The 66,270-nt window shown below is 41.2% G+C and overlaps 2 protein-coding genes across 7 annotated transcripts; one reads left to right on the top strand and one right to left on the bottom strand.

Annotated features, from left to right (window-relative positions):
* Positions 1-9,050: 9,050 nt before the first annotated feature.
* THBS4 (thrombospondin 4) lies at positions 9,051-48,361 on the bottom strand. Of its 2 annotated transcripts, XM_062513995.1 has the most exons (22): positions 48,274-48,361; positions 44,110-44,313; positions 39,788-40,035; positions 38,604-38,709; positions 32,806-32,888; positions 32,217-32,268; positions 30,733-30,905; positions 27,513-27,650; positions 26,805-26,882; positions 23,478-23,630; positions 22,051-22,155; positions 21,722-21,829; positions 20,028-20,187; positions 19,268-19,386; positions 18,415-18,467; positions 16,162-16,355; positions 15,709-15,887; positions 14,212-14,260; positions 13,915-14,111; positions 13,250-13,422; positions 10,995-11,134; positions 9,051-9,146 (listed from the first exon to the last, which is right to left on the bottom strand). In XM_062513995.1, exons 1-22 carry the CDS (start codon positions 48,359-48,361, stop codon positions 9,085-9,087), a joined length of 2,862 nt encoding a protein of 953 aa, XP_062369979.1. In that variant the 3' UTR covers positions 9,051-9,084. The 2 variants fall into 2 exon arrangements, with proteins under 2 accessions (XP_062369979.1, XP_062369981.1); XM_062513997.1 differs by lacking the exon at positions 48,274-48,361 and having other exon boundaries at positions 30,733-30,899; positions 44,110-44,143.
* Positions 48,362-54,600: 6,239 nt separating this feature from the next.
* Positions 54,601-63,347, top strand: MTX3 (metaxin 3). Of its 5 annotated transcripts, none has more exons than XM_062512909.1 (9): positions 54,601-54,691; positions 55,139-55,208; positions 56,683-56,759; positions 58,283-58,375; positions 59,459-59,641; positions 59,789-59,865; positions 60,732-60,889; positions 61,280-61,368; positions 62,739-63,347. In XM_062512909.1, the coding sequence occupies exons 1-9, from the start codon at positions 54,611-54,613 to the stop codon at positions 62,847-62,849; spliced, it is 939 nt and encodes a 312-aa protein (XP_062368893.1). In that variant the 5' UTR covers positions 54,601-54,610; the 3' UTR covers positions 62,850-63,347. The 5 variants fall into 5 exon arrangements, with proteins under 5 accessions (XP_062368893.1, XP_062368894.1, XP_062368892.1 ...); XM_062512910.1 differs by having other exon boundaries at positions 62,713-63,347; XM_062512908.1 differs by lacking the exon at positions 62,739-63,347 and adding an exon at positions 61,591-61,857.
* Positions 63,348-66,270: the final 2,923 nt, after the last annotated feature.

Here is a 66,270-nt window from a genome sequence, read left to right as displayed (position 1 = left end):
AATTTTTTTTATCTAAGTATTAAATATATTAAGTTATTTTATACCTAAATTGAGAAAGGAATGTACCAATCATAGTAAAGTATTTATTCTGTTATTACTTTAAAGGCACCTGGATATTTTATTCAATTCAGATTTAGCCCAGTTAATAACTGAAGGGCATTTCTACACACAGATTCTTAAATTCTTGAATTTTGTCCAATTTTGCTTTGCCAGGTTACTCAAAAGTTGAGTGTACTGCATGGGGATGTAAGATAAGGTACATTCTTTATTCACATTGTTTGCTGTTGAGAAAATAATAGTTAAGGGAGCACTGCCAGTTGCTATTACATTTGAAAGAGGGGTGCTCATTGACTTTTCTGCCCTGCTGTTTCAGCTTGTGTCTAAAGGTCTCCCAGCTCTTCAGTTCTAGTTCCATGACTAGTTTTATAATATTTTAGATGCATTGGTCAGAAAAGGACTGTAGTGTATCATATATCCTTTTCTGCTTGTGTGTTGGTTGGAAAGGATTTTTTCTAACTGCTATATTTTTATACTCCTCTGTTGATACTAGTTTTGCTGTTGGGACTTAACCAACCAATGGGACTTAACCAACCAATACATTAATTGAGACAGAAATTCTTTTGTGGAACTCCTATTCCAAGCACTGGAATAAGCAGTCAGAAGAACAAAAGCAAAACCAGAAGACACAAATATAACAAGCAGCTGCCTTAGTACAAATGACTTGACGATATTAAACACTACCTTGTTACCTTTTTTATATTAATTTAAGCAGATGATTTGGTGTTAAAAGAACAGCTCAAATGCCCTAAGTGCTGAAAAAGGTTGAACCCCCACAGTTCATACTTGCATTCTGGTGGGATGAATTTAAGACTTGAGCTAGTCCTGGTGGTTTTTGTCTTCTCTCGACATGTATGTTCACACACATGTACAGTACAAAATATCAACCAATTTAGCGGCTCTCTTTTTAAATTATGATTGAGCCTTAAATCTTCATCCACTGCTTTCTGCAAATCAAAGAAAAGCACAACATGGAGGCCAATGGGTTGGCCAAAATATTTGCATGCCTTAGTTTTTCTGTTGTAATAATTAATGGCTAATGCCCACCTGATGAGTAATCGTAACATAATAGATCTTGATTCTGGTCTTGTTTCCATACCTGTTTTTAGCTGCCTTAGTGTTATGGTGTCCCAGGGCTTCTGTGCTGTTTGGAGTTTTCTGGGGGTGTCATCTTCCTCACCCTGTGCACTCTTACCTGAAACAGAATGTTCTCCCATGTACCTATGCCACCTATCTCAGTGATTAGAGCTTCAAAATACATGTCCTGAGATCTGAGGGAAGGAGAAGTCTGTCCTACAGTGACTGCCTTGGTGTTCTTGTTTGCACCAAGAGTTAAAAGTAGCAGTTGAAGCTGGGCTTTGACACTGAGTTAGAAAAGCAACAAATGGCTCTGGACAGGTAGGCAGGTTTTTCTTTTTCCCTTTGCTTCTGCTGGGAGGTTCTGATCCTGCCAAGAGCTCTGCTAGTATGGGGTCCTGTCAGAACATTTCTGCCTGCGTTTAGAGTCTTGCTCCATAGATACTTTTGCAGCTGAAAAAGGCCTTTATTAATGCTCTTTCAATCCAGAAGCATTTATCTGTCCAGTCTCTAAGATAAGAGCTTGTGGGTTGTGCAATGATGACTAACAGTTGTCCCACCAATGGTGACTAACAGTTGTCCCTGTTAAGTAACAGCAGCAATCTGACAAACAGTTTTGATCCAGTGCTGTAGTTGTGTGCTGCAACTGAAATAGTCCAGGCTCATGCCTTGCCTGATCCTAAGAGGCATTCAAGATTTGCCTTCTAGTGCCATATCTGTTGTGTACTATGAGAAATCAAGTTTGGTTTGGTTTTTTTTTGTTTGTTTTTTTTTTCTTTTTTTTGGTTTTTGTTTTGTTTTGTTTTGTTTTTTCCTAAATTAGCCATGATTTTTGTAACAGAACAAGTGGGGGAAAGGAGCTTTACAGAGGAAGGCACACACTATGTCAAGTTACAAGGCAGGGAAAGGTTCCTGTTGTCTGGTCCTGATAGCAGGCATTCGAGTCACAAATGATGATGATCTTGATACTGATCTTGGTCCTTGGATGTTGTTGTTTACAGAAGCACTTACTTTATGTAGTATTTTCATACAGGGCTTTCTGCACCTCCTTGTGCTCTTTTTTTTTTACAGTTTGTGTTTAAGGAAATAGGCTTTACACAGAGGAAACAAGGCTGTAAAAAGAAAGTCCACAGTGAGGTTCATGAGTCTATTCTTCTCACACAGCACTCACCTCATGAGCTGCTCCTTCATCCTTCCCTACTACCATCGACCTTAAGAGTCTAAGTCTGCAGGTATACTTAGAGTGGGAATAGGGCAGTTTCTGTTTACACAGTTTTGTCTAGTTTGAGTGCATGTTTGGGGGAAAACCCCCAAAAGTAAATAACTCTGAGGGCCTGTGTGTCCATGATGCCCCAGCTGTGGACTTCCATGCCTTTCTAAGGAATCAGTAACTGGTAGCACTTGGGTGTGCAAAGACTAGTTACTCACCAAGACAAGGCTTCCTGCTGGTCAGGTAAACATTACAGCCTTAGTGTTTGCTGTAAAATCTGTACTGTGAACTTCCATGTGCAACTACATAATAAAATCCTCAGCTCGGGTCAAGGAATCAAATTCCCAGCCCTTAGATTCCAAGAAGTTCATGCAAATTGGGCTTTTAAAAAAAACTTGTTAAGAAGTGCCTTGATACCTACTGCTGTGATAACTACTAATTCAGGTGGCACTAGAACTGAAAACCTGGACTGAGCCTGTGACTGGGTGATGCTGCCTTGTACCTTGCACCAGTGCATGCACGGCACAGTCAGACCCAGGGTGCATGTGGAAGACAAACAACCTGCATTTGACAAACCTTTGGGGATAAGACTGCTTCAGGTATTACTGTGCAGTGGAAAACTTAAGTGGGAAAACTCACAAGTAGCCTGATGCTTTTGTAAATAAATGATTAGTTTTACATTTAAGCTGTAAACAGTTAACTTTCTCTCCCTGTACCTGAAAGTGCAGGTGACTGTCTGCTGAGGCAGTTCACTGCACAGTGTCTATCCTGCCTTGTACCATGATTATTCATTGAATTTGTTCCCAGACATAACCAGTGCAGCACTTCTGGCTCTAGTGGTTTTGGGGTGTGTGAAGTGAGGAAGTTTACAAAGACAACAAGACCAGAGAACATGTCCTATACTAAATTTCCTCTGTTTAAATTTGAACTAATACCATCTTTAATAGACTCTTGGAGGAAGAAACAGTGTTCACACAAGTCTGCTTGGAAGGTGAAGCAACTTTATTGGCTTTTTTCTACTTTTTTAAATTTGCCATCATAAAGATTATTTAGGGCTTCGCTGCTGCACTATCATCTGAGACTGGAACAATTCTACTTTTCCTTGTGAAGGCAACCAAGAGCTGCAGTCATGACTGTTTCGTGTTCGGGGTAAAATAAGTGGGACTGACTCAGACAGCAAATGTCTGAATCCAAGTAACTGGACTAACAAATTAGACGATGAAACTTTACTGGGGATTCGTGAAAAGCAGATGGGTATGCTTGTTTGCTGTTTGCAACATAGTTCCTCTGAGTGTGCAGGCAGCCCTTGCAGCTGGATGCCAAGTAAGGAGCTCCACTGCAGTCAGCACATTGAAGGTATTGCATGTTTGTCATACTCTCAGCTTTCTCCTTCAAACATTTCCATGAGGTTCAAACAGCTTGTTCGTGTCCAGCTAATGTGGTAAATCCTGGCTGGGTTGGGCTGCTTTCCTCTGAAATGCGGAATTGTGTTGATAATGTATCCATAGTCCAGAGAGAGGGTTTGTCCCCTTGCAGAATCGTTAACACTGCATGTCTATTTATTTATTTATTTTGTGTTTTAGCACCTTTTTACAAGTCTTTAAGAGCTTTGAGATTATAAATTATGCATGTGTAATTGCTTTGTCAGCTAGTGCTGCAGCCATTTCTGGGCTAGAACATTGCTATTAATGATGCAACCACTGCACTTGTAAAAAAGCTGGTTTCTAACAGATCTGTGGCTTTGAATGATGGCATCAAGAAAATTAGAGATACTTAAGGTAGCGCTACTTGAACTTTGGCTAGAAGCCAACAGTATGTGGACATCTCTGAACAAATCAGCAACAAAGTAATCCATTGACTGTGCTGTAAAGATTTTATAAACTGCTAGGATTTTCTCCTAAGCTGATGGAACAAAATACCACAACACGGTACCTTTGTGGCTAGATGACTTGAGTTTATCCGTGGCTAAAATTTTGCTCTCATTTTCCTTCTGGGCTTTAGAAGCAGTGTCTTTTGCTAGGAGGCTGTATCTCCTCCTTTTACTTGCCTTTTTCTCCTTGGATTTGTTCTTTAAAGGCAGTGTAAACCTCCTTCATTCCCAGACAACCTGCTGCCTGTCAAATGGGATGTCTTTGGTGCTAGAAACTAGCAAAGACTTCTTTGCCAAGTCTTGCTGATCCTTTCCTTTTCATGGCAGGACAACCTGCAGCATTGAAGCAGAGTCAAGGAACGTAGTTTATTACATGGATCAGTTTTCCTCTGTGGAAACTGCTGCTTTGTTTTTTGAAGTGGCCTACGAGTTCTTGTGGGAGGGAAACACATAATGAACACCATGAAGTTCTACTTGTGTTTTCAATTTTGTAAACCGTAGTTAGAATTCAGTGTTTCATATGACTGTACAAGTGAATGCTGGGGGTCAAGTGCTTACAAAGCTTTAGATTTTTTTTACTCGGAACAGGATACCTAGCTTGGGAACTGGTATCTCCCTGCATTTTCTACATCTTCATGGCAGAGTGCCCAAGTGCCACAGGATGGGGGTGTAGACACTGTACACTTTGAAGCAGCAGCTTTGAGAGACTGGCATAATGACTGCTTTCTAATGCCCAAGGAAATTCTGTAGGTTTCAAGTAGGCCTTAAATCCCATTTGTTCAGGGTCTTTTATCAAATCTGGATTTGATTCCTTTCCCACCTGTTCAATAATGTTGTTTTAAAAAAGTTAGAATTTATTTCAGATATAAGCCATGTTGGCTTCCCCACTGCCTACCAGTCTGTGATAGTTCCCAGTGCATAGTGTACAGATATTTTTGCAGACTTGTTCAGAGCCACATTCATCAGCTTTGAAAGCACTCCAGCAGCCTAAAGCTTCCAAGGCTTTTGCTCACCAGAGCTGCAGTGTGCAGCACTGCAGCAGTGCTTTTGCCAAAGAAGCCTCAGCGTGAAGCCAAGAAGAAAGTGTGAAGCCAAGAATTTTGGAAAACTATGGGGAAATAATGGATCATTGGACATACCGTACCTTTAGTTTTCCTGTACAGGTGCTTAGGTGTCCTTTGGACATCCATGCAGACTTAAAGTGCAGAGAATTAACTTCCAGATAAAATCATTCTACTTGTAATATACAAGCTGAGAAAATTTACTTTAAAAAAACTTACTAGGAACATATGGGTTCAGTGTCTGCTTTTTGTTACCACTGATGTGTGGTGTTCAGTCTCATATATGCCATGTACAAAAACTGGATGCAAAATAGTCAAAATATAAACACATTTTCTTAATGGTGAGGGGATTTTAATTAGTCTTTTTCAGGGTTCTTAATATCTCAAGGGAACTTTTTGGTGTGTATGTGTGGTTTTATTTTATTGAGCTGTAGCCCAGTGAAGTGGAAGTTCGCTAGTCTGTTTAACTTTTTTTTGCAAGTGTTGTGGTCTTCAGTAAATGTAACAGTTTGACTTTTAAGGATTGGTAAAAATTCCAGAACTGTAAGATCTTACTTGTAAAATAGTCAACAGCTTTGCCTTTTTAGCATGTTAATGGTTTTTATGGACACTTCCTTTTGTATACTGGGTGGATGTATTGTTATAGATTTAATGTTTAATGGGCCAATAAAATTTTTCTTACATTTGAAACTGTTGTGATACATTAAATTTGCAAAGTCAGTTCATTCTAGATGAAACTTAAAAAATAAATATATGAACTATGCAGTTACTGAGCCAGTAAAAGTAAATTGGTTAATCTTTTGTTTCCACTAAATTTCAGTGTTGTTTAACAAAAAAAATCTCTTCTGTGGAATATTAGAGTCCTTCAGTGTCCATGTTGTTTTTGTATTTCTCTGGTGTGTGATACTGGATGATGGCAGATTGCACAGATTTGTTGGTGGCATCTGTTCTGTACAGTGCAGCTCCTGAGAAGTGTAAGGTACATTGGCAGTACAAATAAAACCTCTTCAAGGCTAATATAGCACTGAAGCACTGTACAGCTGTTTGAGACACAGATCTCTGATTTTTTTTCTTTTTTTTTCCCCTCAGTTGCCCAGATGGTGGGGTGGGCAGCTGTTCAATTTGACATGCTGAGATCCACACCAGGGAAAGTGCTTTGTCTTCACAGGTGGTGTTTCCTCCCCTCACACTGTCCTGTTTCAGCATGTGCCAGCTGCAGGCTGCCTCCTGGTACTGGTGGCACCTGTGCTAGAGAGTTGACCAGACCCACACCAGGACATAGTTCCCTGTGGTTTTGAGAAACTGCTGACCAAGCTTCCAGTGGTGGCTGCTATTCCCTGTGCAGCTCCTGGTGTGTGTGAGAGGTCTGGTGCATGGAGCTGGGAGGGTGTGTGTTTGGACCTAGGAGTAAGGCAGAGACGGGTTTCTGAGTGGTGCCCTGGGACTGAAACAGTCAAGTGCCTGTGCTCCACCTCCCACTAGTCTGCCCACTGCTGCCCTCACCCAACACTGCAGCATCCTGGCAGGATGTTCCCCCCTCGCAATTCTAGCTGGATGGTCTTCAGGGAACAGAAGCAGCTGAAGTGTGTTTGCCATGGTGTTAGCAGCACACAGGAAAGAGTTAATCTTTGTTGAGAGGGTGGATCCTGGTCAAGAAGCTGCAGGACTCTGAACTCCAAAGTAGTTACAGCTGCTGCTCCAGCTGAGTGCAGCCCTGCTGTGCAGGCGCTGGGGTCAAAGTGAGCTACATGTTCAATTTTAAAGATGAGGGATTGCAGCATCTTCACTTGCCAGAGGCCACACATGAAGCTATATCTGTGTTGCACAATAGTCCAGAAAGGGGTTGTGGTGCTAAATAAGTTTGTTTAAACACTTCTAAACAGGGACTGCACAATCTCTGATGAGAACGCGAGAGGCAGAAGGATTCCCAGACTGATCTTCGGACAAATGTTTGCCACAGCTGGCTTCACTCTTGAGCTTACAGGCTGTCCAGCAGTTGGTGTATCAATGTAACAGACAACACTTAAGCTCCAGCATCCCATCATAAGGTCCCAACAGCACCTTCTGAAATGGAAATTCTGGCAGTCTGACTTGTAACTTTTATCTGTGGCTGTCTGCACTGCAAGCCAGTAGGTTTTCTGTCAGGGGCAGTTGGAGGCTCACAGCTTCATACAGTTACCTTTGGCAATAGCATGAGAGCCAGAGCCATCTCACCTTCCAGCCTCCAGTGGCTGTATCTGCTCCAGTGGCAGATAGTAAAAGGCATTGTCATCTATTAAGCATCATTTGACAATGCCTTCTGTGTTGCTCCAGAGTAAATAGCCTTTCAGACCTCAGACATCTGGTGAGTGGTTTGGTTTAGTGATGCCAAGTGGAAAGGAGGACTGAAACTGGAGGACCTTTCATCATGAAGCACTGAACCAAAGGAATGCTTCTGCATGGTGCTTTTTGTACTGGGACTCTGGGATATTTGTGGGACAGCTCTTAGGGCCACACTACTTCCAGAAACTTTGGCAATGATAGAGGAGCCCTTGGGAAAATTCTGCCAGTAGTCAAAGCCTCTGATAGGTTGTAAGCCTCTGATATATCTTAAAATATCCTTAAGGATATTTTTATTGTACTGAAAGCAATAAATGTTTTTGTTGTTGTTGTTGTTGTTGTTGTTTGATGCTCTTACCTGATAATTTAACTCAGCATTTTCCCTGTATCCTTGTGCTGGGAAAGAGCTAGGACTGTTCATTTTCCCAGGGTTACTTCTGATTTTAAAACTATCACTTTGTATACTACCTTTGTATTTATTCCTTCCCCCTTCCTCCAGGCTGAAGTGCCATTTCTGACTGTCCTTTTAGGAGTTGTTATGCTACAGTTGTTTTAAAAGTATATAGTTATCTTTAAAGTAACTATCTTATCTTTTCAACAGTCCTTGGAGCTTGTCCTCCCTCCCTTTCTAACTCCATTTTGAAAGAGAATGTAGTAAAAATGCACACTGTATTAACACCTTTCTGCATTTCAACTTAAATTGTAATAGTTTCTTTTGGCTTTCTGTTTTCAGTCCTTTCCTAATGGTTACTTAACGCTTAACACAATATTTTTGGGTTTTAGTTTGGTGACTTCTTTGCATAATATTGCAGTACCTGCCTGGAGAGCTCAGCTCTGGCAACAGGTCAAAGCCTGGCTTTATGTATGTGAAAGTTAGGATTGATTTATCTAGGTGATTCTGCATTTATTATCTCTCTAGTCTTTTTGTTTGTTTGTTTTAGTCAGTTTTTTTGATTTTCCAGGATGTGATGTCCACAATTTTTGGGAGGGGGAGGTCTAATATGTTGCTTAAGATGAAGTCTGCCACAGGTAACAGTCTTCAAAGACCTGAAAATGTCCTAAAAGAGATACAACCCTTTCCTAGGAGGACTGGAAAGGCTCAGCCAAACGGCTCCAAACCACTTCATTACCAGATGCAACCTGCTGTTTTATAACACATACAAGGTAGAGAAAATTTCACTTTTTTCCTCACCCTGTTTAATACTGAATCCAAAAAGCCAATAGATTCAAACTTTTCTTGAGAGTGTTTTAAGCAACTTGTCACTCCATTCACATGCTGCTCTCTAGATTTTAGGGCAAATTTGAAAAGAAGTGAGGCCCAAGTCTATTTTGTCTCCTTTTTATTTTCACTTTTATACAAAAAAAAGTCTGACGTAGTCACATCAATGAGAACAAAGCTACGGTGTGCACTCTGACAACAAAAATCATATAAGAATTTAAAATATATTGTTTTACTGTTTGCAATAGCAATGTTAGTTTGATTTTACTTTTTAAATATCCCCAACACCAAATTGCTGCGCTTGAAACTCTTGGAAGTCCTCTGGGATGGTGTCTGAAAACAGGAAAATATGCAAAAGTTGAATCTCTTCCGAAAATTAAGGAGTGCTTAAATTACCCACTGCTCTCTTTTTAGGTAACTTGCTTCTCTTTTGTTTACACTTTAAGAATGAATATGGAATGTTTTCAGTTTTAGCTGTATACCACTGAAAAACACAAAAGGCTAACAAGACAGTGAGTGCTACAATGCCAGACCACAAGGGAGTACTATCAGTCTTCAAATCACAGATCTCTGAATACTTTATGACTAGCACTCTTGAATCTTTATCAATCAACACTGACCAGAAAGGCAAGTGCTTGTCTTGCTCTGCATGCCGGACACATTTGTAGCATCAGAATCTCTGTTTTTCACGTATCCTAATTCAACTTCCCTGTGATAGTTTCCCAGGTCACAAGAAGAGACAAAAAGCATTAACCCCAGGACTAATAGCAGCTGGCATAAAGACTTGAGACTTGAACAAAGAAGCTGGAGATGGATCAAAGACATAAGAGCAGCTACAGTTCTGTTTGAAGTGTTATTTACAGTCTGCCTTTGCCAGATCCCAGAACATTTCAGCTGGACAGCCACAGAGCAGCCACAGGGCTACCACAGAGTTCAAGCTGCAGCTAACAGTGCAGCCACAGCAACAAAGCTCAACTGTATGACCTCAACTTCAATCTTATTATTTTCACCTTGATGTAGGAGAGGTAGCTCTAAACTAAAAAAAAAAAAGACAAAAGTATAAACATACAGTATGTAGAAAAAAGGGGTAAGTCCTTTCCTTTTTGTTGAGAACTTCTAAAAAGCTTGAAAGGAATTTTTCTGCATAATGTAGGAACTTGTCTTATCTGGAAACAGAGATACTGTGGGACTTCAGTCTTTTGAGTGAATTTCATTGACTTCATGTAGCTCCTGCAGCAATGCTGCTTGTCTGCCCACTGCCATGTATGTGTGACTCAGTAGCAGCTTTGATACATGATTTCTGAAACCACAATACTGTGGAAAATGCTAACCAAGTAATTTTTATTTGTAAGCGCTACTGTCTATAAGTTCCCTGATTAACTGTGAGCTCCAAGAGCCAGCCTAATTGTACTAAGTATCCAAGTACCAGAGTCCATCAGCATAACAGGGTGCATGTCCCCTGCAGTCCTGGACTGGGCTTCTCAGATCACAGAAAGCAGACAGGGAAGCTATTCCAACTTGGCTGGTAGAGAGGAGAGGCAGTTACCTGAACTGCTGCTGGGACAGAAATACCCTGAAATTATCAACTTGTGTGAGTGATGAAAGTTTGAGTTATTTTATATAGTGGATGATCAGGACTCAGCTAAAAGGCTCTTGCCGCAAGAGAAGTGAGCTAACATACTCCCACAGAATCAGGAGCATTCCTACATGGGAGGAAAGGCAGCTTATGTTCTTGTCCCCCCCCCCACAGGACCAACCAGCAAGCACACAAAGGACAGTGATGCCTGAGCTCACTGGCTCTCCATGTATATTTCACCTTGTATTCAAAGCTCAAGGCAGCTACCTACATGATGGCGTCAGTGTATTTATTGTGTGTGTACAGCTCTCAGTCAGTTGGTTTTATATAACATTCCTAATTCTCTGATGACAGCTATTCCCCTCAGATGGCATATTTTTTGTAGCACAGTGACTGCTCTTGGAGGAGCAGCTGTGAGGTGTTAGTTCCTGTCAGGCTGGGCTGCAGTATGCTGCTGGTGTCAGGGGAGGCATTTCACAGCTGTGAATAACTTGTAAAGGAAGGGCAAAGGAAAAAATGCTAAAAGGCTTAATCCAAATGCTTTACTACCAGTTCTTCATTGTCACTTGCTAGCTGTTAGCTAAAATGGCATAAGAGGAAATTACCATTGCAGCGATATTTCAGGTTGGACCAAATTATGTTTTCCTGAGAGAAGCAGAAAACTCCAAGCCGTCCGCCACGCATCGTGGTGTCTATAGTTACACCAGAGTCTGCCACTAGGTCAGAGCCTTCATAAAATCTTGCCCTTAATGAAAGCAAACAGAAGCTGTATTAGGTCTTTTCTAAGGCTGCAACATTCCTGAAAGTAATGTTGTTATCCATGGAGACTCTGTTCTTGGACATACTATCCCTCCCATCTAGCCCAGGGGAGAAAAAGCAGTTAAAGTAGCTCCTGTGTAGGCTGGGAAGTGGAGCAATGCTGCATGCTGGCAAGAGCCAGACGAGGATTTTGTGAGGGGTTTCTACATATGCTAAAAAAGCTTTGGAATGTTTTTTTTTTCCTGTAATCAGTCCAGCTGAGTGCTTTAGCTCTTGAAATTTTCCACAGTCAATAGTGATAGGAGAACCAGACCAGATCAGTTGAAGAGGGCTAGATGGATATTGTCTTGCATAGTTTGAACATTTTTTTTGTAATAGCAAAAGTTTCAAACAAACCATTGTGATCTTAAACTTGTCTGTGAGATTTCTTTAAAAATGTGAATATGGTTTAACTGTTTTGCTGATCTAGCATCTTCTTGTTAGAAAACCCATCAGCAAATTCCCAAATAGCCCTTTGAAAGCCTTGCCCCACCAGCTTCCCAGTGTGTGCTCTATAGTGAGGGCTTGAGCAGGACCACACTGGAGCTGGCTGAGATGTTTGTTGCAGCAGTGCCCACATCAAGTTCTTAGTCTATGGGATACTGGGTAAATGACCTAGACAACAATGAGCCTGGAGGGCCTTGTTGGGGATGAGGATACTGCTGATACATTTCTGCATACAAAAAAAGAGCAGATGGTGAAAGGAATGGAAGTTCCTATGCATTTTCATAAAATAAGGGAAAAAAAACCCAAATCCTGTTATGTTTTTGATTTTATTTAGTGATCTGCTGAGGCAGTTCGGAAGTATCTGTACAATGACAACTTACTGTCTTGCAAATTTCCATGGAAGAGACTGGCTCAAGTGACTTTTTCCTAGACTCCCTGAAGCCTTGGAAAACTTTTGCTAGATACACAGTGGTCTGTGGCATCTGGCCTAACCAGACTGCAGCAAGAGTGGACAGAGCTGAGAGAGGCTTGCTTTAGGCCTGGCTGGCTTTAGTTTTAAAGGATTCTTTGGCACAGACTGTACTACCTTTGCCAGTTAGAGGGAGCATTACTTAGGCTGGTTGGAGAGACTGCAGCCATAGATGTTTGCTCATGCAGCAGCTTCACTAACTTCTTGGTCTAAATATAAGTTGCCATCCAAGATCTATTCACTACTGCCCAGTGGCTAGGGCACAGTAATTGACAGTATAAACATTCTTAATTCATTTTAGCGTAAAAATCAATCATGCTCACTCCAATTACCACTGAAGATGATGCTTTGCACTAGAGAAGTGGAATAATTACACCATCAAGTTACTACATCTCAACTGCAAGGCGGTGATTTTCTTGAAGAAAAGCTGACTTACCCATATTTCTGTTCTATTATAAGGTTGAAAGACCTGAGATGATCATGGCAGGGCAGTTAGTTTTTTTGCATTTTAACATCAGCCCTGATCTACAATATAATTCCTGCTGATTTCTTTGCTGAATGTTGCAGGGCAAAATGTTTCATCCTGAATGGTGATTTTTTAATATTATTAACTTTTTTCCCAACCCCCCTTTGGGGGCCCCCCCAAAGAATATATATAACATGCTTTACAAATCTTTGACAAACTTTCTGACTATATGCTGAGTAATCTCGAATCTATTGCATGAGGATAATTACTTGTTAGTTAGAATCACAACTTTTATTGTTATTCTAGAATGCATAAATGAACAATCCCAATTCCAGCAAAAATATTCTGAAATATCAAAATAAAGAAAATTTGAAATATATTGCTTTTCAGATCAGTGACCATCTGTAGCTTGGAAAACAAGGTATTAAAGCCAGAAAAGAGCTCATCAGGGTAAGGCACAGTTAAAAGAGACAGGTCCATACAAAGAGGTTTAACTTGGAATTGTCTAGGAAAAGAGCTGCAGGCTGAATTCCAAAGGTCTAATTTGTTATAAGGCTGCATCAGTATGAAGTCCAGACATAATACAAATTCTCAGGTTATCATCTCAATCAGGTGTTGAGAAACTACAGTTTAGGCAGACATGTATCTGTACTCACTTTATCTATCCTTTCCTCTCTTACCTGATATAACCAATCTGAGGTCTGTGCTGCAAGAACCAGCGATAGGAGACTTTATCTTTCCACCCTACATTTCGGGGGTCCTTCCACAGCAGTCTGACCTGATCGTTGGTGTCCCCTGTGTGCCAGAGGGAGTTGCGGAGATGCTCGCCAGGACCTGTCTTGGATTTCACAGCCTGCAAAAATACAGTTTTCCAACACTGACTAAAGAGAAAAGTCACTTTCAGGAGCCAAGTTGTTTTATTTTTTAGCGAGGAGCAGGTCTGCAGAAGCATCCTCTCTGCTGCTAACAGGCCCCTAACTTCTGTTCTACAGCCGAGCCACTGCCTACATGGACAAAAGACCAGCTGGGTACCTGGACAAAGGAAAAGGAGGCAATCTGACAGTCAGGGTCAGAGCACAATTGCTGCAGAGACTAAATACTCCAGCTGGTCAGACAGACGAGATGAAGTTCCTTAAAAAACAGTGCTATTAAAAGGGCTGTGTAGCAGTTGCCTGATTGGAGCATTTTGACAGCAGCTGCCAATAGGGAGCAGCACTCGGGCAGCACAGCTGACATACAGTGAAGTGGCTTGGCTTATGCATGGCATGATGGCCACCACATGGCAAGATGGCATAGCCAGGCTGCAGAGAACACTGTGTCCCTAGCTAGGAGCCACCACCAGTACCTTTAGCTGAATGCCGGGCTCTGCAACAGCTCGGAAGGGAGTCGCTTGCCAGTACGTCTGTTCCGTTTGTTTCCACATTACTACATAAAAGCTAGAGCTGTCTTGATAACCAAAAATAAAGCCAGCATAGTCGTCATCTGTCACAGTGTTCACATGAAAAGTGCCCTCAAAGTCAACGCCATTAAAAGCCGTGTAACCTAAGGGTACACACAAGTTAAAAACAGTTCTGCAGAATACATGTTCATATTCTGTGCATTTTTCTGCTGCAAAACTTGAATCTCAGAAAAGGCTACATACCAACAGCAAGGCCAGGATCACTGTTCATAGTCTGCACAATTTCCATCCCCTGTGGGTAAATTCAGGGTGGTTAGTGTGTGTAGCAAGCTGGATTGGCTAAAGCTGACATCCTTTTCTGGTGTCCCTCTAGCACTGCCTTCATCCCTCTCTACTGTTTGCTCACAACATATCTGTGACACTTGTAGCTCTGAACTAAAATAAGTGGGAACTATAATCAAATATTAATGTTTCAGCTGTTTGCATAGCCTGAGTCAGGAACAATTTGTTGGTTTTCCTAGTGTAGAATTAGTCATACCAGTATTTTGATACTTTCTTTTCCTACCACAATCTTCTGGAAATCTGAATCTTGCCAAAACTGAGGTGTAGGGGAAGAGGGAAGAGAGTTGCAGGAGGAAGAGAGTTGTGTTTTGGTTTTTTTTTTTTTTTTTTTTTTTTGTTTTGATTTTTTTTAATGAGGGCTTAGCTCATGCAGTTGGATCACAGAGTTCACTATTAAACTGACTGCCAGGACTGGGTTAAGGAAGATATATGCATCCCAGCTGGCTTGGCAGAGACTTTTGCAATGGGAAAAATTGCATGTGCCCTGTGACTCCTGAATGCTAAAATTTGTTTGTGTAAATAAGTTACTGGACTCCATCTAGGAGTACTGAAGTGCTGCACCCAGCTCTGGGGTCCCAGCACAGGAAGACATGGACCTGCTGGAGGGAGTCCAGAGGAGGCCACCAAGATGATCAGAGGGATGGAGCACCTATCTTATGAAGATGGGCTGAGAGAAGTAGGGTTTTTTCAGCCTGGAAAAGAGAAGGCTTTGGGGTGACCTAATTGCAGCCTTCCAGTACTTGAAGGGAACCTACCAGAAGGATGAAGAGGGATATTTTACCAAGAGCATGCAGTTTCAGGACAAGGGGTGATGGATTCAAAGTAAGAGCAAGTAGGTTCAGATTAGGTATGAGGAAAAAAAATTCTATTGTGAGGGTTGTGAGGCACTGGAACAGGTTGCCCAGAGATGCTCCAAACCTGGAAGTGTTGAAAGCTGGCTGGAGCTCCGAGAAACCTGGTTAGTGGTGCATGTCCCTGCTCATAGAAGGTTGGGATTGAAATGAGATGAACTTCCAACCCAAACCATTCTATGATTCTATGAAATGCTCTATTATTTACCTTGTCAGACTTTTAACTTATGGGAAGGATTAATGAGACTTGTTTGCTACAGAAATATTTCAACAGGGTAACACATGTCTGCCTTCTGGCAGCAGTGAAATCCCCCCCAGAGTAAGCTGGCCAGTATGTAGCTGTTTTAGATTATTAGGAGCATCAATTTTGATAGCTTGAAGGCTGTCAAAAGGAAAATTCTTTTATTATTACTCCTGGAAATAGTCTACTAGCCAACAGCTTCCACTTTTCATGTCTGCCAGATGTCCAGCAATTACAGAGCCAATTTTATTGTGGTTTTCAAATTATCTTTCTCAGACAGGTAAGAAAGACCAAGTGTATTTTTACCTGGTTCAGAACCACCCAGTTGGGATCAATCTGTGCATCCCCCTCTGGGTCCAACACCACTGTCTGATAGGCCCTGAAGTCTGTCAAGGTGATCTCTGCATTCTCGGGGCACACATCGATCCGATCAATCACTGTATCCTGGTCAAAATCAGACTCACAGATGTCGCCAACTCCATCACCTGAATGCATCAGAGAAGCGAGAGGAGATTTATGGTGCAGCAAGTAGGCCCAGCTATGGGATTCGGGTGTCCAAGAAGCAGGCAGAACATCAGCCCTTCTGGCTGTAATGCCTGAGAAAGTGCCTGTTTTGGCTAAAGGGCCCTGAGTGCTGCTGTTGTTCCTGGGATGAGTGTATGCATTGGTAATGACTGTGCTGCATCCTGTTGCTTACAGTGTGGAGATGAATGCAGTGCTTGAGAATCAAAATGGCTCCTCTTACCAGGTCCATCTTACCATTATCATCTTCCTGCCCTGGGTTGGGGACCAGCCTGCAGTTGTCAGGACCCGGGGGCAAGAGGTCAGGAATGCCATCATTATCATCATCATCATCACACTCATCACCAAGCCCGTCCTTATCTGTGTCCAGCTGGGAGCTGTTAATAACGGTAGGGCAATTGTCTGTGCTGTCCTGGTGCCCATCACCATCACTGCAAGCACAGAAACAAAAAAGAATTTGTATGCCAGCATCAGCTGCTGCCTCTACACAGGGAACAGCATGGACACCTGAGGGGGAAACACATCAGTGGCAGCTCTAGAACTGGAAGCAGACTAGTGAGTAACAACCTGTTTTTGCTCAGGTGGATGAACTGCAAGGAGAACAGGAACAAAGAAGCTCAGATATGGTAAGGTGTCAGGAAAGCAAAGACCAAGCCAGGAGCTATAAAAATACTCGGGGAAAAGAAAAATAAACCTTACGTAGTGTGGGAAACATACTGGAGCCCAAGACCCCAGCCAAAGCCCACTCCTAAAGGATGTGCAAGGCACAACCAAGTGTAGTGTCACCAATCAAGAGGCACTCAGGAGACAGCAAGAGCTAGACACCTGGTCCCTTGTCTTATGTGCCCATGTGCATATGTATCTTGATACTCATGAGCATGCAAGTGTACGTGTGAATGAAACTTCATGAAAGACTCTACGTGAGCACCTGAAATCAGACTTATTTAAGAACAAGCACTGTTCTCATCCTCCTGCATAGCAACTTTTTCATGGTGGGCTTGGCACTTCTACATTAGTGCTTGGACTCAGTGGTCTTGAAGGTGTTTTCCAAACTGAATGGTTGCCATCCTGCAGGGGGGACATGCAGTAAGAAATAGAGAGGAAAGTCTGTAGCTTCCTCCAGGCCATGGCTGCATCAGCTGGTTACAGTGAAGAGCCACCAGGGTCTTGTGTCCACAGGGATACAGACTACAGAAGAGGGTTCAAGAAGTTATGGGGTGTTCTCCATCCCAACTGTTAAGTGCAGCCCTGAAGAAAAACTGCTTGAAGTGTGGTGTGTTTTGTATGCATACCAAAACCAAATTGGTTTCTAGCAATTAGTAGGCATATTTTCCCTCAGTAGCTTCTTATTAGCACAGGTGGAGCAGAAGTGACCTGCAGCTAAATTAAGGTCATGCTATGGCTTATAGGTAGGAATATTTGCAAGTATCTCTCCCTGCTTAAGAAATGTGCTTTAATTTTAGGTCAGAGTAATCAGTGTTTGCACTGATTGAGATAAATATAAATATTAATAAATATATCTAATAAATTATTAAATAATTACAATAAATTAAATAATTATAAACATAACTAATTATATATTATCAAATTATTAATACATATATTTATAAATATAAATATTGAGATAAAATGCAGTAAGCACCATACATATGCATCTACTGCAAGGTTAAGCATGCTTTACACACATTAGTGAAGTTTATGGGGGAAAAAGTCCTTTTTTAAAAACAGGAAAAAGAACAAAGACATTAGCAAGAGTAAAATGCTGATGGCCTTGGCAGCTACTAGCCCAAGATTGGGAATGATCCCTGCAGAGACACTGAAGTGGGCTCCCTGCAGGTCCCTTCACAGAGAGCACCACCCACCAGTGATCCTGGGGTGAAATCCTGTGGCTGGCTGTGGCTTATGAAATGCTGCGACAGAACAGGATTTATCATTTCCCTAGCCTCTTGCTGTAAGTGAGGTGTGCTTGGGAGGTGCACATAACCTTAAGCTCGTTATGCAGAAGCTGCTTCCAGACAGGTGATAATATTTGTCATGGTATGGGCTCCCATGAATACCCAAGGCATATGAAAGTCATGGAGGATCCTGCTAGTCTTGCTGTGCTAAAGCAAAGGGGCTGCTCTGTAAGTGTCTTACACTTGATAATAAAATTTTGTTTCTGCAACACTAGATTCTTGAGGAAAAACACAGAGCCTTTAACTGTGAAATTTTTGCTAAGGAAATGGAGAAATAAAAGAGGAATGAAAAATAAGGGAAAAATGAAAGACATTTTCTAACTAAGAAGCTCTGAGCACTGCTCTGGGTTTTACAGCCTATAAGGGTGAAGGCTCTGTAAATGTACTACCACAAGGAAGTGAACAAACAAGGGTAATAAATCCTAACACTGTTTTGAAATAGCATCTTGCTGGAATTAAATCCAGGCTAGCCTGAGGGTTTGCAGCTCTCCAGGAATCAGCAGCATTCTTGAGCTCAGGACTAGCCTCAGCATACCTGTCCTGATTGGTGTCACAGGAATCTCCGACCAGGTCATTATCGACATCGGACTGCAAAAGGGAACAAAGAAAGTTTCAGTATCAGCTGTAAAGAGCATCTATTTAAACTGCAGGATTAAATCAAAACACAACCAAATCAAATACAACTAAAATAAGAGCATGAAAAGACACTTGTTTTACAGAATGTATTTTCTCTCTTGCATCATCCATCTACCAAAAATTCAGTTTTATATAAAAAAGACAGTGAATAAACATGGTTAAACTTAATTGAAGAGTTCAAGCAAGATTTCTTTACTACTGAAAATAAGCATTCCTCATTTCTAGCCAAGGTTTATTTCTTAAGCATCTTTAAAATTCTACTGTTTCTCTATAGTTTCCAACATTTTTCATTAGCCACAGGGGGTAGATCAGAATTCCAACATATGAATCTCTCCTAGAAGCACTGAAAGTTTCGATAAATAAGGACACCAGGATTTTCATTCTAATTAAAGGAATATCAAGTGTAACTAAATCACATCCCTGTGTTGAGTCTGGCATTGAACTGTGGGACTGGAGCCCATTTCAGAGCATGAGATTAGAAGATACGTGCTGGGTAGAGGTCCTAACAACATCTAAACTGTGAGACCACTACTGGTGACTCCCCTTTCTCACATTGGGAGAATCTGCAGGTCTGTAAAATTCTCCTGAATACCTAGATATCACCTCATATCTTATATCTCATCCAAGAAATACACTTTATTATTAAAATATAAACCTTATTGACTGCATGTGCTGCTTCATTCTCTTGCATGTTTTTAGGCCTCAGTAGTCCCTCTCCCTAAACAAGAATATTTTTCCTTCTGCCTGCTAACCTGGTTTGGGTTGCTGATTGTAGGGCAGCTGTCACAGGCATCACCAACACCATCATTATCTGTGTCCTCCTGGTCTTCATTAGGGATCCTCTGACAATTATCCAAAAGGTTCTTAACACCTAGAGTAAAGTGGATTGTGTGTTAAAGACAATTACCATATTGGTCCATACTGGACAATATAAACATTAAAACAGTAAAGACACCATTCCTTTTCAGCAACTACTTAATCCTACAATTAAATTATAAGCCTGCACAGTTAATCTTCCTTATGTGTGCGTTACTCCTTTAATAGTAGTTAGGAACATCTAGCTAAAGAACAGCTATCCACCCCATCACACCCTTTAATTACACACAATTTCATTCTATCCTGTTCCTGTTATACAATGTACAGGATGGGACATACAATTTTTTTTATTACGTCTGAAGGGGTATGATTTTTTCACTTTCAAGTCTCCTACAGCAATGAAAATACTATGTTATGTAGCTTTTGGGTTGCAATGACTGACAGCAGCTGGATGCTCTATAATGTTTGTACCTTCAAGGAAATGTTGAATGATCAACAACCTTAACTTCTCTTACAGTGTACAGTGCTTCCAGTGCAGGCTAAGATATGTATTAACTAAATTAAAAGGATTAAAAACACAGGTTTCATGAAGAAAGACTGTTTGTTATGGCTGGTGACATGAAATCTCCTAACGCACAGCACACTCTGGGCAAATTTGAATGACATCAGAGAAGCTGAAACTGGAAAATCACCAACCATCTCCATCCATGTCATCATCACAAGCATCCCCTTTCCCATCACCATCTGTGTCCCTCTGGTCATTATTCAGAACATTACGGCAATTGTCACAAGCATCTCCGAAGATGTCTTGGTCACTGTTTCTCTGATTAACATTGGGAACCAAGACACAGTTATCCTGCAAGAGACATGGAATAAGACATCAGTCAGGCCATGAATCTTTAATTTCTACTTTAGCTGATTTATACAACTCTTGTATTTATTTCTTCTTAAAAAACAAAAAAAAAAAACCAGACAAAAAAACCACCCAAACCAAAAAACCCCAAGAAAAACAAAAAAATCCAAACTAACCAAACAACCCCCCCCCCCACAAAAAAAAAAATCCACAACCAAACGAACCCAAAACAACAACACAGTGTGAGCAATTTTGACATTTTATATCAATATTAGCTTTGGATCAGATTTCACTTGCTCCCACAAAACTCTGCTTTGAACAACACTGTGAACCCTATTCACAAATACCCAGTACCATAAGGCTTTACTTATGACCTCGATTTCTGATTCTCATTTTGCATGGGTGCACGGTGAGGAACCTGTTTTGGTACCGGAGCTTTCTCATGTGGTCCTTCTCAAAAGCTGCAGTTCAGAGACTCTGACAAGGTTTGCAGACGCTCTCAGTGAAAGGCCATTGCCCCCTTCTGGTACAGACTATCTGGAAACTGGCAAAAGAACTTTATGTAAAAAGGTACCAGTTTTTGTTTGGTTTTGGTGGATTTATTTGTTTCAAGCCATCTGCTTTTGACTTTTAAAGTCCACCAGGAGGTATATGGAGAAAATTTTATTTCATAGTGGTATAGAATTTCCTACTGTCTGTAGAGAAGAACAGAGACTAGAAACAATAGAGAAGTTTCTTGATTATGGAGGTGTTGAACCTGCAAATAGATTTACAGTTGTAGAAGGATTGAATTTTTTCCCTTTAGAACATTAATAAAACCAGTTGACTTAAGCTAGCAGAATTTAGTGTGGAACTCTGTGGCAAAACAGCTGAGACCTTCTGTGACTGCTAGTCTGCCCTAGCTCCAGGTGGACATTTGTGCTCTGGATAACATGTTCTTGGCTTGGAAGCACATTAAGCAATCTTAACAAACTTAATACAGAACAACAGTCGGCTTGTGAGAATACAGGGTGAAAACAAAACAGCTTTTCCAGTCTGAGTGTATCCTTTAATATATTCTGCTGTGTGTACCCACATGGAAACCTCTTCTGCTTTGAGGGCATGATACAAAAATTTTTCAAGTTACTGGCAAGACATACATTCATTAATGTGCGTTTTGGATCCCTGATGAAATGTGCTGTCAGGTCAACCTGCTCTTTAAATAGAAAGATGTTAATGCAAGTAATGTTCCCGAAGGTGATGCTGTGGGAAGGCGTGACAGAAGGACACAAGCACTGTACACAGAAAGCTCTAGAATTAAATGATAAAAGGTAGCAACAGAGGACACACACGTGGGATTTAAGGCTGTGTGTTTTAAGTCTTTTAAGAATAAGCATTATATAAAAGAAAATGACAGGATTTGAGGGGCCACTGATAGTGATGGGTATGTAACAATCTCTGGCAAACAGCAGTGAGTCAGATTTAGTCAGATTTCAGAATCACTTCCCATTGCAGCAATGGGAAATCCTTCTGCTTGCACAGACCCCTTACACAGCACCTGCTCATTGGGAATGCCATCTCCATCTGCATCATCATCACAGGCATCTCCAATCCCATCCCCATCAGCATCTTCTTGTCCAGAGTTTGGGACAAATCTGCAATTGTCCTAGACAAAAAAGGAGACAAATCTGGTGTTCCATAGGTAAACTGGATGCCTTCATAATTTGAATGACTTTTTCCTATTATTAATTGATTAGAAATTAATCATCAAATTAACTATAATTCAGTGACCTGAATAAAAGATGAATACATTGATCCATGTTTCTGACCGTCTTCCTCTTTATCACTTTATGCTTTGAATTTTTATAGAATTAAAGCATTTCTTACTTTTCTGCAGTTTTCAGCAGAGCATGGGAGTTCTTCATTAGGGTAGCCATCAATGTCAACATCTTTTCCACAAATATAACCATCACCAGCCCAGCCGATGCCACACTATCAATAAAACATCATGATAGTACTAGCAAAAGATTAATGAGTCACTGTAGAAATATTCAAGAACGAAAACTCACACCAGTCTATGGTGTGAGCATATGGAAGTCACAGCCACACACTGAAGTACAATGAAATACAGAGAGCTTGAAACAAAGGTTTTCTTTCCATATCAAGAGATGCTGCAGTGTATCCAGACATAGCTAGTAAGAGTTACAACTTGATGTCAATTGGAATGTGTGCCTGCCACATCTAATGATTTCAGTCATAGCTATAAGAGCTATAGATTTTTTATAGACACTGGCCAGGAACTAATTTTGGCTCTTCGCTAGCAGATTGGGTAAAAGAAAAGAGATCTAGGTAGAGTACGCACCTAGCATCTTAGCAAGGGGCACATGGTTAGATGGGATGAGTGTGTTTTGTTCAGTATCTCAAGAACACACCTGCAACTAGAGGAAGTTTTAAGAGAAAACTGTGTTGGCAATTACAAAGTTTGCATCTGCAAAACAAATGCATCTGCACACAAGTTTCTCCTAGCTACTACTGTTTCAAAACAACACATCATTTGTGTTGAGTACATATACAAAGAACTTCATGTCAAAATCTGGCCTTCCCTTAAGACTAGGACTTGCCTACTACAAGTATCTAGGCATCCTCCCATTACAGCATAGACTTAAAATATCCAAGATTATTTATCTTTGAAACAGATGTACTTAAAAATGAGACCACAAGTGCCAGCAAAAGCATGCACTGTATCCAAAATTAGGACACAGGATTAGTCTCCTGCTTTCTGTTGCAATATGGAAAAAAATATACTTCAGTATACTCTTACAGTAGAAGCTCATATGCTACTTGTGCTCCTCTGCTCCCATAGCTGGTAAGCTGCTCCCAGTATCTGGAATCTGTCATCTCACTTTAAAAAACATCGTCTCTATCAGCCAGCAAATACAGGCACTCTGGCTATGCAGAGAGGATCCTTACTCACAGCTATGTAGCTGAGCACCAGAGGAGGAATTTGTCCTTGTGATGTCTTCTGTGGAGTGACACTTGACAGTCTTTTCTGAGGAGACTATAAAATGTCTGCAACAGTGATTCCTAAATATCTAATTACACAGACACAGTGAATATGATACATGAATATGGCTGCTTTACAGACACATGGCAAGAACAAAACAATTGCAAGCCAGTTTTCACAACTGGTCTTGGCCAGTGTATCACAACTAGTAAAACATCTAACTGTATAAAATGACCACAAAGCTTTTCTCATTTCCAGCATAAAAAAGGCTGGATATCACTGTAAAAATGCATGAAATTAATGAACTCACAATACATGTCACCTCTCCTCTCCTCTCATCAATACAACGGGCATGGATGCTGCATGGATTGAGGGCTCGATTCCTACAGCTCCGTTCAGCCTGGCATCCCCTGGTTTGGTCTCCTGTATATCCTGGTTTGCACTGGCCACAGTGGTAAGAACCCTGTAAGAACAAAAAGTCACCAGCCAGCCTTTTAATGGTACTTTTTTCCTTTTTAAACCAAGCACAAGAACAAGATTCAAGTCATACTGTCTATGCTGTGCAAGTGTAGTTTTTCATCCATTGAGGCCCCTTGTACTGTGAACTAACTTTATTTTCTACAGGAAAATTATATTTGGCTCCCAGAGTGCATGTTGGAAAACATACTCAACTCTTGCTTGTTTAGACCACTGTTCTGTTAAGCCAGATGAAAGTCATGTAGCAGCAAAAGCTTCTTCATGATGCCTTGTCCTTGCTAGCATCACCCTACACTGCTTCCAGGTGGCTGAAACTTCATGCAAAACTCTAAGCAGCAGTTGATTAATCAGGCTGGATGATCTTATTTCATTGTAAAGCATACCCATCAGTTTATCTAAAGGCAACAGGGCAAAAATTTTAATCAAAAAGAATCAAAGTTTCTAATATCTTTGTCCACTTTTATTTTTTATGCTAAAATGTTTTTTAGTCAATTTGATCCAAATCTTCTTCAGAAAGATTTACACTGCAATAAGGACATCCATGTAAGTTTTTGCTATGGTTTACCATGACACATGCATATGTATTTCATATGTATTCCTCTTTGTGTAAACAAACACAATGGAGCTAAGCCAAGGAATCTCATTATGTGCTAGGCCAATCACCATATGAGATCTAAACAGATAAATGCTGATAAAATTACGTCCTTAGGCATCCAATGTGGATTTTGTCTCTTTCTCACGTTCCTGTGGACCTGTAACTCAAGATATAAAAGTTAACTGAGAAAATCTTACTATCTTATGGGGAATAATTATTTTTTGATGTGTCAAGGGACAGAAATGAGCAGATCTCTGACAAACATGTGCATCTAACCATTGGTGAAAGTGACACACTTCATATAACTTCACTCTTTGTGTACAAAGTCTGTTGGAAGAACAATCAGGACTATCACAGTCCACCATCACAGAGAAATCCACTTACTGCTCAAACCGGCATTATTTTTTCCCCCTATTCCTAACTTCATTACAAATTTTAACTCTGTTCTGCCTGCATACTTTCAGGATGAAGATGAAAATAAACAGGTGACTGAAGAGTACAATAATCCCTGGGCTATGCAAATGGTATGGCTTATTTGAAACACATCAGACTGTGCAATTTATCCTAATGGACACCAGGGTAGTATCTTCTGGAGTCTGCTGAATTTGCTTGGAATGTTTTGTCCTATATCAAGCTCTGGTAGGCATTAAAATAGCCTCCAAGACAGCATTTCCAGACCAGAGTGTTTAGAAACCCCACAGTGCTGTTTTGACAAATGGCAGGACACTTGGTGCTTGCCCTCTGCAGACAGGCCTGATATCTTCCCAAAGAGACTGCATGTCTAGTTATGCAGAAAGATTCAAAATGTGACAATAAATGTTCTATATATTAAAAAAATAATACAAACATACTGAACAGTGAAAACAGCCTTAAGAGAACAAGCTTATTCTCAAGTAAAGCTAACACTGAACACAAATGGTAGCCTCAACAATACCTTGCTGCAGAAAGGACCACCTTTACACCTGAAGGATACTTTTAACCTTTCTCCTGCTATGAAGAAAGCCTGTGGCATGTACAGGACAACCAGGGGACCAGGACCAGCCAGCATGGATTTATGAAAGGCAGGTCCTGCTTGTTCTGTAATAGGGTGACCTGCTCAGTGGATGAGCCTCTGACACCATTTCCCACAGCAGTCCCCTGGGGAAACTGGCAGTTGATGGCTTGGGCAGGTGCACTGTTTGTGGGGTAAAAAACTGGAGGGCTGGGCCCAGACAGGGGTGGTGAGCAGAGTTACATCCAGCTGGTAGCCAGTCATAGGTGCTGTTCCCCAAGGCAGCTCCACAGGCTGGGACAGAGTGGCTGGAAAGGACCTGGGGGTGCTGGTGACAGCAGCTGAAGATGAGCCAGGGTGTGCCCAGGTGGCCAAGAAGGCCAATGGCATCCTGGGCTGGATCAGCAATAGTGTGGGCAGCAGGAGCAGGGCAGGGATTGTCCCCCTGTGCTGGGCACTGCTAAGGGATATAAAATCCTGTGTCCGGTTTTGGGCTCTTCACTACAAGAAGGATATTGCAGTGCTGGAGTGAGGCCAGAGAAGGGCAACAAAACTGGTGAAGGGTCTGGAGCACATGTCCTATGAGGAGTGGCTGAGGGAGCTGGGGGTGTTTAGCCTGGAGAAAAGGAGGCTCAGGGGGAGCCTTATCATGCTAAAAGTACCAGAGAGGATGCTATAGGTGGGTACTGTGCAGTTTTTTCTCCCAAGTAATAAGTGATAGGAGAAGAAGAAATGGTCTCAGATCATCAGGCCCTCTCAGGTCAAGGGAGATTACGATTGAATATTAGCAAGAATTTAATTACACAAAGGATTGTCAACCATTGAAACAGACTGCCCAGGGAAGTGGTGGACTCACTACTCTTGAAAGTCTTCAAAACAGGTGTGGATGTGGTACTTGGGAAAATGGTGTAGTGGTGGGATTGTCAGTGCTGTGTAGAGTTGGACTTGGCCTTAAGGGTATTTTCTATCTTAAGTTATTCTATGATCATGTGATTCTATGTCCAACTAGCTTCATAGCATTGAAGTGGTTGGATGCCCTGTTTATTGGATCCTAACATCTTTCAAAACATTTTTATTTCTCTTATGCTTGCTCTCCTGAGTTTAATATCTATGGGCATTAACAGTTTTGTACCAATTGCAGCTCTCTTTTTTTTTCCATTTATTTAGAGGGATAGTTATTACTCTATGCCATAACTCCTATAAAGACAGCACCCACGGGAACAGCTTGTTGCAGCAGTTCTCTGGAGGCAGGAGGTAAGGAAAACAAAGGTCAAATCTTTCAAAGGAGGTTTCTTGCAATAGCACACCCATAAACACACATCACTTGGTGGTATAGAGAGAAGAGCTCCTACTAATGTGATAAGGATACAATTCAGATGGATGTGTTCATGACAAATCAAGTTGATTTTTTTTACTATTAGCTAGGAAAAGAGGAAAGGCTTCTTTGATTTATAAGAAGACAAAAAAAATTGTAATATTAATTGCTCTTTCATCAGACCCATAAATCTAATCCTAGCCTCATAGAATTTTAAAACAATCAATTTTTTTAAAGGCATAAATGAAAAGATGCTTACCAAAGTGTTTACGCAATGGGAATTTGGAACACAGAATCCAAGTCCTCCATTCTGACATTCATCAATATCTAAGCAGACCTAGCAATAAACCAAATCCACAAATAATAAAATACTGTCAATTTATTGAGATGATATAATCTTAATTATTATTAAGACCAAAGACTGAAGAAACAACACCAAAGTTTAAGACTAGAAAAGAGATGTAGCATCTCCTGAAACTTCTCTCAGAATGTCACACACATATCCATAGGCTAACTTTTCAAACCCTGAAGAAACAGAATTTCAGCTTCAGGATGTGCTCTGGTTTACCCAGAAGAGTTTGCACAAAAATTGTGTTCCCATTCTAGGGTGCTTACAGAAATATATATAAAAAAAATTACAGTCAAATAGGCCTTTAAAATATTTTTCTTCCTCCTTCAAAGCCAGTTTAAGAAATCAACAGAGACCCCTGAAGCTGATCAGAGATATTTACAGGGATAATGACATTTTTTCTGTCTCTATGCCAGTCAAGAGTATTAGATTGTTAATACTCCCATTAAAACTATGCAAACACAATTCAGATATCTAGCTGAAATATTCTGGGCTCTGCCTAACAGCATAAGGCCATTATGGAACAACTGAAAAATAAATACAATTCAAAACAGACGTACTACTAATATAAAACCAGCACCTTGCAATGGAAGTTGTCATGGAGGTGCTACCACCCACCTGCTTATTGCTCTTGGCATAGCTGAGTCCTATCCCTTGCACGGTTTGTCCTGTATATCCTGGAGGACAGGTCTCACACCGGAAACCTGGAGCAGTGTTCACACATCGCACCCCAGGGAAGCAAGGATTGTAATGACACTGCAAAGAAAAAACCAACCAAGCACAAGTTCATGCTTCAGTAACATCGAGATTCTGACTGTGTACAGACCTCTCACTAAAGGCAGTGCTGCATGCAACACCTCTATGTCCTCTGTTCAGAGAGGGCTTAGAGAGGAAACTGTCTCTGCAGCTATTTCTGACCTCAGTAAGTCTTCAGATAACTCTGTAATTTAAATAACATTTGCAACCTTCCATTACAGCCTGTAGTTGATGTCCTAAACTCTCATCCTGAATCCTTCCTTTAGCTGGGCAGATTCAGATCCTTTGGAGGCTGAAAGGCTCCTGGAAGGGTCCAGACCACAATATCAGGAAAGCCACTTAACTCCAAGCCTCCAAACATCCCTTCCAATGTATTTTGTACACACAGAAGTGGCAGCAGCATTTTCCTTCATTTATATTTGGACAAATCTCACAGCCAGAAGGAATCCAAACGTAAGCCAGATAAGCAGGGATGTGTCAGTGGCATCCAAACATTTCTAGACTGGAGGCCCACAGACAATCCTTGGAACTTCTCCCACAATATCACATGTCCACAAAATCAACCTTGGCCTGAAGGCACCATTCACTTCATTGCCTGGTACAGTTTTACAGAACAGCTGTGACCAGTTTCACTGGTCTTGGGGGTGCCAGTTTGGGAAACACATCCCCATTACTGCCTTTTCAACATCAACACTAGCTACCAGAAACATCAATATGCCATCCTGCAGCACAGGGCTCAAAAATAACATAAAAATGAGAAACATGAGAAAGAGATACTAAAGAGTGTTTTAAAAAGCCTCTCTTTCTCCTGTCACTGACAGGAAAGTATCTGCAAGATGGAGGGAGAACAAACCTGGCAATATCTACCTACAAGAGACATACAACTTGTAACCAAACACACACACACGGAAACAAGAAAAGCTATGTTTAATATTAAAGTGTATTTGACAGAAAGATTTGTTAATAGTATGTCAATCAGTAATACAAGGAAAACGTCAGAACTAGGACAGACATTTTGTGCCTCCTTATTTTGCTGTGGATTCTTCATTGTAGGCAGCAGAGGGCACTCAAATTACACAGCACAGCAGAGCTGCAGCTCCCAAGATAATGGGCGCCAGCATACCGAAGTAATGTCTTCAAACTGGTAATGAATTACAGACCGTACTGCAGAGATGCTAACAAGCTCAGGAAAGATTATGGCAGTTCTTAATGAGGAATCTTCCAGATTTGTCTTTACCAGAATTTGTACAATAACTTCTTTTTAAAAGCCTATTATTAGGAAGCACAAATACTTAATTCATAAAAGGCTTTAAATAAATTTTAAAAAACAAAACCAAACCAACTAACCAGCAAAAAAACCCCTTTCCTGCATATCAGCTAACTCAGGAAAATAAGTAATATGACACAACCCCTCTCATTAGACAATTCAAAATTATTGCCATTTATTGCTTCTTTATTTCTCCCAGCGCAAACCTACTGATTAAGTAGGTATTTGCTGGTGAACAAAACTGCTTCTGACAAGGTGGCGTTTTAATGGCAGTGTCCACATAAAGACTTCATAATAAGCAAGACTGTATTTCTATGATACCATTTTGGAAAAAGTTCCTTGCTGTTTCTAATGTGAAAGCAGGTCTGTCATGTGGAGTGTGGCAGGAAGATGAAGGTACACGAATCTCCAGTGATTAGAGCCTGACTGCTAACAGACAACCACTTCAATATCAAGCCATCATAAACCAGTCTCTGTTTCTTTTTCCACCACTGCTGCAATGGGTAGAGTTGAAAATGGCAGAGAGGAGATTATTGCCATGCTTTGCCTCAGTCTGAAAATAGCTCAGGATGTGAAACCCGTCCGTACTGGCAGGCTCCATCTAGGCTGGTTTGAGCCTCACACCATGCCTGTCTGTAGCATGGAACATGTACCACAGCTGTCTTGGATCCACCACTTGCATTCATGTTTCAGAGCTTCACTTCCATTTTTTGCACCTTCTATTACAGCAGACACAGTTCATGCCACATAAGGCAAAACAAGAGACATTGCCAACACCTCAGGGTACTGCCACACTCAACTCACTTTCTCTCCCCCATGCTTTTTGCAGACAGGTGTAAGGCACATCAAATCCTCTCCCGATGGTCTACAGGAGTGAATCAAAAGAGCAGTCAAAGCACACTTTCTGTTGGCTAGGAAGGAGAAATATAAAATGGCTTTTGCTGTTTTACATTGTTAAACAGGTACACTGGTAGTACTGTGTTATCCACAGGCACAGTTTATGACCTAATTCTGTTGGTTCTTTGGTCTACCACATCCAGGTGCTTTTCCACAAAAAAAGACTAAAGAGTAATGGTAAAAATCATCCCACAGAAAAAATGCAGTGAACCTGTAACTGATTTTGTTATTTCTGTTCCAAGTAAGCGTAACGTTCCAATTAATGCAGGTTTTCTTCAATCATTTAAGATACTGTAAATTTATTAATTCAGTCCTCAATACAAGCAAGCTCTGAATTTCTAACATATCGCACAAGAAAAGAACTAGATTTAAGTCAACATTATCTGATTTAAACACAAACACAAAGAAGCAAAAGGAACAATGACAATGATTGGTTATTTTCTTTTATAGACTTCTAAGGTAAGGATGCAAACATGACTCCGGTTTGGGTTGAAGAGTAGACTTTGGTCTCCAAGGCTGGTTCAGGAATGCAATAATTTAAAGAAACAAAGCCCATATTAAAAAAAAGTGCTTCTGCAGCCTATAACAGAAGCTACAGCATCTTCTTATAGAATAGAAATGACAATGTAAAAGCTGTGTTTTGGTTGGGTTTAGGTTTTGGGTTCTTTTCCCAAACATTAAGCTCCTTTAAGTGATTTTTCAACTCACCAGAGTATTTCAAATTTTCACACACATAACCTTGACAAATTTGAAGAAACAGCGAAATGGATATCAAATCAAATAAGAATGAATTAACATTCACTGTGCAAGCAGTCAGTAATTGCTGAAGATAGCAAGTATTAGCAACCCATTGATATGTATGTAACAGTTGCTTTTTAGTATTTTTTTTTTTAAATTCAGTGAAAGTACCTATTTTACCTCATCAATATCTGAGCATGTAACTCCATTTCCCGTGAGTCCTTCAGGGCAAGGCCCACACTGAAATCCCTCCGCTGTCTCCATGCATCTCACTCCCCTGAAGCAGGAATTAACTTCACATTTCGGTTTATTGCGTCTAGGAAGCTGAGTTGGAAAACTCACAGTGCCTAAACCTTTAATGCAGAAAGAACAACAGTTTCAGTGGTTGAAAGAAAATCATGGCTCTCAGCCGGCAAGCACTCTGAAGAAATTACCAGGATACTTCATGCCCTTGCACTGCGCTGCTGCCAGCTGTGCTGTGGTTGAAAAGTCTCTGTGCTGGGGATGGCCCAGGAACTTACTGTGTCCCCAGAAAGAGGAAATTGAGGCTGTTCTTTTAGGTCCATGTGCTTTTCCTGGCTATACATGGGAGTCTTCCTCCTAGGTTAGTCCAAAAACATATCTGCTGCTGGCCAGGACAGGAAACTCTGAAAGCCTGTGAACCTCAGAGCAAGGGACTCAAGTATAAGGGTAGAAATACAGGACATTTCTCTAGCTAAACTGGCAACACTACCACTTCATAAGGAAAACAATGTTCTGGTTTCACAGCAGCATTTCTGACAGTCTAAAAATAAGAAGAATAAAGAAGGAGCAGCTGGCAGCCCACAAATACAGCAGGATCATGCAAGTACAGAGGCTTAGGTATACAGAGACCAGCCACAGACGGGTCTTTCTGAGACTCTGGCAAGTATGGAACCTTGGTACTCTTCCTTTGACACTTACACATAAAGGTTACCCTGCCTAGAGCTCAATTTGAGTTTTGATGAGGTTGACAGACTGGGAGAAGAAATGAACTAAAAGGGCTGATGAGTTTAAGACCTTTCATACTACACAGTAAGGGAGTACATTGGTTTTTATACTGACTGCACTTGTGTACAGATTGTCAGTTTTGTGTGATGCAGGAAGGCCATTCAGTGGCATTTGTAAAAGTATGCATTTTTTTAATTTACAGTAAAGATGAAGACAGACCACCTTTTGGGTCTTACTGCTGTTAACTAGTTACCACTTACTCAGAATCAGATAAACTTCATGTGGACTGTATAGGATCTTCCTCAGACTGGTAATACCAGCCAGAGTAGAACATGATTCCTTCTTTGTCCTTCTACTAAGATTGTGTATGAGGTAACTGGGAGACAGTATCGCCCTCCACAGGAACATGTGGCACAGTTTCATGGCAGAGTGAGAACTGACAGTACAGCCTGAGAGATACTGCATGTTTTGGTGACATTTTATCCCCCAATAGGTGATTTTCGGGTCTGTGGAAGATTTTTCTCTAATGAAAATCTATTCTAAATTTGTGTCCAGCATACAAATACGTCTAGAACTTTGGACACAATATTGTTACAAAAGCACTTTTCAGAAACCACAAAGCTAACACAATCAATACGAGTTTTAAAACAACTCTCTATCTCTTCTAGATTACCAGCAATAAGAGGAATACTCACCACATGCTTGGCATTCGGCTATGGTATTTCTCAGAAAAGTTGTTTCTTTGACCTTGAGAATACAGAAAATAAATATTAGGAACAGATAGTTCCAGTTTGCCTCTGGCTGAGCGAAGAACCATTAGTACCAAGATGCCACTAAACCATGCAACACAGGTCATTGGTCTTTGATCCATAAAAGATAAGGATATGGATAATGGATGTACTTAGGTTCAGCCTTCATCAGCAGGACCTTTAAAGGTCCAAAGCTCCTTGTTTGACCAAAGGATTGTGCCACCAGCAATAAGTGAAACAAACACAATTTCAGTTCCATGCAACAGACCTACAACTAATAGTGGGCTAGGATGGCTACTCTACTTCCTCACCTAAATTTTCTAGATCTGAATAAGCAACCCCCATACATTCCCACATTCAACGATCCCCCCTTGCAAGCACAGGGTACCCGTACCTATATGGTAATTTCTTCCCAATCGTGTTATGCCTCCAAGCCAGTAACTCTGCATAGGAGTTTACTGCTTACCTGAAGTCTGCGCTGACTCTATCAAAGGGGCAAAATTGGGATATTTCACACCAAAACCCTATACAGTACCTGTTGTCTAAGAAGGTCTTTCACCTCTCCCAGTATTTGGTTCATCTGCATCATTTGACCCATCAGCTGCCTATTAAAATCACCTGCAGGGAAACAGCAATGAAAAAGAGTGCACAACATAACTCTTGTTCATTTGTCATGGTAATTTCTGAGATATAAGATAGAAACCCCATGAAGCGCCATGGAGGACAGACACTACTGTTATGCAAGCCCTGTAGAAATCATCAAAGCAAACACAATATTTATCTCAAATTTCATGAACTCAAGGTTTTTCTGGACTGAACTCCTCATACACCACATTAATGGGGAAAGCAGAAAGCTCTCCACAGAAAGAAAAACAGGATCCTGATTCTTCTACCATTACCAGTGTTAAGGCTCTCCTAGGCAACCAACACCAACAGCGCTATTGATTCCCCCCAGGCCCGAGACCAGCAGCCTTAAGTGAAACCTCACAATTTCAGAACTGGGTGTTTTTGGTAACGTATTTGGGGCAGGAGGGCATGGTGAGGCCATGAAGCATATGTGCATGCAATGGGAAGACACCCTGCATAAGTGCATTCTATGTCCTAGAATCAGAGTCATAGAATCCTCAATGTTCAAAAAGACCTTCAAGATTGTGCAATCTAACCATCCACCCAAAACTACCACTGTGACCCCTAAACCACTAAACTATCACCTTAGCACCAGATCCAGACACCACCTGAACACCTCCAGGTAATTCCACCACCACTCTGGGCAACCTTTTCCAATGCCTGACCACTCTAATAATGAAAAGATATTTATAATATCTAAGCTGAATCTCCCCTGTCTCAGTTTAAGGCCATTTTCTGTTGCCCTCCAACTGCAGGCATAGCAGAAGAGACTGGCACCTGCCTGGCTATACCCAGATTTCATGCAGAAAGCAACAAAGTCCCTCTGAGCCTCCTCTTCTTGAGACTGAACAAACCCAGCTCCCTCAGCTGTCCCTTATATGTTACATTTTCTGGTCCTTTCACCAGCCTTGTTGCCCTTCACTGGACACACTCCAGCACCTCAATCTAATTTTTAAAGTGGGGGCCCAAAACTGAACACAGGATTTGAGGTGCAGCCTCACCAATCTTGAGTATAGGGGGTTGATTACTTCTCTGGTTCTGCTGGCACAGCACAGTTGTAACCACAACTGATTCATACATATTTTTCAAAGTGAAGCTACCCAGCTTTCTGAGCAAGCTCACTGTGAAGCTCTGAGGATACATTAACAGTACCTGCTCTGACAAAACACTGCTTTTAGTAACTGCAACAGTCACTTGGCTTTTCTTCTCAAAGGCAGCTCATCACACACAGGTGTCATGGGTGTATTTGCTTCTGACAGGTGCAGACTTTGTATGGACTCACAAAACATCTACTCAACCCACTAACTGACACCAAAAGTCTCAATACCAAGTAACAAGTTAAAGACCTCCAAGAGAAGACCAAAAGTTACATCTGTAATGAGCCATAGGGAAGGATGAGAGCAAACCCAAGATCTTCACAAGAGATTTTAATCTCTTAAATTAAACGCTGGTTTTGAGCCAGTGACAGAGAAGAAGCAGTGAGTGTGTTTAGCACAGTAGCTTGTAGTTGCTTCTGTTTGCAGCTTACTTCTGAACTCGTACCTCTCAAGAAGAAATCTGTTTATTTCTCTAAGTCTGTATCTAAAAACAAACTTCACAAATATATGCTGTTTCACAATCTAGGCAGGCAGGATATTTTGATATTATTCCTGATAGCTTCAGGGAGGTTTATTCACATGTTATTTTTGTGAGTACTGAAAGCTTATATGAAAAATGCTTCTTTTAATGGTTACCTCATTGTTTTGTACTTCAAAGCATGTCTAACTGTTTCCAAACACTGTATTGGGAACCATCCAACTCCTCACATATAATGTTTTCTTCACTTCATATTTTCTCATCAAAACACTGAACAAGTTTAAAGAGTCAGGAATCACCTGTTCCAGAGCCTGCCTCTGTTCTAGTCCTAACCTTGCCATATTTTTATTTGGGTGACAACAGCAGGACATAATATCATGGGTATTTTAGAATCCCATAGTGGAACCTGGCCCACAGGCTGTCAAGCCAGATGCTGGGGTCTGTTCTTGTTTTATTTTTAAAACAAAGACTCATTTAGGCATTATTGATTGAAATCTGCAAAAAATTCCGAGGATTTCAGATGGTGTTTGTTGGATAGCACTTAAATCAAAAACAGATCTATTCTGTAGTTAAGTTTTGCAGACTACTGAACATTAAAGTGGACTAAGCAGGTTAAACTGCCACAAACTACATGTCCTGTGTGTAAATTTAGACAGCAGAGCAGAAACAGCTGAATACACCTGGTTTTGGTTTTTTGACTCTTCCATTAAAAGCAATTCCAACAGCAGGCCCCACTTGCAGCAGAATAACCCGTGTTTTGGGGTAAGTACTCAGACAGACTTTTAGGGAAGCTGTCAGTCCATAATACAGTGGATCCAGGAGAAAGCAGGGAAGCAAAAGGTACCAGACTGAAGCTATACATTTATCTGGCCCTTCATTGCAGCCTCTCTCACCCATACCCCTAATATCTAATGTCTAATAACTTCTCAGTTCAGCTACTCCATAGCCCTATATTCTTGAGTCATTAACAATACGCTTAACAGAATGGCTTTCACAGTAATAACTAAGTTCAGAGACTGCTCTGAAGTATTACTGATCAACAGGGAACTGAAGTCCTCATCTTTCTCTTGCCAGGACATTGCAGCATAGAATCAGAATTTTGGATGGAAAAAACCTTGGAAGATCATCTAGTCCTACCTCTTTGCCATGGCAGGAACAAGTTTCATTAGACCAGGATGCTCAACATTTCATCTAGCTGGCCTTCAACATTTCCTGATGAGGCATCCACACTTCTCTAGGCAACCTGTTCAAATACAGGCCCCTGGGTTTAGAGCAGGCAATCAGTTTCACTGCACAGCCAATTGGCCCAGGCATGCACAAACACTAGCTACAGTGAAACACCTCATAGCTATTGCTTCTACCTGTCTTGGAAACAACAGCTTTCTGGCTCAAGCAACACACTTCCTCCTGTCTGTGTCATTTAAACCCTGAATTGTCATTCAAAGAGAATGATACCCATATAATCATAGAATAGTCTGAGTTGGAAGGTACTCATAAGGATTATCAGGTCAAATCCTAGCCCTGCATGGGACAGTCCCAAGGATCACACCATAGGCATGAGAACATTGTCCAACTTCTTGAACTCTGGAAGATTGTGGTTTCTTGTCCAGAGAGCAAACCATGATTATAGTATAGATGATGGCTGACAAGAAAAACCATTTCTGAACAGCCTATAATCTTTCACCAAAGAAGCTGTACATACAAGTTGTATGTGGAATTAGGAAGGGTCAGGTTCCAAGAAAACATAAGGAAATATTTCTCAGATATCTGACAAATTTCTTGCCAGGAGACATTTTTGACCATGCATTCAAAACTGACAGGACAGATTAACAGACAAAACATATATTGAGTACAAACCACAAAGATATCACCTCTGAGTCAAGAGATCTGAATATCATGAACTGGAGAACAGTGAAACATTCAGAGAAAGCCACACTAAGTCTCCATTCCATTATGCTCTTGCCCGTGGGTCTATATTGACATACTGTCTCTAACAGCAGAGTTCTATTAGTTAAAAGACCTTTTGGTCTGGTGCAACATAACTGGTTTATTTTATACTTTCTCAGGTTCAGGTACACTCCATAAGCTAGACAACCACCAAAAATCCCTTGTGACCAGAATGATCTTGTGATGATGATCACATGCAGCGTACTAATCCCATCTACCAAACCCAGTGCAACTGGCACTCTATTTTCTTACCCAAACACAAAAATCCAAATTTACATCGTCAGCCTGTGTCTGATCATCATAACCTCATCCCACTGCTTAGGTGTCTTAGCCTCACAGACTGCACGTGGAGGGAATGCTGCTGCCAAAGCAATGAGCAACAAGGCTCACAGTCAAAGCCATGTACAGTTATTCAGGTCCAAGGCACTGCAAAAGATTTTCCAGTTAATATGAAAGCACACATTTTTACCAAGATATTAGATCTCATCCCCCTATACAGCAGAGTATTTGTATTCCAGTTTTTCCTGGCAGCAGGCAAAATTGTCATTATCTGATATATTATTGCCATAGAGGGCATCATGAAGCATACACAAAGTTCAAGGCAGACAAGTTAAAACTGCTGTTGGAACACCCACCTTTTCTTTTGGTGGATTTGACTATGTAGACTTCTAATGTATTTATGTGAGTAGTTTATTATTATTAATAATAATAATAATAATTCCACTTGGAAGTTAAAAGCAATTAACTTTGAGAGTCTAAGCCAGGTGGAGACAGCCACAGAGAGAGTATCTGTTTGTATATTACCATTTGTATTATTGATAGCGAGCAAAAAGTTACAAATGAGAAAGCTGCAAGTTTGTAATTTGGAAACTCACAGAGCTGCCAGTTTTTGCAGAAGCAAACACTGAATTACCTTTCTGTTCCATGTTCAAATGCCTGTTGATTTAGTGAAAAAGAGAGACCTTTGAGGATAAAATTAATTTGTATTTAAGTGTATATATGTTAAGAAGAAATGAAATAGAAGTATTTGGAACTAAGGATTTATATGGCTAAGGATTTATATTTTGTTAACCACTGCACACCACTGATGCCTACATTCATGTGACATACCCAGGATACTCTCATAAAATTTCTGTATCTTGTCTCTGTGCTTACCAAAACTAGCAATGCTGAAAGGCTGGGTTTGGCAGGGGAGACAGGAAAGGGTACAAGAGAGAGAACATATCATGGATCCTACTTCAAACCTTCAACTGAGTTTCCTTCGTATATGGTTGTCATATTAACATATCACATACACAGTGTGAACCCATTCTTCTCCCTCACACCCACAGCAGAAAGGCAGATGGACGGGGACTAGAATGACTACAGATGGGACAGTCTAGCACAGGTTTTCTGTGTCCAGATGTCGGGAAGCACCCTTACTTAACATAGGGGATTGCATTAAGCCCCTGAGCCCATGCAGGGATACCAGTAGCCTCAGCTCCTTCCCTTTCTCCCTCTTCTGACCTCAGTCTCCACAATGCTCAGCACAGGCAGAAATGGAATTGTTTTTAAATCAATGTCCCCTTCAGTAGGTGACAACAGCCTTGGCTAAACTGGCAGGACTAGTGGCTGCCCTGTGATGGCTTTTCCCACATAGACATGTGGGCTCTATGGCCATGGCACAAACATTTTCTTCAGTCTCCTGAGAGCTTCTTCACACCTTGCTTTTCCCCTCTGGGTGACAGTCCAGTGCTCAACAAGAGATAAATACTGTCAGTGTGGATAAGTACATGGGTAGGTCTTGCTACTCCATTCATCTGCCTTTCATACAGCCTGTAGCAATGTACCCCATTTAGCACCACTTTCCATCTGCAATTGTTTGCAATTTGAATACTTAAAATATTAAGCTGACACAAGCAGATCATCATCACAAAAATTTGCCTTCCAAATTAGGCTAAGAAACCTCTTTGAATCACTACAGACTTGCCTTTCACTGAAACAACAGTTCATTGCTTTACCAGCAACAGTTTTCTCTCCAAACGGAGTTATTTGTAAAATATTTACAAGAAATTGTCATCGCCATAGTTTCATCAAATAATTGTTATTACTTGACTATAGGCTTCTTCACATTTTCAATATTCATCACGTTAGCTTCCCTACTAATCATTAGGAATAATTTTAACTCCCAGTTGCAGGCCTTACCAGTGTACTGAGGTATGGGCTCAATTTGTTGAAGAAAACAATCCTGCAGGTTTCCCACTTCAGCAAGGGTTCCTCCAGTTACCAACTTTAGCTCATCTAGTGTATCCTGGGCTCACAAAAAAAAATAGAGCTCACATTTCTGGTACAACAATGCAAAAAATATGAAATATCAATATCAGACAAAGTAAATTAATTTTTTTAAGAGAGGGAGTCCATTTCCTACACATACAGGAGTTCTACACCATCCCCTTCAGGACCATTTGAACTGTATAAAATCTCTAATCTTTGCTGTACTTTTATTTTAAGCCTTTTTTTTTTTCTTTTTTTCTTGTACCAATTCATATGATCTCACATACTAGGAAGTTCACATATTTCTGTGGCATATGATTTTTTTAAGTGCATCCAAAGCAGTCTTTTTCCTCTGCTCCTCTCAAACAGGTACATATATACATGTCAGGAATATGGGCACCTTAGTCATTCTCCATAAAAAACAGGCTCACCTTCAAGCTTGTAATGAAACAAAGTAAGTGGGCAACCTTGGGGGGCAGAGAATGCCTTTCCACCTTCTAATAAGTATTTATGATTAATGATGATGGAAGATGCTGTGGATGACACTGTTTATCTCAGACTGCTGATAGGGAGATGACAGGAATCTTTATCAAGTCCTGGTTGGCAGACAGAACTTCTGCAGTCAAACAGATGAGGGTTTCATTCTGGCACCACTTGAGTGCCACCCTTACTTTCATCTTTTTTAGTCTCTTAGCATATCATGAAGAGGAAAGTGGCATAGACAGACAAACATTGCTCATACAGAACAGCTGAAAGAAACCAGTGAAAAGCTGCCCTTAACTGTATTAGCTAAGACTTTACAGAAAGTCCACTCCCCAAAAAACAACTAGATTGAAGTAAAGGAGGCAGTAGTTTTTCTGGATTTTATTAAAAAAACCTAAAAATTGTGTTTAAAACAAATGGTATCATTATTATAGGGTTCATGTGAGCTAAGATTTCACCTGCTCCATAGGGAGCTTCTATTTACATTTATTTCAGTAGTATGTAATACTTAATATTGAAGTATTACTGTACAGAAATTGGCTGCTGTGAGGACTGAGGTTTGAACTCAGTGATCCAGAGGTTCACTGGTGATCCCTCTAAGTCCTCAGCCTGTTCCCAGTTCCCATGCTCACCTGTGGCTTCTCCTGCAGAGTTCGCAACTCAGCTGCCACCACCTTCTGAGACAGTGCTGAAAATGGTTTTGGCAAGTCCTCAATGGCACCTACTTGCAGGCAGTCCAGATACAACTCTATCGTACTCAATCCCTGCTGCAGGCCATTCAGCCACAAGATGACAGCATGGGGTTTCCCATCAGCCAGCTGGATGTTGCTAAAGATCACGGAATTCAGCCTTCCATCACTCTTCAGATAGCGCAACACCGCTAGGACAAAATACACAGAAGGACTGTCAGAGGGTAGCAGATAACCCAAGGCTGATCAAGGAGCATCCTGTGGAAATCTGCAATTGCTCTGGTATTTTTCCACATGTCCACTTTTGTAAATGCATCCCATATGCAGACACAATGGTAATAATAAATGGGACATTGACTCTCAAAGCAGCACTAGCAGGATGCTTGTGTGACTCTCTGTCTGTAAAGCTCTGCTGCCTGTGCTGAGTTTTCCTCTGCTTTGTCCAGGCCTCTCTGAATGGCTTAACCAAAGTCACTTTACAGGCCATAATGTACTAAAAGGCAAGTGGTAAAGTTACAGGGTGTAGCAGGCAGCCTGCAGTCAGCACTTCAGTACATGCATATCTGATAGACCCAGAAATATTCTGTTGCAGAAGCATGCAACTAGAAAATAAATTTCAGTCATGCATACCACATAGGGTGTAGCTGTCCAAGAATATATTCTAATGCATAATTAAAAACCAAAGGAAGCATATTTCCAAACCAATAACCTGCACTTCTCTGTAACAAACACTCAGTAAAATCAAAGTATAATGCAGAAAGGCATAGTCCACTCCTAGAGATGAGTAAACCTTCTCTCAGCTCTTTTTAAAAGCATTAGTGACCAACCTACCTGATAAAAATTCTCATTTCATTAAGTAAAATGCACCATAAAAAATAATGCAACCATAGACAAATACTCTTACAATAAATATCTTCTGAGTAATACTGAAAAAAGTCTCTTTCCTAAGGAAATTGGATAAGTAAGCTAGAATCTGTGAGCCAGACCTCTAAGAGCAGCTAGCTAGTTCTCTCCACAAAATCTCTCCCTGGCCTGTCCAACTGCATATCTGCAGAAGCAACAAGCTGAATGCATCTGGATAGTGTATAATTACCCTGTGATATCAGACAGACCTCGTTTCAAAGATCCCACTGATCACCAGCTGACAGTCTCTTATTTCTTGATTTTAACAGTTATGCGTATGAGGAATCAAGCTGCACCAACACCAGGCATCTAAATATTTATGTGCCAGCTCTTGCTAAAGTCTGAAATTCACAGATGGCTGCTACAGTTGCATCAAGTGAGAGCTCACAAATGGTCTGACACTAAGTCAACCAAAAATTGTGGATATAGTGGACACAAAAGCTCTTAGTAGCTTTGGGCCTAATAACAGCTACATACTGAAACCATCCAATTTCTATGCATTTAACAGACTACCTTCCCATCTATCCATGACTAATAAAATTGCTTAGATGCTATGGTACTTGTTTTGTTGGTGACCTCCCAACTTACTGCACACAAGCTCCCTAAAATTTTTCTAATTCCTCAGTCTAATGATTAAACCCCCCCCCCCCCCCCCCCAGATTTATACCAGCATAAATTGGGCAGAGTATGTCTCAGTCTTTGAAGTCTACACTAGTGCTGGAGCCTCAGCAGCTGTGATCAATATCAGGAATGTTTTCACTACTGTCTATGTCAAAACACTGCCAGAGCTGAGATTTCCACAAAGGTGCATGAGGTCACCAGTAACTCACTAAAAGGTAGCATTTCTTGGCAAACTCAAAGATACAGCAAGACAGAGTACACTGCAGGCATTTCATTTATGTGAATATTATGCATACCTGGTCATATAAAAGTAAGGTCTTTGGATCTGGGCCCTGCATTCAAAGTGACCAAACACAACATTAACCCAGAGAAAAAAACAGGAGATGGAGGCAGGGCCCAGAACAGACCCTGCCAGAATAGTTCCAGGACAAGGAGCAATCAGGCTTCGAAGGAGGATCAAGTATTCTTTCCTCAGCTAAAGCCAAAAATTCGTCTGGTAAACCACAGGAGGCTTTTGAAGGGAGATTTTCTTGGATTACAGCCTCCACCTCTAAGATTTAACTCATCCAAGCCTCTGCAGTAGGTTTGATGCTTGAATATGAGTAGTATTCATTTACTCATGAGAGTAAACTGCTTAAGAAACAAACTTTCAATTAAAAATAGGAGCTGCTTCACAGAAATGTTTAACTGCAACATTTCTATGCACTAATTTCTGTTTGCTCCATAAAGGAATAATTTTAAAAGGATAAGAAATCCATGTCTCATGCCATCTGTCTCTGAAAGGCACAATTATTTGCTGTAAGTTTAGCTTCTAAGTCAGTAATTCAGACCTGTGCTTTTAATAAAATTTAGGTGTTATAAACATGTTACTATCAGTTATACCACAATAAAACCAGAATATGAGGCAACCATTGGGAACAAAACTCCTAAATGTAACATTGGAAAGTGTAACTAAGGCCTGATTTGAACTCCTTAGATCAGATTTGGGTGCATAACTAGAAATACCATGCAGAGAAAGTACTATTCATTCTTTCAAAATCACTGATATTAAGACCCTGCATTTTGCTGAGATGCCAACACTGGTCCACCACTTAAGTGATGATGCTCTATTTTGAGAGGATCATACACAGCTCACACACTCGGTACTTGCAGCTGACATGACAATCTCCTGGATGCAGTTTAACTTACTGTATGAAGTAGCCATATGGGATCCCTAACACTTCCAGAGAAATCACATGTGAAAACACTGCCTGCCACTTGCTCACTGCCATATGCCTTGAACATGGTGCTCTGAAGTAATAAGGAGGCAAATAGATCCAATGAACAGCCATGCTACAAAAAGCCTCCCTCTCTTTGGCCAGCCCTTTACATCAATCTGATGGTCAATCTTTTACATAGGTTACAGATGTCCCCCTCAACTCAACACTGGTTACCGCCAGGACAAGTTGCTTCATGCTGCCTTTACATACACCACTATTGAGTTTGTCCTGTCACAAAGAGGCTTCTCAAACACCAACCTACTGAAGACAACACCAAAAGAAACCATGTAACGTTCTGCCAGAAACACTTTAACAGACTTAAGAGACTGTCTGCAACCATCAGACATGCAGAAATTCTTGAAAATCAGAGTTTAATATGTTAAAACTTGGAGGTATATAGACACACCTGTGTGTATACATATGTATTCCTACACGTACATTTATACACATAATTGTGCCTGTGTGAGAGGGAGAGAAAGTATATGTAATCTATAATTTATTTAGCAATTAAGTAAGTCAGTATTAGGAATTCTATGACACTTCTGATGAGGCTGTGTTATCATGCATTACCAATTCCCAACACACACACAGCTCTTATTCTCTTACCTCGGAAGGATTTTGGCAGACCTGATAAAACTACCAATGTTTTATCTAACTCATTCCCCAAAAATATTTAATGAAAAAGTGTTCTTTTCTTCTTTTACAGCATATTGAATAATTTCCCTATGAATAAACAGAAATTTCCCAATAGAATTTCACAGTATATTTGATTCAGCTAATTACTCAGTAGCAAATTACTATAGCAATGGTGAAGTCAATGCAGTGACAATAATGTACATAAATCAACAGTCTTTACCTGAACCTTAAAATTGTAGTATATCCTAGATCTGGTTTACAGATCAGTGAAACTCCATTTCCAAAACTGCTGCAATTCCTACTCTGACTCCTGATTAACTAATTACACTAAATAAAGAACAGTTTATTTCACCCAATAGATCATGTAAGTGCCAGAAACAATTGTCTTGCATAGTCACATCTAACCTCAGGGTCAGCGGAACAAGAACCTGCCTTTCATATGCATGAGGCAGCATGTGCGTGTGTCCCTCGAATTCCTCAGTAATAAGAACCAGTGATTGTCCCTAGGGGGAGAAGAAAAATAAAAAAAAGACCAAACCAAATTGACTCCTTTCTCCACAGTCCATGTTCTTTTCCTCCTTTCTCAAGCATTCCTTGGAGTAAACGCTGAAGCTGAGTCAAGATACCAGCTAACTGTTAGGTCAGCTTCCCTTGGCCAGGAGAGAGAAGCATCAAGGAGATGAAGGAAAGAGATGAAGGAGTGAGAGGGGATTTGAAAAGTGATAACATGCAACAGGAATGACTCAAGCACAAAGGTTAATCACACAGTTGTCAACATTCATCTGTCACACACCAGTAACTATGGATCCAACACCAGTTCTACCATACACGTTCCAAATAACTCACCTTTACTCATCCTTCCCATTACCGTAAATTCAAAATACTTGCTGTTGTCAGCTGATGAATATAGGCCAAAAACAGTGGCTGTGCTCTTTGGCTGTAATTTGAATGTTGACAGCAAGTACACTTCATTCAGCATAGGATCCCCAAATGCTTGTTGCAAGAAGTTCAGTACCACTCGCTTGTTGGAATAAGGAAGAAGATCAAAAACTGGGGAGGGGGGAAAAAGGAAGATTTCAATAGCAAATTAAATATAATCATGACCAAAGAAGAATGTAATTTGAAGCCACATATTGGAGGCTGTGCACTTTTCCTACCCAAAACAACAACAACAACAACAAAAAAATCAATACGATGCTCATCTGTAAAGAACATGAAGTTCAAATCCCTGGCACTGGAGGGCATATCTTAAGCAATCTGGCCTAGTGAAACATGCCCCCACACACACAGTGAGTTTGGATAGATGGTGCCTGCCAGATACAGCTATTGGAATACCATGACTTTATCAAAATATCATTAATTTGTTGCAACTATTGATAGTTGCAACTGTTGATACTATTTTAGCATCTTTTATTTTTCAAAGCAATTATTGATAAATTACTAACATAGAAACATCTAGTCTCCAAATTGAGGTACTCAAATATTTTTAGGCAGATCTCAAAAGTTCTTCTTTTCTGAGGATTCACCTCAACTGAAATCTTTTCTACCTATTTCTGCTTTCATAAATTCAGATGTTTGTGTTCACATATTAATTAGATAAGGATTCAGCATCAAAATTTTCAGACAGATTTCCAGAATGCTTATCCTTTGATAGCATTTGTGGGGAACCAATTAAAATGCCAAAATGCCAGGTAAGCAATGCAATGTTCACAAACTTCTTCTCACTTCACTGACTTTTCAGAATACATATTATACAAATAAGACTCATCTTTCCCTTCTGGGACAGAAAACAAAGAAGAAACACAGGCAAAAAAAAAAAAAAAGACAAAAAACCCAAAACAAACCCCATGAACCCTGAAGGCATAGTGAAAGCTGTTTCAAATTTTTATTTTAGTTTTTCCACAATGCATCAGCAATGAGTCTATGATTTTACACATATGTATGTCTGCTATGTCTCTTATGGCACTGAAACAACAAACTGGGGTTTTCTTCAATGTTTCTAAATGCATGACATCTCCAAACTCAACAGGAGTTTCCATTAGGTTTCCTGATTGTCTCCTATTCCAACCCACTGCAATTAAAGCAGTATATATATTGTACCCTGGCAGTAAATTTTGAAACATTTTGATAAATTTTTATGCACAAGTGTTATTTAAATATAAGATAAAGAGGCACACTGAGCCATTGTATACCACTGACACTCCATAGGCCTACCATAGCTGAGCCATATTTTCCTCCCATACCAGAGCAATACTGTAGAGCTGTCACCAGAGAAGAGCTGTAACTCCAGGCAGACGGCAAAAGCACATGACAGCACATTGTACCTTAGCTTGATTCAAGCCCGTGGTTGTACTTATAAGTTCAGTTTCCCAGGCTGAAAAAACACTGGTGGACCTTTGCAGATGAGCCTTGTCTACACAGCACAACCCCAAAGCTGTTGTTGTCTATAGGGTGATGAGGTCATCCTACCATTCCAGTATTTCCATATGCTACACACAGAAAAAGACTGAAGAACACTCAAAGAATTACCACATGGGCAAACAGGCCTTCCCACAGATAAGTGGGAAACCCTGTTCCCTTATACTAGACTGCTGGTTGATGCTGCTCCCATCACTCATTCTGAATTATCCATTCATTTAGACAGCAATATTACTTCGAAAAAAAGAGAAAAAAATTAAGACCTTTTCCCCTTCATTTCATTAAGTCATTGAAATCCTTTCTGAAATCTAAACTTGTATAGGGTCTAAGGATCTCATGACTCTACAGAGCACTTTCAGGACACACTACAAAAAATATCAGGCCCTTGATTTGCATGCACTAGTAATACTGCTATCAAACAACTAAGAAATATACATGTAAGGGGGACCTGGACAAAAGACTTCTCTTTCATTCAGTTCAGATTTACAGCATCCCAGAACAACCACTGCTCCCACTGAAACCAGTGACATGGAAAGCAAAAGCAAAAGGCTGGGTACTTCATCATATTTAGTGCAGAGAGAGCAAAGCAACTGCCCATGTGAGAGATTAAAATGCAGCTCACTACTCTGTACAACAGCATTTTACAAGGAATAGCCATTCATAAAATACAGCTGTGTTTCCTCAGCTGGAGCAATGCAATAGAATACCAAAGACTTTGAGAGCATGAAATACAGCTATACATTTTGTCCAATTCTAGGCCTATTGGCTTAATTATATCAATTCCTGTGATACACATTAATCTGTGTTAGAGTCAATGTTAAAAGCATGACAAAAGAATGACTAAACTGTGAAAAATCTGTCTAACATTACAGAAAACATTTATTGAAATGTTTTTATTTTGCATATTTAAATTAATACTCAAATTGGTTTGGCAGTTGTGTTCCACAAAGCACAGTGCCTCAGTCAGATCCTTCAGCACCATGTTATCAAACTCTTTCCTGGGATATCTTCACTGACCAACACATGCATGCACTACATGATCAGATCTATCCTTAAGCACAACTTACACACATGCTAGCAAGCGCAGCTAGAAGAAGAATGAGGTGGTTATGAAAATCCATATTACACCCCTAGCAGAGCTGGCAGAGAAAGACAGCTCTGGCCATTATAGAGACAATTATTTGTTTGGGAGGAACAGGGAAAAAAAGACCCACAGCGATTTCACATTTCATTTTTTTAAGAACCTTGTCTCTTTGTTCCTCTCCCTGGAAAGACAGACTTGAAAGCAAATGTATAGAATAGGGCTGCCAAAGCTGAAAGGCACAAGCAGCTGGTTTTAATCCATGCAATGGATCGAAAATTCCGACATGCCTTCATGCCTTCAAGGTCGAGTGTGCATACCCACTGGGCTAAACTGACCCTGCTCTTGAGACAGACCAGGAATTCTCTCCTCCACCTTCCTTCCACGGTTTTTAGAATAAAGCTGTTCACCCTCCTAGCCAAATGATAGCAACAGATGAGCTACAGTGGTGATACAGTGGCGAACCATGCTTTGGAAATCTGCCCAAACCCATCGAGGCTAACTTTTCATATGAGAACTAGAAGACTGAGAGAAAGTCCTAGGATGAAGAGGCATGGAGGAGTGAAATTAGGAGAGCATGGAACTTAAAACACCCTTTCTTTCCTCTAACTCCAGTGCCCTATCACACCAGCTTTTTAAGACCTTCTAAGGCTGTTTTCTGGTGACAATCATAACTGTAGGTATAAACACCGTTCCACTACTGTTCAGCACTTTTCAAGGTAATTATTAATGGCTTAGACGCCTGGAGTGAAATCCTAACCTCTACCACAAAAATTTCCCACTAACCCCCAACAAGCTGAAAGCATCCCTCGTTGAGAGTGGAGTTTTTCGACCATTCCTGAACACAATGGGGGACGGGGGGGGTTGGTGTAGAAATGTAGCGAAAACCACAAGCAGCTTGAAGGTTCTTGGAGTAGCACGAAGTTGTACTAACTGCTGCACTCAGCAGCCGAGCTGGTTCCAGTCACAAGCTACTACGGCACAGCGATACCACCAACTTAACTCTAAAATACAGCAGCTCCTGACTCACTATGCGCATAATACTGCCACGGCAATGCTAGGTTTAGATGTACGAGCTTTCCTAGTAACTTTACTATGTAGTAGAGCATTCCCAGAGTTTTCACGGCTTAGAAATGCACTTCTCCTTTAGGAGAACTTGCAGCTGAAAAAGGGCTATTCAGATGCTCCACGCACCTACCAGCACACTTACAAAACCACTTTTTGCAGGCTGCATGGGGACGGCTGACAGCGGCTACATCCCCATCTCCCACTCCGCACCGCTAGTCCGGCGGGGCAGCGCGGCTCTGCGGGAGGGCTCTGCGCCTGACGAGCAGCACGGCTCCCCCTGCCCGCCACGGCTCCGGCTCCCTCGGCACCTGCAGAGGCGCTCCCTTTCGCTGCCAGGCAGGGCTTCCGGCGGAGAACAGGGGACGGGACACTGCAAGCCCAGAGCCTTCCCAATGGAAGAGGGAAAAGGAGAGCGCGCTCCGTGAGGGGCGCGGGGCCCTTACCTCGGGGGGCGGGCGCGGCGGCGCGGCCCGGGCACAGCTGCAGGGCGAGCGGCAGCAGCAGCAGCGCGGCGCCGCGCTCGCACCCCATGGCGGCCGCGGGCCGGGCAGCGCGGCGAGGGACGGCCGCCGCTGCGCGCCGGGCCCCACCGTTTAACGGGGGCGGCCCCGGGGCCGGGCACGGCCGGCAGCAGGCGGCGGGCCATTGGCCGGGGCTTCCCCCCGGGGGCGGGGGGCGGCCGAGCGCTGGGGTGGACCGGGAGGGAGCGCGCCGCCCGGACCCGATCTGGGAACTGGCACCGGTGGAGGTGGCTCGGACAGAACCGGAGATCCTGGCGACGCTCCCCAAAATCAGCACCTGTGGGGACCCTGCCTGGAATCTGCCGTTTGAGGAGCCCTGGAAACTGAAATGTGTTTAATGGCTTTAAATTCATAGCCTCACAGAGTTGGTAAGAGAGGAAAAGACCTTTAAGTTCACGGAGTCCAATTGTTAACAAGCTTCTATGCTTACTACCAGCCACAAGAAGATGGCCCCAAAAGTGAATTGGGTGTGCTTTAGGAGCCAAGTAAGAGTTCTCTAAGTTTAGGAGGGGCAGCAAGTCCAGTGCTCTTGAAGCCCTTCAGAGAGCCACCAGCCTGGTGAGGGATGTAGAAGAGTGTCAGAAGCATGAAGATAATGCAGCCTTGTTCACCCCGTCCTGCTAACTGCAGGATGCTTAACTTTGAGGTTAGGACAATTTTAGTTTAAAACCTCTCTTGCCTCCCTTTCTATGCTCAGCAAAATTTCTTTGCGTCTTCTGACAACACAGCTATTGCCTTTGCAAAGCCCCCTCATAAGTTTCTCTGCCTGCTCTTCAGCCAGGTGTTTAGTGTCAACAGTTAAGGTTTAACATATATATCAGAATAGATTCTCTCTCATGCATGTCTGAAGTCAAAACAAATGGGGACACTCTGGTGTATAGACTTTGTCTTGGTAGGAATTCAAACGCTCCACTTTTCCTAACTGAAGAGTGTCACTAAAATGGGTTGTGTAGATTGCAGATTGGGGCAAATTTGGTTTCCAGAAGACTGACTGGAAAACTGAGGAATGCGTAATCTTCTCCTTTGTTTCATTTAAAGAACCCAGAAGCATTGGGAGTGCTCAAACTGACCAGATGGAGACTATGGAAAAAGGCTGTTTGTCTTAGCAATCTCCCGAACTCAACAACTTTGCTAAAGTCAACTTTTAAAAAACCTTCTTCTTTCAACTACAACAATTTTCAGCACTGTGTGTTCCTTTAGGAGATCATTATCCCATTGTTTGTCCTCTACCTCAGAAAATTCTAGCCTCTGTACTGCTGATGTTAAGACAGTACAGGAGAAAGGGATCAAGTGAGAAACCCAAACACACCGTGAGCTTCCAATCCTGCTGCAAAGCTCTCCTTGTCCTGTACATCTCTGTATGTGTCAGCTCTGCTGATGAACCTCTGTCATGTCAGAAATCCAAGAAGTCCTGCTTGGCCCCATCGCAACTTTCTATCCAGACTCAGTTGGAAAAGCTGGAGCTGTCTTACATTATTTACATCATTAAAAGCAGGGCAACGGTAGAAGGGAAAATTTATGTAAAGTGAACAAAGTAGTGTTGATTAATGTTCGGTCTCATCAGGCTTGGTGCATGCATCTATGGAGCACCACAGAGAACAGCCCTTGGCCAGCTCATTGTGTGCGAGGCAAGACACAGCACCTGCAGCGCAGGGGCTGCCCGAGCCACTCTACACCACGTGGAGCACGGCTGTAGGCAGCTCTCCAACACAGGCCCAGTGAGATTTTCAGATACCTTCAGCTGGCCTTAATTCACATGTCCTCTAATTGCCCTCCCCATGTGGCATATACCCTACAAACACCCTTACTTCTTAGCTTATTCTTGTTAGCAGTGTTGACCTGCTCCTTAAGTTGCCCATTTCTTTCTCCACGCATTGTCAGGCAGCAGGGTGCTCTGCCATATCCATTGTGTCACAACATGATGCTATTCCTCCTCCTCCTCACCCTATTGCTCTTCTGTATACGTCTCCACACAAGAAGAAACTCCTCAGCTTCACTCCCACATCCTTTCTGCCGGTGTTCCCCTGGTCTTTCTGACCTGCCTCGGCCAGATCGGAGGTCAGAGAGATAGGGGATTTTTATCCAGCATGGACAAAGGCAAAAGATTAGAGGAGGCTCTCCTTCTCGGGATGATCCAAGTTTATTGTCCTGAAGAGTTCCAGGGAGAAGAAAGAGAACACGGGAAATGCGGGGTATTTTCAATCCCAGCTCAGGGGCGGAGGAACCCCGGGTCACAGCCACTCAGGGCTGGCCAGGGGGAAAGGGAGGGGTTAAGGGAAGCGGAGAACCACGCTACAAACCGAGAGGGGAAACTGAACAAACCATCCTCAGTGCAACACAAAATGATAAACGTGCGTTACAACACCTTTCCCCTGTAGTGGAAGTGACAGGATGATGTGGTAGTGTCAATAGGCTGGCAAAGAGCTACAGAGGGAAGTGAGAAAAACAGATAATCGGGTGTAGAGTACTGTGGAGCAGGGAAAAAAGGGAGGCTAAAAGGAGTAAGCAGGAGGCAAGAAAATGGGAAAATAATAGAAAGAACTTTGAGTGTCATAAGCTCTTTATAAAGAAGTGTTAGTTCAGAATTTGTCCCCAGCCTAAAGCCTGGGGACACAGCACAGATGCTGCAAGGCTAATATGTGGATCTAGAGCAGCACTGATGATGTTCAACTGCTTGCAAAGGAAAGGCCTTGACTCAACAAAGAGCATTTTTTTGCAAACATACTTAAGTGCATGACAGAAAAAACACTACGAACACTTGGAAAATCACTACAGTTCTGGACAAAAAAAAAAAAAAAAAGAGAGAGAGAAAAAAGGATAGTGAGGCTTTGCTTTCACCTAAGGGGAACATCAGTAATTTGAAGCCATTTATTATATACTTTCACTTTACTGAGTACATAATAATTTAATAATTTGAGTTTATCAAAGCATATGAAAAGTTTTCTTTCAACTTTTCATTCCTGTGTATTCTCTGAAGTACAAACTCCATCTTAAACTACTGGAGGTTAAATAAGAAGCAAAAGTAAAAATATGATTAATAAATTGTGTTTCCAATAAACTTTTGTAAGTCATGTGGACGTCATATGACTGCAATTTTTTATATAGAATCTGCAAGGAAACCTCACTCACTACAATGTTTGACCTGCGTATGTAATTTGATAAGATTTTAAGCATACGGAATACAGAGAAGCTGCAAACATTACAGGTTTTGTTTTAACAAATGTCTATAACTTGTTCAAATTCCAAATAATGGGGTAAGGGAAATAGAAAAGAATCCTGCTGCTTAATTCACCTTACATGTTTCATTCCTAATATTAGGAGACTCACTGTTTTCACCAATTATATGGATGATTAAAAATCAGAATTCATGGGCAATTAAGATACAGAAATCTTAAGGCAAGTGAAGTATCAGCTCTAAAACATATCCTTTCATATTTATGTCAACACTCCTGGTTTCAATCCTGCTTCATGAAAAAAAAATGCTGGTTTCAAGGGTTTCAAGTTTCAGAAACAGGTTTCAAAAGAATTTTTGCTTTTACAAAACACAAATTGAAGTTCTACTTTTTCAAGTCAAGTCATATCCATCTTCAATGCACCTACTTAACTGATAGGAATTTCACGTAGGCAACCAAGAGGAAAAACTTCCTGACATGGGGGAGGGAAGGTAGAAGGTTTTTTTATCTTTGCTTCAGACTCCACAGCAGCACAGAGATAAACTGGGCCTGAAGGCAATGCAAAGCTTACTACCCTATTTACCTCCTAAGCCTTCTTGCAGCCTGCCTTAAGAAAAGCCATATGACAGAAAAGCTCATATAATGGCTAGGTTTTTCTTAAAATAAGGCCTCTAAGTTCATCAAGTCTAACCATCAACCCAGCACCATAATCACCACTAAAATGTGTGTCAACATTTCCAGAAATGGTGACTCCAAACCACTTCCCTGGGCAGCTTGTTCCAGTGCTTCACAACCCTTTCAATTAAGAAATTTTTCATAATGTCTAATACAAAACTTCCATAATGCAACTTGAGGCAATTTTCTCTTGTTCTAATACTTCTTACTCTGGAGAAAAAACTGAATCCCACCCATCCTTTCAGGTACTTGTAGACTGAAAAGGTCCCCGAGCCTTCTTTTCTCTAGGTTAAACACCTCCAGCTCCCTTGGCCACTCCTCATAGGACATGTACTCCAGACCCTTCACCAGTTTTGTTGCCCTTCTCTGGACTCACTGCAACACCAGAAAGACCTTCTTGTAGTGAAGAGCCCAAAACCGGACACTGGATTTGAGGTGCAGCCTCACCAGTACAGGGGGACAATCCCTGCCATGCTCCTGCTGCCCATGCTATTGCTGATCCAGCCCAGGATGCCATTGGCCTGGATGCAGAGCCTGTGGCACTGCCTGGGGTTGTTGTGACCCAAGGGCAGGACCCGGCACTGGGCCTTGTTGAACCTCACACCACTGACCTCAGCCATGATCCAGCCTGTCCACATCCCTCTGCAGAGCCTTCCTGCCCTCCAGCACATCAATAACCCACACAGCTTGGTGTCACCTGTGAACTGACTGAGGCTGCAATCAATCCCCTTATGCAGTCATCCACAAAGATACTAAACAGGGCTGATGTAAGTATTGAGCCCTTTGTAAAATACTCCTTATAGAAATAGATCTTTGGGATCACAGCTGCTAGCATCCACAATTCCCTTTCAGAGCTTTGCATCTCAGTGCATGTCAGTTCACATGGTGAAAGGACCAAAGCAAAGTACCTGGACAGATTGAGGAGTTAGCTGGTGCCTGTAGGGAATAAAAGACTTTAAAAAATATCCTTAGAATATATATCTTAAATAAGTCTTTAGAAGGAGAAATGTAACACAGCAATTTAAAAAATTTGCTTCTGTTAACATTGCCAGTGGTATGTTTTTCTGAGGAAAAAAGTGGACATGTATTTCTTCTCCCATGTTCCTCATAAAATGGAGCAGAATGATCTGGTAGATCTGTGGCATACATTTTTATCATGACGCTTTCTTCCACAAATTTAATATGAATCTAAAATTGTGGATCTGGGAAGGTGAAAGGAAAAATGAAGCTTTACCCTTACTCTCCTCTTTATATATAGAAGACCTGAATAAGGGTGGTCAGTGCAGGGGTTTTTTTAGTCAGTGTGTGCTAATTTTTCCTTTTGTGGGAAGAATGGAAACTTGACAGCATTCAGATGTGCTGTGGCACACTGCACAAGCTCTGGAACAAACAGTTGACAACAGGATGCACGTCTGCAGTTAAAACCACACTGAATGGGTTACCACTTTAACCTGGTCAAAACTCAGAGCTCCTTGTTTTTAGAGCCAAATTGCTGATGGTTGCTCTTCACAGTTGATTGAGAGTCACCATTTTTTTTTTTCTTGCTCCTCTGAAAAGTCACAACTCTGCATGCAGTGTCAGGGCTGGACGGTGAGGGTTCAGCCAGACAGTACCAAAAGCATTTCAAGAGGACTACGGCTGCAGCACTCCCCCACAAGATCACAGATAATGTCCCCCCTTGTCCCTTCCCAAGAGGCTGACCCCCACCTGGATACAACCTGAAAGGACCTTGTTCCCAGGTAAGGGTTGGCCTCTTCTCCCAGGCAAGTAGTGACAGGAGAAGAAGACATGGTTCTCAATTCAAGGATATTGAGGGGTTGAAACAAGTCCAGAGAAGGGCAGGAGTACTGCAAAAGGTTCTGGAGCACAAGTCCTCTGGGGAGGGGCCGAGAGAGCCGAGTTTGTTCATCTTAGTGGAAAGGAGGCGCTTTCTACACCTACCTGGGAAGAGGCTGTAGCCGGCCAAAGGGGTTGTCCTTTTGGGAAGGGACGCGGATAGTATGAGAACATAGTCTTAAGCTTGTGCCAGGGGAGCTTTGGGCTGGACATTGGAAGAACTTCCTCACAGGAAGGGCGATTTGACACTGGAATGGGCTGCCCAGGGGGTGGTGGAGTCACCCCCCCAGAGTTGTTCAAGGAAAATCCGCTTGGTGCCATGGGCTGTTTAACATGGTGTTCGGTCACAAGCTGGTCGCGGTAATCTCTCAGGCCTTATTCGACCCAGCGGTAGCTCCGTGACCTCGATCGCGGGGTCCCGGCAGCAGCAAGCCCTGCGACCAGCTCTCTCCGGCGGCGCCCCCGCCCTTCTCCCTCCGCGCCCCTCCCGCCCTGAGGCCCCGCGCGGGCGCTCGGGCGCCGCCACGCGGGAGGAGCAGCGCTGCGCTGCCGGCCGGCGCGGCGAGGCGGACAAGATGGCGGCTCCCATGGAGCTGAGCTGCTGGGGAGGAGACTGGGGGTTGCCGTCCCTCCACCCGGAGTCTCTCACCGTTATGGTAACGGGCGGCGGCCACCGCCCGGCCCGAGAGGGAGGGAGGGAGCGGCGGCGCCCCGGGACTTGCCTGCCGCCCGTACGGACGTCCGCGGGGCTCCTTCTTGCCTCGGGAGAGGCCGGGGGTGGGAGGCGGGGTGTTGGGCCCGCGGCGCGGGCCTGGCTCGTTCCCCACAGGCGACGCAGACGACGCTGCCGGCCTTCCCGGGGGCTCCGAGCCCTTCCCGGCGGCATCGCCGCCCTTCCCGGGGGCTGCGGTGCCTCTGCCCTGCATTCCCCGAGCCGCATTAGGGCAGTGAAGCCCGACCGAAACGCGTCGCGCACCTGCTGGCGACGCGTGCAATGGTCCTCAGTGCCCGACGGTGTTTAGCGCAACTTCTGAAGCTCTGTTTTACGCCTTTCTTGCACACTGTGACAGGTTTTCTCCCCTGCCCTCCAATCTTTATTGCAGGCTTACGCCAAATTTTCTGGTGCTCCCCTGATAGTGAATACTATAAATAACTCCTGGAGAACTCCGAAAGGTACCATCTTTGCAGTCTTTATTACTCTAATCACAGCTGTGGTATAAATGTGAGTTCCAGATTCTGTGTTTGCATTGTGTTTGTGTTCATGAGTGCAGTCAGCCCCAATTAAATGACTTCACAGGATCAAGTGTGATGATTTTGTGAAAATTAAGTAATAGAACTCATAAATAAAGTGCTCCAGAGGACAGTTTATTAAAATGTGTATAGGTGAGGCAACAGTTAACAGAGCAGTAATGCCAAGTATATAACTGTTTCAGTCAGGCAGACTAAATTGATGAAATATATATGATACAGTGAAAGCAAATTCATAAGCTTTTTGCACTTTGCATATTTATAAAGGTAGTAATTAGATGTGTATGGAAGAGCTTTTGCTTTACCCATGACTCAGTGGGTTGGAAGTGGAATGTGAGCCTCTGCAAGTACAGCTTACTCTAACTGGGTTGTTTGGTATTGTGCTGAATTAGAGGGTTTGAGTGAGAAAAGGTAAGCTGTCAGAGAGGACGTGGTGTTTTTTTTTAGATGCTTCTATTTATTGCTTATTTGTTTGCTCAGCAGTTATTGTCATGGTGTATTTAAGAGAGGTAAAATCACTGCAGTGTTGAAATCCTCTGTCGCTGTCCCTTAACCAAATTATCAGTTCAGGCAGTACTGTATTCATGCAGAAGTTGAGCCTTTGGTTCTTGCTTTTCGATGTCTTGTTTTCTGTTAGGGGAAAATAGCAAGAAGTAGCTGGGTAGACTTGTTAGAAGTGTGGTGCTATCTTCATAAGGAAAATCCATAAAATCAGTTAAGAAAGCAATTTAATTAGTTAAGTGTTGGTGATAATTGATATTTAAATATTATTTAGCACTGTCCTCTTGGGCTCACTCTGGCAGTTCTGTTGTGAATGCACTGTAAGGTAGCCCCTGTTACAGAGATTTTGCACTCTACAGGCTTTGATCCTGCAATCTTATGACTAAAGGCTGTCCTGTCAACTTCTGGCAGAGGGGAAATAATTAGTTCTTTGAGTAATTAATGGTAATGCAGTGGTAGTTTGGGCATTGTTTGCAGCAAGGTTAGAGAAATAAGGTGGTTAAATTGGATTTGGAGAGGATGTTCAGAGGAAAAATTGAGAGAGGCTCTGATGTAGATTAATTCAGAGAGCAGTTGGACTGAGTTGAAATTTTTATCTTAAGACAAATGTTTGAAATCCGGACAGGTAGCCTGGTTTTTAAAGTATTGGATACCTAGCAAAAAACATCAGCTGCAGTCTGATTTTTTTTCTGTTTATTATTAGTAAAGGCCACAATAGACTAAGAGTATTTGTAACCTCAGTGGAACTCGAATGCTGTGTAACATTTTATGTTTACATTTACATGTTAGGAAAATCAGAGCATGCTGTTGAGGAAAGGAAAGTACATACAGTGGCTGATTGCTTTCTGGTTAGAACTCATCCATACAAATTGTAGACTGTATTATTTCTGCCCTCTAGGAGATCTGCCAGTCCTGGTATCAGAAGACATTGTTATTTCTCAGCCAGCAAAAATACTAAACTTCTTAAGAAGGCAGGTAGGTCTCTTTGAAAATGTTTCTTTTCTTTGACGTGCAGTAAGACTCTTGCATGTCTCCTTTGTACACTGATACAGGCTTCCAAAAACCTGGAGTTTATTTTAGACCCAATGCTTTTCTGTTTTTCCTACATGCATGGTAATTGCAAAATGGTGGATAAGAAATTGCTCTGTAAAAGTTTGATAATTAGTTATAGAAAAGATTTAAAAATAAGCATGAAAGAAATTTAATTGAAATGGAAAATAAACAGTCCCTAATTGAGCAGTTTCTTACTGGTCACCCTGCTTGTAATTATAACACTTTTACTGTCATTTTGACTTTGCAGACCTAGGATATCACAGTTTAGGTTAACAGTTTAAATGGGTAATTTCCCAGTGCTCTGTATCTGATAGATAATACATACAGCGTAGTTCTTAATCTTTGTCGTTTTTGTATAGCTTGTAACATGAAAATATCTGCAGGTGCTTCTTGATGCAGACCAGGTTATTGCCTCTTGTTTGCCTTTTGTAGGACTCTTAATGTTTTGTACACAAAGAATAAACCTGTACAGTTTCTTCTTTTCACAAAGTATAGAGATATGTAGTAAACTATGGCATCATCTTTTTATTCCTAAGATTCTCCTCTAGCCCACTGTTCTTAATTTACATTGCAGAAATGCAGTTCCTGTCTGGTCAGATTATCTGATGAATGCCATGTTAGTGAAACTTCAGATCTTCATGGGGAGAAAAACACAATCTAAAAACTACATTTGAGATGGAATTTTAGACAGTTGTTGTGAAATTCTGAAGTTTCTGATTGATTTGGCTTGAATTTGAACTTGGTATTCATGTGAATAACAAAGGTTCCATAATGTAAGGAGTAAAAAACCTCTTTACATTAAAGTATAACTATTGTATGTTTGCTTTTCAGATGTTCAAGTGGCAGCACTGGCCCTTTGTTTATAAATTAATGAAGCAAATCTAGTCACTCCACCCCACACATTTTTCAATCCATATAATGTAAATTCGACAAATTAAAAGTCTTGTCAGTACCTGCATTAATTTAGCTGTATATTTGTTCCCTTACATTGCTACCATCCAATTTCTTAACTTCTGGAATGTTCATTAAAAGCAAAATACGGGAATGCATGTTTTGGTTTTTTTTATGATTATACCTGCTGAAGTGTCAGATGCTTCTTGAAAAATAATAATGGAGACTTACCAGAGGTTTGCTACCTCCCTGAGTATTGAAAAATTGCCTCTGTATTGCTTTACATTTTCTTGGAAACAAATAAGTAGAGACAAAATAATTTATTTTGGAAATAGGAGGGCCCAAAGCTCTAGGAATGGGAAAGTGGAAAAACGAGATGCAACAAGATTTGGCAGAGCTGGCCTGAGGAAGGAAAATTCTAGTGAGTGCATGCTTTCTGTTCCAAAAATGGTTTATATATTTACTGCCTTGATAGGTGTTAAGTTTGAAGCAACTTTCCATTGATAATGCTTTCTGAAACTTCAGCGTAAGGCTATTTCTTTTTTAATTTGTAGAAATACAATGCTGATTATGATTTGTCTGCAAAACAAGGAGCAGATACACTGGCATATATTGCACTACTTGAAGAGAAACTGCTTCCTGCTCTGGTAAATATTAATAAATACTTTGTAATGGTCAGAATACTTGGAATTGAATGCTGTAAGAGGTTCCCAGTGTGAAAGACATTACAGTCTCTCAGCCGCAGCCCTGGCTGGAACATGATTGTTTTGTTGGTCTGTTTTTTTGGAAATAATGCCTAGCAACTTTTGAAAAGGAAATAAGTATGTGTTTGTGGAGTATCAAAGTAATAATAGTAATAGTAATAATAATAATAAAAAATAATTTATGGAAGACATTTTTAAAGGACACTTAGGGTTTTTTTCTGTTGGTATTTGGGAAACAGTATCATAAAAACATCTTATTGTGGACACTTTTTTGTTTCATTTGATTTCCTGAAAAATCTTTGATTAAGATGTGAGATGCACAACTGAAAGCCTTTTGAACTGTTGAGTTAAAACTTCTAATAAATTAAAATGCCGTCACTAGCTTAATTTTTTAGTTCTAAATAAGACATGGCCATTTCAGTATTACAGTCTACTACAGTATATTACAGTATTACTATTTCAGTGTAATTACTTTAGTACTGTAAGACCCACAGACACTGAGTTACTTGAATCACTTTGTCTTCAGTTTGTACGGGAAAGAATATACTGACCAGATGGTTTAATAAGCTAGCCTTTTCAGTTGACCCTGGTTTCAAATTGATAATTCCATACTATCTTGTATTTTAAGATTTATATCAAATTTCAGAACAAAATTCCAGAAAGTTAAAACCTGTTGCTGTATGTCTGCAACTTTGTTTGTAATATATTTTCTCTATACAGTGTGTGTGTGTGAATGTGTATCTGTACATACATAGTAAATGTAATTTTGTAATTTTGTGCAGATGCATATATATCTCTGTAATATCTTTGGTGGTTTTTTTCTTTATTTGGAAGGTAAATAATGCCTTACTCATGTACTGCTGCACTCAGAGGATTATTATATTCCTCTACAGAGCCTGATAGCCTTATAATACAATAATTCCTGGTTCTTCTGCTTTTCTGAGAGAGGTCTTGCATATCAAGTGTCATGAGGTGTCTACTCATGTCATTCAAATTTCAGTAACATTTTTCCTCATGCTGATACAGCTGCACACTTTTTGGATTGAGGCTGAAAATTACTGCAGTGTGACAAAGCCATGGTTTGCCTCAAGGATTGCCTTCCCACTGAGTTTGTATCTGCCTGGAAAGATGTCCAGGGAAGCGCTGAACAGGATCTTGCTGACCAAAGGGGGCCCTCCACTCTATAGTCTCACTGAAGTGGAAGCACAGGTATGTGTTGTGCAGTAAGTAATCTGTTAGTTGGTTCTGTCAAAGACAAGAACTGAAACAGTCTAGCATATAGTCAAATGATGAATGGTACTGTGCATACCAGCCTGGCTACATCTAGGGCTCTTAGACAGTCTTGTGTCTCATCAGATATACAGGGATGCCAAGGAGTGCCTAAATCTCCTGTCGAAGAGATTGGGAACATCTCAGTTTTTCTTTGGAGATACGTGAGTGTGATGGGGTTTTTTTTTATTATTTTGGTAAATTACTAATAAGAAAGGTACCACACCACTCTGTGAACACTTGAACCTTTTTTTCCCCCCTCTTTTTAACATGTCAGAATGTTAAAAGTTCTTCCCAATAGTTTTATGTCTCACACTCTGCTTTTCAGATAAATCTGAATGAGCAAACAGGGCACAAATGAGATCGTCAGACTGAGTCAGTGTGGTGTCTCTCTTATCTGGCTTTTTTTCCACAGAGAGGGAAATGCTTCCCACAGCTTCTACGAAAATGTGAGGTGCACTGGAGAGCACTTTTCTAGCCACTGAATGTCACCTCCTTGCTTTGTATGTGGAAAAAAATGCTGTAGGCTGAGGTGTTACTACTGCCCTCATGGCAGGAGGGCATAGGTCCAGGAATGCTATTCCTGTGGTATGTATGCAGAGCAAGAAGCAGATAGGGACAACAACGTAGAGCCAACGGGTCCTGAAAAGCATGATCTCTTCTTTAGCTGTTGAAGTTGGATCACTCCATGAGGGAAGATCCTTGTCCCTGGGTCCCCATCATGACTTTTATGGTGCCAGAAAGGTGTTTTAGAGTGTCTTGCATATCAGTGTGTGGGGTAGCATGACTGTGTTGTAATGCTGACATTACGGTTTCAGTTTGCCAGCATGTCTCTAGTTAAGAGGTGCTGAAAGGATCAGATAGTTGGTACAAGGCATTTTCAGGGTTGATAGGCAAAGGTGGAATGACAGAAGGGCTGACTGTATTTTGTCCTGCATTGTACTTGGCATACACTGAAAACTTAAGTTGTAGAAGTCTTAAAAGTCTTACTTCAAGTCACTTCACTGTTTTCCTGTGTCACTCTTTTTAGGCCTACCACCTTGGATGCCTTTGTATTTGGTTTCCTTGCCCCAATTTATAAAGTGTGCTTCCCAAGGGTACATTTGCAAGAGCATTTGAAACAGCTTCCCAATCTGTGTCGATTTTGTGATGATATTTTAACTTGCTACTTCAGGTTAAGTGTCTCAGGTAAGTTGTGTTTCTTTTCTCCTTTTTGTTACCTGTACTCCTTTTGGGATTAGTACTCCAGGATTCTATTTGTGAACCAAGGCAGATTAGATTTTGTGTAGTTTTTGCTAGACTTTCTGTGGGGCAATGAAAAAAACTTCTGAAGTAGGGCTGAAAGGATTCAAAATTAAAAGCAAGTGTTAATACTCAGTTTTAGATTCTGTCAAACATTGGCAAGATCTATGACTCACACTTAGTACTCCTGATTTTCTCACATGGAATGGCTTTTATGTTCTTCTTTGCATAAAGGTACTGCATGAACTCTCTCTCCAATGTGAGTTTATTTTTTAAGAATTTAAAAGCTTCTTTAAATGCCTTTTCACTCTTCCTCTTTCTACTTTCACTCTCCAGGCCATTCTCCAGCTGGACAGGATACAGCAGATGCTAATCTGCAGAAACTCACACAGCTTGTAAATAAGGAATCCAACTTGATTGAAAAGGTTACTTTTGCTTCAGTATCTTTGATTTTGCTGCTTTGTTGTGGTTACTTGTTCACAGATATCCTTGCATGGCAATTATAATTGTACAGTGGACTTTATTTTAATTACTTCTTTTCTAGTGAGTTACGTTGTGTAGAGAGGCAGGAAGAATATTGCATCATTTGGAAGGAGGAATTAATGAAGCCTTGCACTAAAAAAGTATTTTTAATACAACCAAAAAAGCATTGTCTTGCAGGTGTGCACACCAACAGAGGAGTGGTATCTTTCCACAAGTATACATTCAGCAAAGAAGGAGGCAAATGTATTGGTCAAAACTCAGAAATGGTCCTGCAAATTAAGACCGATCACCAGCTTTCCTTGCTCCCAGCTGCATGCTGTAGTAACTAACTGGCAGTTACTCTTCTCCTGCTTGTTCTACATCTAGCTGTTTTTTCTTACATTCTTTGTTTCTAAGGCTGTCACTCAGCACCTATCAAAAGCTATACAACTTACCTGAAAAATACTTGTGAAGAATTAGCCTTTTCAAGCAGGTAGAACACTCTTAACTGAAAGGGTAGAATGCATTTCTTTCTGAAAAAGATCAATGTGTGAAATAGATCATTAACTATGATCAGCTTCTGTAGCATTAGGTACTGATGCTTTTTCTGGCATTGAAAGCTGTGGTAGTTTTAAACGATGGGATACATAGACATTTGTCAGGCATGATTGAGGAAAATCTGATCCTGTCTTTAAGAAATGGAATAGACTAGTTAGCCTCTACATATCTCCCTTGTGTTTTTATTCTGTAGCAACTAAATTTTTTCAGCCCACATTACACACAAGGCATTAGAGTGATTTCCTATTAAAATGTAAATTGTTTATATTCTGAGATGAATTTCATCCTGTCTTTGAAAAGGTCTTATCACAAGCACTTTATTTGCAATGTGTAACTAATACGGATTCACTCAGCATCTCCAGAACATTTCTGATTCCAAAAGATTTTTTCTTGCATGGTGCTGAATATTCAGCATAAGCATCCATTGATGGTAGCAGTTTGACTCTTGATCTGCCTTCCCACAGCATTTGATTACTGTAAAATATTTGACCTCTTAGAATTGGTGTTGCTTCCTTCAGTACTCTTGACCAAACAGCTTGAGCAGAAGTGCATCCAGATGCCATGGGTTTGATGCACCATATGTAAGGAAATGATTAGCAGCTCTAACACAAGCATATATTTGGGAGTAGAAGGAAACCAAAGCACCAGTTGTTGCTGTTCCTGACAGTAAACATACACCAACCCAGTATTAATGATGGCAGCCCTGACAAATAAGACTAATCGTATAATCTATATTCTGCTGTTGCCAGATCCGGCTCTCATTGTTTCTCTGCAGATGGACGACAATCTTCGTAAGAGTCCTCAGCATCCCCCTCGGAAACTCACAACGCTCAAGCTTGCTGCAGGTGGAGAAGAAAGCAGTCCAATGAGTCGTTTGTCACCTTGACATCTCTTGTTGCCCATACACTTGTTTTGTAATTCAGCTGAGTGCCACAGTAAATTTTTTTTCACATGAATGTTTTGAAAGGGAAAAATCTGCTAATGCGTACAAGTAGAGAAGAAATAGAGCTTTACAATCTTCTGTCTACCAGTTCTTTTAAGAAATTGTATAGATCAGTCTGGCCACACACTATGCTGAAACTAAGCTAAGCTAAACAAAGCGTGTTACTGCAGATGTTAACATGATTTTGTACAGCGTATTTTTGCCTTTAGCCCAGCAGAAAAGTTTACCTAAAGTTAAAAATCTGCATACGGAATGTTCACTGTTACTTTATTTTGTGGGTTTCGATTTTACTGTAATCATGTTACTGTATGTGAGTGGGTATACTCTGTCTGAAAAGGACAAAGTCCAGTTGCAAAGCCTGGAGAAACAAAATGTTGCCAATCATGGCAGCTGAGAAATGAAAAAAAATGACAGTAAATATTTTTATTGTACTTTAATGAACTTGGGATTTATGTTTTATGGTTGTTTGTATTTTTGAAAATTTGTCACGTTGTGCTTCGAAGGGGATTATTGAAGAGCATGTGCGCTATGGGGATTAAAATGATGCACAATGCTAACATTTCACAGTACCTCGTATTAGCCCTTTGTGAAACAGGCTTAACCTGTGCACAGAGTAATACCACATGCTGCAAAACTGTTAAGTCAAAATCACAGAGAACTTGTTGTGGATGGAGATGTTTGATTAGTTGCTGTCAGGTTGAGACTTGGCTAGCAAACATACTACATCTATTAGGTTAGGGCTTTATAAGAAAGCTGATGTAAGCTTTTACATGTGTCACAAATGCCTCTTAATTAGTTTTGTCTTATTTTTTAATAAGCAGTACAGTTAATTCAAAAATTAAAACTAAAAATTGTCAACATTTTTGTTATATGATGGTCTGTGTAGTTCAGAGATCTTCTCTTTGCAAACTGTGGTATATTGCAGGGCATATTTCTTCTGTTCGTTTATATTTTGTCTTTAGCAGAAGCCTTGCTGGTTCTAGAGACCCAAACAATTCTGTTACAATGAGAGATGCTGTAATTTTTTACTGGCAAAGTACTGGCAGATGCTTCATGAGTAGGTGTAAAGAGAATTAAAGAAGGAGATTGGCCAAAATGGCAGTGCTTGGGGTACACCATTCTGATAGCTGTATGTGTGGGATAACTCTTGTGTGTGTTGTGGGGGGCGGGGGGTTCTTTTTTTTTCCTGGCCAAATTGAAATAATTTTTCAGCTTCCCTTTGGCTGCTAGTCATGTTTGAGATACACAGATAAATTATTTCTTATTTGTAAAGACAAGATGATAGATTGTGTACATATTCTACCTTTGGACTTGATATGTAAGGAATGTAATACCTTTTAACATGTCTTAACTGAAATGTTTGGTTTCTAATGAGCACTTTAAAATACTGTTTAAGATTCATGCTCTTACCAGAGTATTTGTTACAGTGATTAGCTCATATTCATGATAACTGTGTAAATGGACAGTCCGTAACATGCAAAAGTAATTTAAATCTTTAAAATTCGCGCTGCCTGTACCTTGACAAGTTTTACGTGAGATCAAGTCACACAGCTTTCCAGAGCTTTTCTTTTACAAACACAGCTATGGAGAATATGCCTTAGTTTGTTGCTTTTGTGAATACATACACACAACCCAGAAAATCTCTTCGTAAAAAGAGTTGTTATTCCGAGATTAAAATTCTGGATTTTTAGTGGAATTTTGGTAGAGTTTTTTTGTGGTATGTACATTGAGTTTTTTGGGTGCTTTTCTTTTTTTCTTGTAGAAAAGTTTATCTATACCCAAAAACTAATCTGACTGCTAGGACAAGAAATTGAAGCAACTTAGTGTATCCATGAGATCAGATTTTCAATTTTTATCACATCTCTTCAGTACCATTCCTTTCTTTCAACACATCTTTTGGGAAAAGGGGAATGAGGAGGCACACATTTGCTGATCTTACTAAATGTGAGCTTTGGGCCATGTGATTGGGCCAGTCTGAAATTTTGGTAAACCAATGCTCAAGGAACTTCATTGATTTGATAGCAGAGTACAACAAGGCTGAAGATCACAGAAAACATTGCCTGCAATCATGTATACCGTTCCAGCCAACCAGTGAGGTTGCATAGCCATACACTTCATTACTTTACTTTCTAACCAAGGTGAATTCAAACCCAGACTCCTTTATATGGGCAGTGCTATCCCTGGCCTGGTAACTCAAGGCTTACCAGTTAGTTTACTGGCATACTTTTTGTTCCCGAGTTCTGAAGCTGGGAGATGAATGCTTTCCAAAGGTGGGGTCAATTTGAGTAACTCTCTGCATCTGAAGTAGTCAGTTAAGTCAGCTAAGGGGGAAAGATCAGATTGAGGTGTGATTTGTCTCCTTAGAGCTGGTACCTAAGAATTGAGTCCTGGACATGTGCCATGTCTGCTGTATGCAAGGGAAGCCCTGGTTGCCATAACTCTACCTGCTGCAGGTGAAAACCTGCCACAGTAATTGGCTTATCATCTGCTGTCTGAACTGGTGTGTGGTCTGAAACACAAGGAGTTGGGCAGCTTTCTTTCTGGGCAGCAGTGGTGTGGCCTTGGAACCACTGTTTACAGCCTGCTTCCTTGTGCAGAGCACTGGTTGCTGTAGCTTCTGCAGCTCTGCAGTCTATAAATACTTCAGGTTCACATGTTCGCTTCTGGTGCACATGCGTACTATGTGCAAGTGTGGGATATAGCACTGCGTTTCCAGGGCCTTGCTGCTACCACAGCAGCTGATGAGCCTCATCTTCCTTGCCCTTCTCGTGGAAGGGTCATGGCTGGGAACAGATACTACCTTGAAAGCAACTTATCCAGCTGCCAGTCGTAAGTGGAGTGGACCACTTTGACAGGTTGCAAATTTAATGCCTTGGCTCCCCGGCAGTTTTCTCATGAAGGCTGTATGTAGGTATCCTTAGGGCTATTTTGTGCTTTTCTGTGTCACCTGGTTGAAGGAATATATATATTCCAGAATAAACGAGATAAAAAAGGTTACAAATAAATAGTCACAAATATGTTCTATTTAACATTTCCAAGACTGCTTTAAAAATACCTGTCTCCCCTTTCTCCTCTCTCCCCCCCTCCCCATTCTGAAACTACTGTTGCATTAGGCTTTTATATAGACTCATACATTCATGATGTCACATCACTTTTGCTAATGTAGCATAACACTCCATTAAGAAAAAACCCACCCTATTTGATTCCTGGTTAAAATGGTTTGCAGACTCACATGAGCAGGTTTCTTTTGCTTGGTATTATTCTTGGCACTGCAGCGGGAACCATTCATAGTGTGGTTTTTTTTCTTTGTTTTTTTTTTTTTTGTTTTGTTTTTTTTTCCATGAAGAAAGGCAGAGCAGCTTTA

Source organism: Cinclus cinclus, chromosome Z (genome assembly GCF_963662255.1).
Source record: "Cinclus cinclus chromosome Z, bCinCin1.1, whole genome shotgun sequence".
NCBI lineage: Eukaryota > Metazoa > Chordata > Aves > Passeriformes > Cinclidae > Cinclus > Cinclus cinclus.
This window is presented reverse-complemented; position numbering and strand designations above follow the sequence as displayed.

What these genes read in the sequence shown, in the direction of transcription:
- THBS4 (XM_062513995.1), bottom strand. Translation starts at nt 48,361, where the DNA reads ATGGGGTGCGAGCGCGGCGCCGCGCTGCTGCTGCTGCCGCTCGCCCTG. An exon ending in CATGCTCAGATATTGATGAG is followed by an intron (nt 27,651 to 30,732) that starts GTAAAATAGGTA and finishes TTTTCTTTGCAG; the next exon opens with TGTCATTACAATCCTTGCTT. An exon ending in ACTGGGTGGTTCTGAACCAG is followed by an intron (nt 14,261 to 15,708) that starts GTAAAAATACAC and finishes ATTTACCCACAG; the next exon opens with GGGATGGAAATTGTGCAGAC.
- MTX3 (XM_062512908.1), top strand. Translation starts at nt 54,611, where the DNA reads ATGGCGGCTCCCATGGAGCTGAGCTGCTGGGGAGGAGACTGGGGGTTG. An exon ending in CGGAGTCTCTCACCGTTATG is followed by an intron (nt 54,692 to 55,138) that starts GTAACGGGCGGC and finishes TCTTTATTGCAG; the next exon opens with GCTTACGCCAAATTTTCTGG. An exon ending in CTTCAGGTTAAGTGTCTCAG is followed by an intron (nt 60,890 to 61,279) that starts GTAAGTTGTGTT and finishes TTCACTCTCCAG; the next exon opens with GCCATTCTCCAGCTGGACAG.